General features: G+C 37.2%; 4 protein-coding genes across 7 annotated transcripts; 2 read left to right on the top strand and 2 right to left on the bottom strand.

Moving 5' to 3' along the window:
- Positions 1 to 16274: 16274 nt before the first annotated feature.
- Positions 16275 to 41923, top strand: LOC108953820 (laccase-14-like). 2 transcript variants are annotated; one of them, XR_005545887.1, is made up of 8 exons: positions 16275 to 16525; positions 16669 to 16820; positions 18439 to 18683; positions 18761 to 18886; positions 18972 to 19557; positions 19729 to 20090; positions 20336 to 20609; positions 41864 to 41923. XR_005545887.1 is itself a non-coding variant. In XM_010027256.3 (7 exons), exons 1-7 carry the CDS (start codon positions 16415 to 16417, stop codon positions 20533 to 20535), a joined length of 1782 nt encoding a protein of 593 aa, XP_010025558.2. In that variant the 5' UTR covers positions 16275 to 16414; the 3' UTR covers positions 20536 to 20742. The 2 variants fall into 2 exon arrangements, 1 of the variants encoding a protein (XP_010025558.2); XM_010027256.3 differs by lacking the exon at positions 41864 to 41923 and having other exon boundaries at positions 20336 to 20742.
- Positions 37231 to 41872, top strand: LOC104415870 (laccase-14). Its single transcript, XM_010027257.3, has 8 exons — positions 37231 to 37365; positions 37473 to 37643; positions 37785 to 37936; positions 39692 to 39936; positions 40014 to 40139; positions 40225 to 40810; positions 40982 to 41343; positions 41590 to 41872. The coding sequence occupies exons 2-8, from the start codon at positions 37533 to 37535 to the stop codon at positions 41787 to 41789; spliced, it is 1782 nt and encodes a 593-aa protein (XP_010025559.2). The 5' UTR covers positions 37231 to 37365; positions 37473 to 37532; the 3' UTR covers positions 41790 to 41872.
- A 12602-nt stretch (positions 41924 to 54525) lies between the features above and the next one.
- Positions 54526 to 65358, bottom strand: LOC104415868 (protein TONSOKU). Its single transcript, XM_010027254.3, has 20 exons — positions 65019 to 65358; positions 64060 to 64857; positions 62410 to 62586; positions 61332 to 61423; positions 60725 to 60823; positions 60082 to 60554; positions 59967 to 60001; positions 59611 to 59868; positions 59100 to 59247; positions 58772 to 58888; positions 58248 to 58348; positions 58011 to 58134; positions 57752 to 57864; positions 57392 to 57503; positions 57116 to 57220; positions 56969 to 57035; positions 56750 to 56870; positions 56482 to 56652; positions 55588 to 55705; positions 54526 to 55502 (listed from the first exon to the last, which is right to left on the bottom strand). Exons 1-20 carry the CDS (start codon positions 65289 to 65291, stop codon positions 54994 to 54996), a joined length of 4011 nt encoding a protein of 1336 aa, XP_010025556.2. The 5' UTR covers positions 65292 to 65358; the 3' UTR covers positions 54526 to 54993.
- A 1126-nt stretch (positions 65359 to 66484) lies between these two features.
- On the bottom strand, positions 66485 to 70685 carry LOC104415867 (probable serine/threonine-protein kinase WNK7). 3 transcript variants are annotated; one of them, XM_010027252.3, is made up of 8 exons: positions 70442 to 70685; positions 69667 to 69795; positions 69384 to 69421; positions 68760 to 68987; positions 68444 to 68664; positions 68051 to 68208; positions 67518 to 67950; positions 66485 to 67426 (listed from the first exon to the last, which is right to left on the bottom strand). In XM_010027252.3, the coding sequence occupies exons 2-8, from the start codon at positions 69760 to 69762 to the stop codon at positions 66747 to 66749; spliced, it is 1854 nt and encodes a 617-aa protein (XP_010025554.2). In that variant the 5' UTR covers positions 69763 to 69795; positions 70442 to 70685; the 3' UTR covers positions 66485 to 66746. The 3 variants fall into 3 exon arrangements, with proteins under 3 accessions (XP_010025554.2, XP_010025553.2, XP_039156669.1); XM_010027251.3 differs by having other exon boundaries at positions 69667 to 69791; positions 70442 to 70684; XM_039300735.1 differs by lacking the exons at positions 69384 to 69421; positions 69667 to 69795; positions 70442 to 70685 and having other exon boundaries at positions 68444 to 68685; positions 68760 to 68901.
- Between the last annotated feature and the right edge of the window lie 790 nt (positions 70686 to 71475).

Below are 71475 nucleotides of genomic sequence, written 5' to 3'. Positions count from 1 at the left end.
TATTCCTGCACTTCCCACCATTCATCGTATACAAAAACAAGGGAGAAAGAAACTAGAAATGCTAAAAAGTTATGTACGGCGCTCACTTTAGTATCAAGTCTTTTTTTTTTTTTTTTCGAAAAAAAAAAAAACTTAATTACCACTTAAAAAAAAGATCAATTAAATGCCAACTTCCATCTAGGTCATTGGAAATCCAACACGATTATATTTTTTTAATTATTTAGTCCTACGTGGCTCATTGGCGTGCCTAGTCAGCACATAACCCCTAAACGACATCATCTAAAAATTGTAAATAATGATCATTTGAGTGTCAAATTTTATTTAAAAGCTATCATCTCAGTGCCAATCTTTGTTTAAAAGAGATCACTTCAATGACAAGCACGTCACGTGGAAATGCCATGTGAATTGGATTTTTTAAAAATCATGCCAAGTCATGTTATAATTTTAATTACAAATACCAAGTGATCAATTCGGCCGGAATTTTCGTTATTGATACTTAAGTGATCGTTTTTTCTCCAATTTGGTACTTAAGTAAGTCAGTGAAAACTTTTAACACTTTTAGTATTCTTCCACCAAAGAACAAAGGCAAGTCTAAATATGACAATTATTTTAATTGCAGCTAAAAAAAAAAATCTTTCATGTTACACTTTCATTTATTACAACTAAAATGGTATCCTACATGACTTTGGCATAACAATATATAATTTTACCTACTCAATTCAATGAATAAAAAGTCAACTAAACATGACAATTATCTTAGCGAGAAAATTACTTTGTTATGGTCTAATTCTAATAACACCAAATAACAAGAGATCACAACTTAATTCCTTTCTTTGGCCATAGATACCAAATTTAACTAAGAAAAAAATATCTTTACTAAAAAAAAGGGTTAGTACTGCAAAAAAAAAAAAAAAAAACCATGCTCACTATGACACAAATACCTCGGACTTTTTTTTTTAATCATTAAAAACCTTAAATTTTCCTATTATGATATAAATACTCCAAACGTTGTTTTTTTTTTTGATACCCAGGGATTCCCATACAGCCGGTAGCTGGTGGGTAAACCCTGGTGACACTAGCGGAGAACCCACCACCCCGACGTCGCGCTTAAGATCCCGTGCGGCCAGCGGGATTCGACCCCCTCCACTTTCGTTAGTTTCAATGGAGAGCTTTATCCAACTGGGCCACCGCAGGTGGTGGTTACTCCAAACGTTTTTTGTGTACTAAAAAACCTCAAATTTATACCAATGTGGCAGAAATATCTTAGATGAAACTGAAATAAACGGTATATATGCCACATATGAATAAGTTTTTGGTTTTTTGTGATACAAAAAAGTTGGGGGGTTTTTGGTCACAATCGGTAAATTTAGGGTTTTTTGTGACATAAAAAAAGTTGGGTGTTATGTTACAATGGGCATAATTTATGGTTTTTTTTTTTTGGTGGTATTTGCCCCTTTGAAAACTAAGAAAAAAGATATAGTAAAACCTATATGCATTGCTTAAATTTGTCAATAGTAAAGTTTTACTCAACTTAAAGCTAATACAAGTCCGAATCAGAAATATCACAAATTCATTAAGCTTGCGCTTTTTTCACTCCAATTTTAACTTTTTACACTTTTATCACCTTAAAGTGACTATATTATTCATTGTAAATTCTACTCTTAATTTAAGATTATTTTTTCCTTTTTCTTTAATGTTTGGTTTTAATTTTACTATAAGACAAAAGGGCCCAGGTAGCTTAATGGTGAGGCTTTTGTGATGGTAAGAACTGTCAAATTTTCGTGGAGGAAATTGGAAGATGGGTTCCATGGGTTACGGTTTTATTTATTTATTTTACTTCCCATTGCTTCCCATCTTCCTGGCTTATTTTAAGATTCGATTAGAGGATTTAAAAAGGCCCAAGAAGCATTAATTTGAAAGGGAAACCCTCACAAATCTCATTAAGTGGAATTTTTTTAATATGGAGGATGAAAAAACAAATTAAATACTGAAATATAGATAACCACAAATCACAAGTAGAATAATATAATCACTAACTAAAAAGAAATCATTAATAATAAATTAGTAGACAAAAAAATTACCCGTTGTTCAAATTTTGTAGATGAAAATATGTAAGGACCTAAAACATTACAAGATCAATTTTAAGATCACATGAGTCAAAGCTAAAGTTAAAAAAAAAAAAAAAAAGATTTTCAATAAAATTCCATATAAAGTTTCTTTTTGTGCTATTAAGTTTCTTTAATTTGGGAAAATATCCTTTAAATATTTTCTTTAGCTGGAGAATAATATTCACTATTTTAAATGTTGCATTAAAACTTTGGAGTCTACTTAAATATCCACTAGATATTCACCTTAAATCTTTTTTTCACCAGTGAATCTCCCATTTTTCATCTTTAACACTTGTAGCTGACATTTCATTGTCTGTTTTTTTTATTATATATAACAGCACTGCTCTCTACTCATTTCCCAAGACAAAACTACCTATACCCCTCTAAAACAACTAACGAGGTCAAATGTGAGGCCTACTCTTCATTTAAGATTAATTTTTACATTTTCTCCTTTCCTTTCTGTTTTCTTCTCATTTGGGACGAAATTGGCATCCCACTTTTAAAAAAATAGTTTATTTGACAAATAATCAATTAATTATTGTACTAATGAGTTGCATATTTCTTTTGTTTTATTTTGTACTAGCAAACCATTATTATAAAAAGAACCTAGGCACAAATAAAAGAGAATCTACAATTTTTGCTAAATGCATTTAGTTTAATTATAACTCTATATTTGTCATTACAATTCATGTATTTAAATTACCCAACTTTCATTTTATTCGTGAATCTAATAATTCAAATTTTTTTTTTTCATGACGTTATTGCATGATTTTCTAAAAGATATCATTAAAAAATTTAAAATTTGACAAAGTTAAGTACAATTCTATACATCCATTATTATAATGAAAAAAAAATGCTCTCTAAAACATTATATTTTCCTGGATTACATGGAATAATTAGCTATTGATGATGTAAGTAATAATTTTAAATTAAGAGTGCGATCCACAATGGATAATGTGGTCACTACTACAATTTTTTTTTTTTTTTACTTAAGGCCCTTTGTTTTAGCAATAGCAATACCTAATCATCTCTACTTAAAACAATAATAAATTCAACTAGAGTCATGACAGTTCATATTAACTTGAAAATCAACATCATCATCTTGTGACTAGCCAAAAATGAAATTTATTTAAAAATTTTGAGTATATTGAATTCGTTTGATTAGATTATTTTGCCTCACTTTTTTTTTTTTTTTTGTACAACCCTAATCACCATGCTAGCCAATTTTCAATCCAAAACAACTTAACTAGATAAGAATGTATTAAATTCAACAAATGCTAGAAATGGACTTATTGCAGTGTACACATTTTTACTCGTTGAGTTGAAATCTCATTATATTAGGTAAAAATACATGTGTCGGTTACTAACTTGACTTTCATTGTATCTGTAATAAGTGAAAATGTATTTGTGAGTATGCTATAAAAGAATTGAGTTTTACATTTAAGTAGTTATTCCAAGTGTTAATATAAATGCTCACAAGTAGTAATTATGTTTCCTTCTTGTTGGGATCACTATCTCCTTCTATTATCTAAGAATTTTCTGTCAAGATTCTTTTCCAAATTTGCTCCTTGTCTATTTATCAGGTTGCCAATTCCATTTCAATTGCAACGTTGGAAAGAAAGCCACCGTTATTCATAGGGAATAACGGTGCCGTCAGCGGAATAACGGTGCCGTCGGCATAGCAGCATTTTTTTTTTTTTTTGAAAAAAAATGCTCACAAGCAGTAATTAAGTTTCCTTTCTTTTTTGGTTTCATTTTCTTTTTTAAAAAGAGAAATATCCTCTAATAAATTGGTCGCCGATACCATTTCAATTATAATGTGCGGTAAAAAAGGCCCCATTATTCACAAAAAAATGACAATGCCGTCAGCATAGCAGCATTTTTTTTTTTTATCAACATGTGCATCTTCATGTTTCTTTCCAATTATAGATCAATCAATCACCGCATTCCTTAACACGACATGCTTTCTTAGTTAGGGCTGAACGACACTTCTTACACTTGATTACGAAGTTTCACAGTGCTGAGTCTTCTTCTCCATCCATAGAATTCGGACACTTTGACTTTCCATTAATAGAAACTCCCAGTCGTGGTATCAAGGTGTAGAGATGTAGATATCGCTTGCTGCTATGACCAACATTTGCAGAACTTACATTTTATATCTCCGTGCATCCACCCGAACAAATACGTTAGTACTTGAATATGCAATTTTGTCATAATCAAAATCATCGAGTGCGTGATCTAAGAATATATTTTGAATTCACATATAAAGTTTAAGAGGTTTATTCCAATTATCTCAATTCTTATACATTACAAAATTGTCCATCTATAGAGGTTGTGTTGTCATATAACATTTATTGTATATACAAAGGTTCTTCATGAAACGTTTTTGTAGAAATTTGAGATTGAAGTAGATCTTGGATCTACCTATTTAATTAATAGTGTATAAGTACATAACTATTATAAAAAAGTCTTCTCTAAGTGTTGACTCAAATTGTGCCAATTAAGGTCGTAGATTGCTGGAATTGAACTTTCCTTATTGCAAGAAAAGACTTTGGTATTCTCTTCACAAAAGTAACAATATATGGATGCACTAGTTGATTGCCTCTCATCATTCTCCTATCTCCTCATTACTTTTACTATGCAATTGTAACTCATCTGTCTTCAACAAATGTAATTTTTTTTTAGCATAATAAAATAATTTAAAGCTTTGACCATATTAGCTAGTCGAGAAAAGCATTTATTAATTATATACATTTAAGAGATAGTACAATGTTTTATATTATGCATGTGAATCTCTAATTTTATATGAATTAGTTTCTTCGTACTTTGATAATTTAGTTCGATGCGAAACTTTTACATCTAATGATACCTTAAAATATTGTTGTATGTAAGCTACAATGGTATTCTATTGTAATTATATTTTTGTAGGACAGCTTGTTAAAATATTCTTGTAAACGTGGGGCACATAAGCGTTCTCTAAGCTCTGTCTACTAATAATCGAATCCTTTACATTGGGAAAAAGCTAGGCCCAGCGGCTTCTGTATAAAAAGTCAAACAAACAGAAAGTTTGACTGGGCCAGGGCTCGACGTAGACCAAACGATAAAATTGCAGATTGGGCCCAGGCCTTGTTTTAGAAAATTAAGGGAGAGAACTTTTCCCTAAATTTGAAATTACTCACTAACAAAATATCTACATTTTTATCCATCTTCCTCCCCTATTTCCAATTTCCCCCGCCTCCTCTTTTCTCTAACAAAGCTGGTTTTTGCTTGCTTTAAAGCTTCACTTATTTTACGGAGAATAAATAATTTTGGAAAATAGTTTTGTCGGAATAATCACTTGTATCGATTGCAAAACTAAATGAATGAAAAATACTTTTTGTCGCTCACGAAAATATTTAAATACAAATTGTTGTCACTAATGAAAACATTCTTCATTAACTAATTATTTTAAGTGATCATTTTTAGAAAAAAAATATTTTTGAAATTATTCATTTTCACAAAACAAGCAAAGTTTCAATTTTCACTCTTCTTAGTTTGACCTTGTAAAAGCTCAACTAGTCGAGTTAGAATTAGGCTCCATTAGAACCTAGAGATCATCCTCAAGCATTATGCGTATACATAAATTACATATATATCGACATTGGTCAAGATGTAATGCTAACACTAAACCTCTATAATGTCAATAATAATAAATAATAATAATAATAATAATAATAATAATAATAATAATAATAATAATAATAATAATAATAATAATAATAATAATAATAATAATAATAATAATTCATAAGCATTCTTTATACCTTAGTGGAGTTCCACGGACGCTCACTTTTGAATATCAAACCCTACGTGCCCTTTGGCGGAGCCGAGAGTCACACTAGAGGGTAAAGATGAGTATAGTCCGGGTTGGATTAGTCCACCCCTTAACCCTAAGACCAACTCGGATAGTGTTGATTCTCAATTTTTGAGACCGATGACCAAACCTATTGAGACTTGGACCGATGATGAAATTGATCCAATGGGTTCGGTTTAGTTCCAGAGTCAACCTAAGACCAATCGATAATTTTTTTGTTTCATTTTTTGTACTTCCTGAAAAGGTGATTGAAGACCGAACTGACTCAATATGTTCGGTGATGAGTGAGGTTAATGAAGAGAGGTGAGCGGTGAGCGGCAAGTGGAAAGAATGTCAAGCAGCGAGCAACAAGTAGGGTGAGCGTCGAGCGACAAGCGATAAGCGGGGTGAGCATTGAGGGACGGACGGCGTGAGTAGCGCGAGTGACCAAAAGTGAGCGAGGCGAGTGTCGAGCGGCAAGCGAGGAAGTTGTTTCTTTCGATTTTGGTAAATTGAAGACTAAGAGGATATAAAAGACAGAAGAGAATGACTACTGCAGGAGGATGCCGTGAGGAGTTGTTTACGCTGTTTTGGACGTTATGAGGACTTCTCATAGAGACATTTTCTTCATTTATAAATTATGGTTGTTGACTCTGAAAAAGACATTAAAAGTCTAAGCTATTAAAGAATTGTGTAAAATGGAGCTGTTTAATACTGTTGACGTTGTTTGACTTAGGGTTTTTTCTATATAAAAAATTATAATAATATATTAGATATATAATACATTTTAGATATATTATATATAATATATAGTTAGGGTTGGTTCGGATTGAATCGACCTAAGGGTGTATTTGACAACTTGCCAAATAGTAACAATTTCCGTTCTTTTGTTCGCGATAGTAGATTTAGAACAAAAATTCGTTTGATAAAATTTTTATTCCTAGAAATAAATTTTTATTTTTTTATTTTTTTCCGGAAGTAGATTTAGAATAGAAATAAGAAGTAAAAAAAAAGTTGATTATTTATTCTCGAAAACAATTTTAGAATCAAGCCAACTCATTTTTTTCTCTTTTTACTTCTTTCTTCTTATTCTTCTTCCCTCTCTTCTCTTCTTCAACCGTTGCTGCCACGGTCACCGCCGCCTTCCACCGCTGTCGGTCTCTGGTGACCAGTCCGACGATCTTGCCGGAGGCTTGCCAAGCCAAAGCGAGGTTTGGCGAGCTCGTTGGGGGCTTGTCGGTGGCCAAGCGGGCCTAGCCCAAGTCTCCCCCAACCACCGGCGAGCCTCGGCCAAGCCATGGTTGGGCAAGGCTCGACCTCACCCAAATTTGGCAAGGCTTGGCCGAGCTCGCCTAGCCGTCAGCGGGGCTCGACTACGCCGGGCCACCATGAGGTCGGCGTCGCTCGGCCAAGGCAAGGCCGACCTTGCAATGGCCCGGTGAAGCTCGGGCCGACGAGGCACGGCTTTGGCGAGGGCTAGCAATGCTACGGTGAGATCGTTGGTCATCTCAAGGCCGATGACCAGCAACCCTTGAAAAGAAGAGGAGAAAGGAAAGAAAATAAGAAAAAGGAAAAATAATAAAATAATTTAAAAATTAAAATAAAATGATTTGAAGTAGAAATTTTGAAGGCGTACCAAATGCAATTTTATTCAAGGAATTGAAATTTTTGACAGTTACTAAACAATTTAAAATCCTTAAAAATTGTTTTCAGAAACATAATAAAAAACCGAGAACATAAGAGTTACCAAATGCGCCATAAACTTCTGAGATCAAGGACCAACCTGCACAATGCTGGTCCAAGTATTCCAGGACCAATGACTGATCCAATCCTCTTAAAAATCGGACCAGGATCGGCAGGGTTGGGCTGATCTAGAGTCAATCCAGGGGTAACCTTGGACCGATGCTCACCCCTACTAGAGGGTCGAGCCCGGTGGTCAATCTTAAGACTTCTTTACTTAAAAAAATGTCTGCTCATCTCTTTCCAGTAGTAGATAAATTATAGATTTGTGTAGGCCAAAGCTGGAGTCGCGGGGCGGCAATCCCCGATCGCATACTTGTTGCATCTTTTGCAGCTGCTCATGTTTGCTTCTTGTTATCTAAGGACTCAGCGGCGAGGACTCGGTGGAAGGTACGCGTTCGACAAGTTTTGGCACCATTACTGACTAATCTAAGGAACGTACACTTTGCTCAATGCATGCGTCGTGTACTTCGCAGCGAGTCAATCGGCCTGACTTGATTGTCGAGTCAAAGGAAGAGATGACTGCTGATTTGGGAGACCTCAAAAACATTTTGCTATTTATTCACAACTTTAATCTTATGTGCCCTGACCCTCCATAGACTGGTATCATCGTACTTTCGAAAAAAGATTAGGGTCATGATGAAAAATAATAATAACAAATAAGATTGATTAGCTGTCCTCTTCATAAAAACAAAAAAAAAAAAAGATTGTATATATATTTTTGCCAGAGTATCTTGGGCACCATGTGATCGGATTTTGCAATTCACACCTAATTACTCATTTGTAAGTACTGACAAACGAGAGGTTGACCTAAACGGTACAATTGCCAATGAAAGTCTTGCTTTGTAAGTGGTGGCTTATAGTATTGGCCCATGTGTTTTTTGTTTATCATTTGCTCTGTCTCTCTCTCTCAAGTGAATGTGACTGGACATCCTGTTAAAGTACCACAATGTTAATTCATCAAACATCCAACGTTGTGAGCACTATTTAAAAAATAAAACGTGTTTTTAAAATGATATGGATGCCATTTGTCACACCTCTTTGGCCACTAGTCATCCATAGACCACCATTGTCCAACATAAGCCGAGCACTTGGTTATCCTTTCTCTCCCACTTTTTTCTCTTTGAATTAACTTAAGGATTAGACTTTAGAGAGCCACTCCGAGCCCAAACAAAGTTGCAAAACAAGTTGGTGGTTCCCATTTGCAGCTTCGATAGTTATCATATTCTTACAAGAAGTATTTTTTGCATCAATCATTCACAGGATAATTGTCCATAAAGTCCTAAGTTTATTGTACGACGATTAATTCAGTTCCAAACTTTTCGATTGTATCAATTTAATTCTAAACCTTTTGACGATTTACCACTTTAGTCGTAAAATCGTGTCAATTTAATTATAAACCTGAAGATCCACCAATTTAATCTTAAATATGTTGATGATTTGTCAATTTAGTCATTTAGAACAATTTTCGTTGGAGTCGTTGACATGTACGCCGGCCAATTAGTGACTATCCTAAGTGACATGAGTGGCATGATTAGTGCTGATGTACATAATTTTTGCATTTTATTTAAATCTTCTTCCTTTTTTTTTTCCTTCTTTTCCTTTTTCCCATGGCTAGTTTTCAGCCATGGCCGGTGAGGGCATTGTGGCCCTTGCCAAATGAGGGTGGCCCTCGCTTAGGCTACAAAGGCGATGGCCCTTGCCTGTCGTCGGCCGTGGCCAAGTACTGACCAAAAGTATATGGAAAAGAAGGGGAAAAAGGAAGAAAAAGTACATAATTTTTTTTGAAAAAAAAAAGCAAAAATTATTTACGTTAGCCTCATCCACATCATGTAGGATGGTTAGGGTGCGTATGCTAACATTTCTGTCCCCAGGAACAATTTCTTTTGAAAAACATTTTTTTTTTCTATTTCTATTCTCGAGAACAATTTCTGAGCATTTTAAAGTATTTGATAGCTATAAAAATTTCTATTCCAGAACAAAAACACGTTTGGTACAACCCCAAAAAATTTTGTGACTTAAAATTTCTTTTAATATATTAATAATTTTATTACATTTTTCTTTTTTCTTTCCTTTTTTTTTTTCCTTCTCCTTCCTCTTAGCCGATCGCCGGCTTGGCCATGGTCACGGCCGGCGGATGAGGTTGCCGACCTCGGGAGCCTTGTCAGCCATTGGCGAGGTCCTCTTGAGCCTTGCCGACCACCGGCGAGGTCCCCCGAGCCTCACCATGGCTCAATGAGGCCCAACCTTGCCCGGCCACCGTGAGGCCAGGTGACACCGACCCAAGCAACGCCAAGCCTCGTGGTGGCCTGGCAAGCTCGGCCTCGCTAGATTTGGGCGAGGTCAAGCCTCACCTAGCCATAATGAGGCTCCCCCGAGCCTTGCCAATGGCCGATGAGCTTGCGGCAACCTAGCTAAGGGCTGACGAGGCTCCAGCGAGGTTGCCGGGCCTCGTTTGGTTGATCGCCGACCATCGCCGAGCCGGTGACCAGCTAGGGAAGAAGAAAGAAAGAGAAAAAGAAACAAAAACTTATTTCTTGAGTTGTTCCCAGGAACAAGAAATGATTTTTTTTCCCGCTCTAAATTTATTCCCAAGAACAATTTGTTCTTGGGAACAAAAAAATTACCAAACACGTTTTTGTTCTATTTCTATTCCGGGGAACAAAAGAACAGAAACATGTGTTCTCCGGAATGTTACCAAATAGCACCTTAGGGCCTGTTTGTTAAAGTGTTTATGTTCCTCAGAACAATGTTCTTTTATTCCGGAGAACAAAAAAGAATAGAAACGTGTTTATTAAAACTTTTATTCCCGGGAGCAAAAAATCTATTTTTTTGTTCTCGAAAACAGGTTTGGAACAAAAACAAGAAGTAGAAAAAAGTAGCTTCTTATTCTCGGGAATAATTCCGAAAAACAATTTTCTCTCTTAATTTTTCTTTTCTACTCTTTCCTTCTTCCTTTTGGCTGGTGACCTTGCCGGAGTGTTGCCGGCCCCCGGCGACGCGGAGCTCGCCTAGCCACCGATGAAGCTCGAGCTCGTCAAGATCTGGCAAGGTCAAGCCTCACATTGGCCGGTGAGGCTTGAGCTCGCCTAAAGGTGAGGCCAAGCCTTGTCGCTCGGCGCGAGGCTTGGCCTTGCCGAGCTAGGGTGAGGTCGAGCCTCACCGGGTGGCCTAGCGAGGCTCACCTAGCCACCGAGGCCATCGGCGAGTTCGCGGACCTCGCCCGGCCAATCCCCGGCCACCACCATGGCTGGCGATTGGCCACAAAGGAGGAAAAAGAAAAAAAAAAAGGAAAAATATAATAAAAATATTGAAAAATTAAAGAAACAATAAAATTATACAAGTTTACCAAACGCATTTCTATTCTTGGAATAATTTTTTTTTTTCAGTTACCAAGTATTATTATACTCAGAAATTGTTTTTTTTTTTTGGTAAAGTATACTAAGAAATTGTTCCCGAACAGAAATAGAAAAAACTATTTCTATTCAAAAATTGTTTCTTGGAACAAAATGGTTACCAAACACACCCTTAGTAGTCGACCGACGTCCACGTTAGCAATTTCTAGTAAAATTGATAATTGGCAAATTGTCAAAAGGTTTAAGATTAAATTAACAAAGTTTTAAAAGGTTTTAGTTTTAATTAACACAATTGAGAGGTTAAAAGCTAAATTTACAAATCATCAAAGGTTTTAAGACTAAATTTGCACAATAGAAAGGTTTAAGACTAAATTAACCATTTATGATATGTTTATGACCTTTTGGATAATTTTCCCACTTATTCACAGTCGCACATTGAAGATCCAAGTACTTGAGGAGATCGAATAAGTTGGAAAAAGATTGAGATTCGTTACTTAATCATTCGAGTGATGATTCCAATTTCTAACGTTCAAGAAGTTGAATTTCAGTGGACCATCATAAGTGGAAATCGTCTTTTGAGTGATGATTCCAATTTCTGCCTCCAAGGGCCAGAGTCATGACAGAACCTTAATCATTCGACCTGAAGCTCAATCGAAATGGAATAACGCATCGAGCTCAGAATTTCGTAATCTGAGTCAAGCTCGAGAAGCAGACTATGCTTCCGTGATTTGGTTAAAATGAACCCATGAGTACCACATAATATATATAAATTCACTTGATTGAATTACTATTTATCATGATAGTCTCTAAGAATGCCATCTCACTCAAATCATCAAGTAATCCTCATGGTTCGTCAATTAATCTCAATGATTCGGTGACCATCAGGGGCCATTAGCGTGTAATTTTCTTCAAATCCCTCGGCTAAATCTTTGATCAAGGTGGACTATTTTTGCATCCAAAACAAATCAAATCATGGAGCTTTTAGGTCCTATTTCACTTCCAAAGATTCTTTTCCTTGTATACCATACGGTCTTTCAATTGAAAATTAATGGTTGGACGACTCTCACTTACTTCCATCTACTCCGTTGACAAGGATCTTCCTTATTGGATTATGACAAAGCGAGTGCCATTGGTAAAAATTTTAAACAATCCATCTAATTGCCCCATTATCGATCAACCCAACAGATATTGTTTACAAAGGTCAAATTTTTGTTCTTAGTTTCTTAGGCTAACCTTAATAAATTGCCCACATATGGTAATTTCGTTTGGTTTAAGTCATTTAGAGTAATAGGATATAAATTGGTCGTGTAACGATAGAGAATATAAAATGTTGTTGATGAGGGTGATTCTTACCAACAAATCAACCCTCGATACATGTCATTATTATGCCGACGGGTACATATGACAACAATAAACAAATTTTGAGTATTCGACTGAATAGATATACCTAGTCACCAGACATATTGATCTTGATGAGACATTACTTTATTGCTATTCATTAAAGAATACATAGGTATTGCCACTATCTGAAAAGGTCGAAAGTGCTTTGATCTCTAAAAGGGGATGCCATTAGTGATGCCCCTTTAGTCACTTGTCATCCATAGCCCACCACATATCCAACACAATCCAGCGACCCATTAACGATAACATAGAAATAGTATTATGAGCACTTAGTACTCTTTCTCTCCCACTTATTCTCTAGGGATACACCTCCCTTCTCAACCTTAAGCTTCTACTCTCTCTCTCTCTCTCTCTTTCCTCATTTCCAATGATGACTTAAGTAGACCCGTCAAATGGGTGAGTTGGGTCGGGTCGGGTTGGGTTTGGGTCGATTCGAAAATGGGTCGATCTATATTTGACCCATTTAACCCGTTTTGACCCATATTCATATGGTATAAATTAAGTGACCCATACCCGGCCTGACCCGTATTGCTAAAGCCTATTAATATTCTAGGAAAACCCACCTCTACTATATGCTAATTAGATTAAAACTTCAAATTAAATTAAAAATATTAAATAAAAAAAGTTTTAAAAAAATCTATAAATTGAAATATTTATAAAGAATTAGACCATGCACATGCTTATGTTATTTGAAGTGAACATAGCATTGAATAAGTAAAAACGTAACATGAATTTTTTTAACTAAACCTAAAAAGCTCATTTTTATGATTTTTTTATAAAAAAAAAAAGTATCGTTAAAACATTTTTATGCAATACAAATTTTTTAACAATTTTTATGCAATAAAAATTTAATGGAAAATTTTTATAATTTTTTTAAATATTTTTTAAATCGAATTTTTAATTTTTTTAAATATAAATTTTAATTTTTAATAATTATTTTTCATTTTCTCTTTTCTCTTTTCTTTTTTCTTCTTCTTCGACCGGCCGGCCATGACGACAGTCGGCGACTAGCCACGGGCGAGATCGAGCTTGCCGGCATGGGGCGAGGCTCGATCTTGCCGATCCGGCAAGGCCGAGGCCCCGCCCGACGCTAGCGAGTTCGAGTCTCACTGGTCGTCGGCGAAGCTTGAGCGAGGCTCGATCTCGCCAATTTGGTGAGGCCGAGGCCTCGCCCGACACTAGCGAGCTCGAGTCTCGCTCGATCCGGCGAGGCCGAGGCCACACGACGCGGCGAGCTCTAGTCTCGGCTGGATCCGGCGAGGCTCGAGCCTCACCTGGCTTTGTTGCCGGCCGCTAGCTAAGGAAGGAAGAAAAAGAAAGAAAAAAAAGAAAATTGAAATATGAAAAATAATTATAATTTATATTTTTAATTTTAAAAAATTATAAAGTTAAAGAGGGAAGTCCATGGTTCAAAATGAGTTTCCTAATAACCCATTCATACCCATTTCTTTTTGTGCTTTACTTTTTAGACTCGTTTCTAACCCATATTTAAATTTCACTTGACCCATATATGACCCATTTAACTAAAAATGGGTCATAATATGGGTTTTTGAGCAACTCTAGACTTAAGTGACGGAGGACCAATTTGAGTACAAAACCTGGACGCCCGGACCCGTTTGTCGTGGGTGCACACCAATTTTCCTCTGAAGTGGCGGATTAAATTATTGTTTCCTGTTTACAGGTTCAACGACTAGCATATTCTGTACACATCAACTTGATCTTGATTGCGCTCTGAAGGTCCAAGTAGGAAGCAATTATTGTACAAGTTGTTACGTGTATGAGATTCGTTACTTATAATTCCTGTCCAACATTCAGGGAACTAATCTTCAAAGGACCATTATGACTTGGGAGTCTTCTTATTAAATGACGATTCCAATTTGCGCCTGCCAAGAACTAAAGATGCAGCAAGCACCACAGTCGTAACAGAACGTAGTCGTCGAGTGCTCCTCCGATCCGGACTGAAGATCAATCGAAGTCGAATAACGCATCGAGCCCGGAGTTTCGCAATCAAGTCAAGCTCAAGTAGCAGACTAAAGATACGACCAGAAAACGGATTTGTAGAATTTTATGAGAACCAAATCACATATGAAATGAAATACCTAAAAATGAGGTTGTTTTCCACCTTATTGATAGAAAAAAAAAGATTGATCAAATTCTATTAAGTTTGATTGATGGTGATCATTTATCAAAGAATGACTTTGGTTATCAAATGATTGAACAACTAGGAGCAATTTATTTACAATACTTTCATTTGAGAATGGCGATTTTGGTGGTGGCATCGGTTCTCTAGTAGAAGTAGCTGAAGGTCGTGAATCAAAGGAAAAACAGCAAAAGGTCGATACAGCTAACTTTGTTGACTAAAAGAGTAATTAGACGAGCGCGGCCGATGTGACTGGTGTCGTAATTGTAAGTAGCTAATGCGGTTGGCTTTGCTTTTAAAACGTTTACTAAACGACACAATTTGTGCAAGTGGTGTCATAATGACCAAGCTAAGATTGATGCGGTTGGCTTTGCTGATTAAAGAGACGACTAATCGCAGGGAAACAACAACGGCTAATGTAGCTGGCTTTGCTCATGAAACAACAACTCGCTGGCGCTTCCTCATATGATAGGGCTTTGTAGACCATGCAACAATACTACAGTTTGACATTGGCTAATAGACAAGACGAACAACGTTAAAATCAATGTTGGCAGGTGGATGTTAGAACTTAATGGGGAAAAAAAATTACAAGAGGCAATCCAGATGCGCACTTGGTGTGCACCGAGCGCACTTAAAGTAACATATATTGATCAAAATATGCATAATTAAAGGGACATTATTTGGACAATCTTGATAGATATTTAAAACTAACAGAAATATCCTAATTATCTCTAACATAGAAAAATATTCTAGAAAATTACTCTAATTATCTCTAACACCTTCCTTTGACACATTTTCGGCAGGACTATGGAAGCTCATGCGAATGAATTACTACGAATTGTGATAGCTTCTACTCCAATGTATTGAGATAGCCTTTAAGATATGTCATTTTGACACTGAAACAGTCTAATGACCGTGAATGAGTCTCCCAATGTTATGCCATTCAAATCATCAAGTAACTATCAAGGGTCGATTAATTAATCTCATCGATTTGGTGGCCGTCATTGACATGTTCGATAAAGGTGAACTTTTTGCATCCTAAACAAACCAAAAATCACGGAGGTTTCTCACTTTAAACATTCTTACTCGCTTATCATACAACCCTTAAATTGAAATACAAGTATGATATTGCGGCTCTCAACTAAGTTCACACACTGCACGTGCGTGTTAGGAGCAGCAAATTAGGAAGTCAGTTAGTCGACTGGCATCCGTAAGTCAAGAAGAAATAGTCAAAGTTCAGTAGTAGCTTTTATTAGTTGTTCTCAGAACAAAGGAAGAACAAAAGGCAGGGGTACTATTTATAATTAAAAAAATTGCTCGGGATTGTTCACGTTCCCTTGGTGGTCAGGTATCTCGAAACTTCTTTGCTTGTGAGGTGTAAAGATCCGATGATAAAATTAATTGAAAAAAGAAGATTCAGTCTCCACCTAAATCTCAATGCCTACAAGTCAAACCCACGAGACGAGGCAAGGATTGCTACCACGACCGTGTAACCCAGGACTGTGCAAAAGGGGTCAACTATTTACCAACCAAGATCTAACTTAAATGAAGCGAACAGAGAAAGACTGTTGCATAAATGCTCTGTGGTTCATCCACCACAAGAACCCATGGGGGAGAAGGAATGGATATGACTAATCAACCTCCATCTAAATCTCACTGCCAACAAGTCCACATAACCCTAGATAGTCGAAGAGAAAGTACAGCGTAAGTGGTTTGACTGTTCTCACCGATCATGGTCTTATTTAAATGAAGCCTAAAGTGAAAACTCTTCAGTCAGTGCCCTTTTATTCGTCATCCACAAGAACCCACCTGAGAAGAAGGAACGAAGACGACGGCAATGGCGGTCTGCGCGACGAAGCTATTGGTCTCAGCTTTTGTTGTTGTCGGGCTTCTTCTTCTCCTCTCTGCAAGCATCGTGCATGGCGACGTTCATTACCATGATTTCGTCGTGAGTTGCTTCCCTTTTTCCTTAGAAGAAAGCGAGTTTAACTTGATGCTGTTTCGCTACCTCTAAATTTCTTAAGCTTTCTCCATTGGTTAATGTCTCGTCAACCAATAAGTTATGTACACATGTTTAAATTATGCACACAGCTGAAGGAGAAAAACTACACGAGGCTGTGCAGTACAAAGAGTATGTTAGTCGTTAATGACAGTTTTCCGGGGCCAACCATTTATGTGAAGAAAGGGGACACTTTGTACGTGAACGTCCACAACCAAGGTGCCTACGGCGTCACTATCCACTGGTAATCTCTCTCTCTCTCTCTCTCTCTCTCTCTCTCTCTCTCTCTCTCTCATGTCAACTTTCAAATCTCATCCTACGTACGGTATCCCACATGAAAGTTTGTCCCGCATGTCATTTTTCAAATCTCATTCTCGTCCTACTAATGATATCCCACATGAAAGTTTGTCCCTTATGTCATTTTTCGTATTAATTTCATGAATCGGTCTTAGCATGCCAAGTTTAAGCAAAAGGTAGGTGAAATGTTGGTTTGATCCCCTCTACTTTTACCCGAAAATCTATGTCATTTTTTTTTTTTTATGGCTCATCAGTTTTCGTTGACATGGACAACCGGATTGCTTAATTGGACGTAAGGATATGCGCATCTTTTATGATACACAAAATTCTTTTAATTGGAGAGGAGGGGGGAGGAGGGGAGGCGATCACAACTTGAGTTTTGTCAAACTTGGTTATTCAAACTTCGTTCAGTTTGCATGGGGCTAGGGCTTGTTTGAGCCTGTGGCCATGACCGCTGTGGTTGCTTGAGCTTTGTCAAGTTCAGCCATCGCCGCTTGAGGTTTTGCATTTGCATTGGTGAGAATCTTAGATTTTATGGGTCTTCGTTCTAATCACGGGGGTTAAAGTTGAAGAAGTAGAAAAAAATGAAGATGATGATTATGATAATGATGGTTACTCCGAGAGACAGAGAGAATACTAAAGAAAAGGAACAAAAATTCCACTCGATAAACTTCTAATGGCGTTAAGTCATGTCGATGATTTTTTAGTTGACATTAATGCTACATTAGCAAATTCCACCCTTAGACAATTTCAGAGATTTACCAATGACACTTTTAAAAAGTACGGGAACGATTTTGAACTGAAGAAAATAGAGGAAAGATATTGATTTTCAAACAAAAGTAAAGATACCAACCACAACATTTCACTAAAAAATTTCACTCCCAGGGTGAATTCGACGATAAGCGAGGATACAAGAGATGATTGCGAATGAAAAGTTAGGTACGCCGTAGAAGGCAATGATTGCGAAGGAAAAGTTAGCCCGTCCGGTCCACCCTATCAATCTCGCTTTTTAGCTCCACCAGAACTTTAAAAAACCAATGCTCATACATGGAACCACCATAAAAATATTCGTATAAAATTTCCCTTGAACCATAAATCTATGCTTAAACCTCCGAAAGAGTACTATTGTTATAACAAATTTATTTCAAATTAATTTTTTGATTATTAGAAACTTCAAACTAGCATATTTATTAAAAATTTACACAAATTATTTTTTTATAACAAAAAACTCATGCCGGTATATTTATGATAAATTTACTATTCATTAATTTCAATTAAATTTGATTAATATCATGAAAAATACAAACGGTACACCTATAATGAAAGGATGGTACAAACCAAAATTAGTTCACATTATCTAACTTAGCAATTTGACATTAAAATTTGACAGAAATTAAAGGGGAATAAATTTGTTATAAATGTCCAATTTTAGGGATTTTATATAGAAGACGAGCTAGCTATTTTTAATTTGAGTGAGATTTATCCAACTAAGTATTTCGGAATCAACTTATAGACTTGATCGTTCTTGCTTGATTAGTTGCAACTGCTAACTCAGATTTTGATAGGCATGGAGTGAACCAACCGAGAAATCCATGGTTCGATGGGGCCGAGTACGTGACACAGTGTAGCATTTCGCCAGGGACAAATTTCACGTATCAAGTTTTGTTTACGGAAGAGGAGGGGTCGTTGTGGTGGCACGCTCACAGCGAGTGGGCAAGATATAGTATTCATGGCTTCATCGTCATTCACCCCGCCGACGGAACGTCCTATCCGTTTCCGCAGCCCGACGGCGAGAAAGAGATGGTGCTCGGTATGTACAACGGTTTCACCTGTAGTTTTCAAACAGTTCATTTCCTGTAATGTAGCAATGTTACTGTTACTTCGCAGCGTCTTGGTACACGGAGGACGTTTACGCGTCCATCGCCGAGAAGCTCGCCGCAGGGTCAGACTTGCTTGTGTCGGAGGCGTACACCATCAACGGCGAACCTGGAGATTTCTGCGAATGCTCCAATGGTACATACTTAAATTGTAGGAAGATGTATTAGCACCAAGGCTGCAGATTCACTCAATTTCCCTGTTTCTTCTCCGTGCTGTGTAGAAACTACACACAGGTGGATGGTCGATTATGGCAAGACTTATCTTCTCCGCCTACTCAATGCTGACATGAATGCCGAGCTCTTCTTCGCAATCGCAGACCACAACGTCACCGTCGTCGGATCCGATGCGGCATACCTCAAGCCCTTTTCTTCGGAAATCGTCTTCATTAGTCCTGGACAAACTATAGACGTCCTGGTCACGGCAAATCAGCCTCCAGGTCGGTACTACATTGCCGCTAGGCAATACTACAGCAACCAGTTCAAATTCAGTGAGTACGATCACGCCAACGCAACAGCGATTCTTGAGTATAGTGGAAACTACACTGCCCCATCGACTCCCGTCTTCCCGTCTGGTCTTCCGTCGTACACCAACTATAAAGCTGCAACAGGCTTTGTGCAGAGTATGAGGAACATTATCGATCACGTCAATGTTCCGATCAATATAACGACTCGCATGTACATCACTGTGTCGCTCAACAAGTTCACGCTCGAAATCAATGATACAACAGAAGAATCTTACCCATCTGCAAGCTTAAATAACATCAGCTGGTATAATCCTTGGACCGATGTACTGCAAGCATATTACAGGTTAGCTACGCTAGATCTTTGTTAGTATGATCGTCATTCCTCGATGCTCGAAATGCAAATATAGGTTAAAGAGTGAATTGAGATGTTTAAATTGATTAGTGAATGTAAAGTTCGCTAAATGCGATCTAATTTCGAGTAATGTTTTTCAATTGCGCTACATATCACTTGCAGAAATATCAGCGGCTTCTACACGACCGATTTTCCAGAATTTCCGCCGACTTTCTTCAACTTCACCCAGCATAATTTGCCTCTCGACACCACAAATGAACCAGAGAGAGGGACGAAGGTGAAGGTGCTCGAGTACAATGAGGAGGTGGAGATAGTGTTCCAGAACACTGACGTGGCGAACTCGTCCGAGAATCATCCTATGCATCTGCATGGCCACAGCTTCTACGTGCTCGGCACAGGTTTCGGCAATTATAACAACGAGACCGACCCTCTAACGTTCAATTTGATCGATCCTCCTTATCAGAACACTGCTTCAGTACCCAAGGACGGATGGCTTGCCATTAGATTCAGGGCAAGCAATCCAGGTTAGTACAGTACAGTAACAACTGGTCACATTTCCACTTCTCTCCAGCTCAGCCGAGACAGCGAAGGGTTCTCTACACCTGCGGTGATGGACAGAAGTTTTGAGAATTCAAGAGATTACCTTGATGGGCAGGGACAAAACTTAAGCTAATCGAATCTTGATTTCCATCCCTGACGTTGAGTACTGTCTTTTTAGAATTAGAAAGCAATCTAAGCCCAAAGGTTAATGCTTTTGTGTTTTTCGCAGGAGTGTGGCTATGGCACTGTCACCTGGATAAACACCTCACTTGGGGCATGAACTCCGTGTTCATTGTGAAAAATGGCGGCACCGAGGACACGAGCATCCGAGACCCCCCGAGTTATATGCCTTCGTGCTATCCTGACAGCAAACTTCGGCTCGAGGAGTTCTCCAACTCGGATGAGAAGCTATACTCGACTTCGATGTGATCCGACTCAATACATCTTCGAGGCATTAGCACAGGAACTCTCTCCTCCTTGAAATAGTTCACCGAACGCATCAGGCGTCGGTCATTGATTGTGCCTTTATGTAAGTTGATTACTCGACTTAGTCCTATTATCGCCATAAATAACATGTTCAGAGTTATGGAAGACCTTGGCCTGCCTTATAATAAACTTGAGATGATTTTTGGTTCTTCTGCTGTGTTATTCTTTTCCTTATCATCACCATCATCATTAGTGGTGGTGGTGGTGGTGTGATTATTTTTAATCATGAATTATAGTTGTGTTGGGCCTATTTATGTAGAGCCCATTTTAATAATTATGTAGAGTTGGCCCAGATGCAAAGCCCTCAAGTTTAAAGCAGAGACTATGAAAGTTGCGCCTCGTTCGCACTCATCATTTCCTATGCATGACCAAAGAATTTTAAGATTTTTTTTTTTTAATTGTCTCTGATTTTCACGTGTTGAAGTTAGGCGTGAGCATATCGAACGGATCGAACTGGGAACTGTCCAAACCGGACTATTTGGTTTGGTTCCCAAGGTCGTTGGTCCTATTCCCCATTCCGAGGGCAACCGCATCAACTCTTTTTTTTCTTTAAATATTTTTTCATTTCTTAAAAATAGCAATAAAAACTAAAATAGCAACAATTCTAGTATTTTTAAAATTTTAATTTTTTTTTTTTGCTAAAAGATTGGTTTCATTAGATTGGACCAAACTATCCAGTAAAGTCCATGATCCCAAAACCTTAAACAATTATCAAAAGTCACTTCAACTAAGGCTAATCAGTTCCCAATTTAGTTTGATCCCATCTAGGAATTAAGACACGGTAGTTATATTTTAATCACATGTTCAATGTTAATGTTCACATATATAGTTGTATAAAATGGAAAAATTACATTACAAATTTTAAATGTTGAAAAACCAAAACATGAACTTATGGTTCGTTAGAATATTTAAATAATAAAAGATGTATTTATCTAACAACTTAAATTTTTATAACAGTTAATAATGGTCTTATAAATTTTTACATAGTATCAGAGCTAGAAATCATAAGTTTGAATTTTTCAGGGCCCATTTGACTCACTAATTGAATTTTCACGCTTAGTACGAGTCAATTAACTCTTAAAACTTCATCCAAAGAGTCCATTATTGCAGTCTCATTAACTTTATCCAATTTGAATGATGGAAAATACAAACATAGTAATTTTTTTAAAATATTTTATCACACGTGGCGCTGCAAACAAAAACAAAAAGAACAACCGCGAAGAGAGAGAAAGAGAGATATAGTGTTTGGGTCAACCAGATGAGATGTTGCTAAATGTTTTATTATGTCAAAAAATAGGAAAAATAGATTTACCACGTTAAATTCGTGTATTTAGCTTTAACCCTTCTTTGATTAAAAAAAAAAAGGAAAAGGATGTTGCTACCACCTCATCTTTCCAAAAAAATTAACAAAAACGTTATAAATCTTGCAATTATACTAAATCCCTTTTTTTGCCGATTTGATCATAATTTTTTTGCATTTATATCAATTTAGTCCATCAACTCAATTTTAGGCAACCGGCACTAACATAAATAATTTTTAATAATTCTTTATTTTTCCCAATTTTTTATTTTATTTTTTATTTTATTTTTTTTTTTCCTCCTCGCAAACTACTAGGCAAGGGCTGCAAAGCCCTCGCCGACTGCAAGCGAAGACGACCTCCCTTGCAGCCAGCGAGGTCATCGTTGTCTTTGCTTGTGGCTCCTGGGCCTCACACCTAGATTGTTGTGTGTGTGTGGGTCTTGAAGATTAGTACAATTTATATCACAATGTGCGCATGAGGTCCAGGTCTTAGGTGCGAGGTAGCGCCCAAGCCTCACCTAGATTTGGGCCAAGTTGAGTAAGGGCCATGACCCTTGCCTGCGATCGATGAGGGCTTCATAGCTCTCGCCTAGCACTAGCTGCTAGGGGGAAAAAGAATAAATAATTATGAAAATTAGAAAAAAAAATATATTATCAAAATTTGTTTGTGTCAACATTGGTTAGATGGCTAAAATGGGCCGATGTCCACGTTAAAACTAGTTGGCTAGATAAATTAAATTGATGAAATGTAAAAAGTTTAAAATTGAATTGGTGAAAAATAATTGATTAGGATTGAACTCGTATAATTATAATAGGTTTAGTTATTTTTGGTAATTCCCCATCTTCCCGTACGAGGGTTAATGGACCCCGTGAGGAGGTGGCATGACGGCTAGCACTTATGACCACAATTTCGTCATAAATCCAACCGTGATCAAATCTCGACACAGTCAATTTGTTTCATATAAACACTCAATTTGCTTTCGTAACGTGATCAGATCTCTACATATCTAATACGTTCGCCACCACCTGTTCTATCTCTCGAGTCTCTCCACCTTTGAAGAGTCTGAAGACGCTTCGTACGTTCATTGGAACTGGTGCGGTGGTAGCAAAGCAATGGCGTCACCATTGCAAGAGCCCCTCATTGCTGCATAGGGCCCTGGGGAAAACGGGTGGCGGTGCCGTCCCTGACAAGATTTTCTGTGCGATTCGCCAACTTCTTTTTATAAACAAATTTTATTTTTTATTTGATCGTCTTGTTTCTCAAATTTTGATACTTCTTCTAAGGTGGAGTCCACTTGGCGTCATATCACATTTTTCGAGTAATGAAATTTGACTGCATTTGACCGGAATACTTTATCGCACTTCTTATTTTTTCGACATATTTTTTTTATTACACTATTTAAAATTTTTAAGACTTGATATTAATAACATATTTTAGGATTTTCGATAGATTTATCTCAAAAATGAACAAAGAAACGAAAGAGCAGGAGATACATTTAAGTTACTATTTCTTTCTACAACAAAAAGGCAGGAATTTGAGTGTCTTACCCTAAAGGCCTAATTACGAAATGTCTGTTTCAGTTGTAATTATTTTGCATAAGCATATAACTCAGTTCCAAAATTGGCAAACCAGTATTAGCTGGACAATAGAGCAGGAATTGTTCTCTAAATCTATCAAAATTGATCATAAATTCATTTATCGATCTATATTTGATGAATTGGATTGTTATATAAATTATATTCGATAAATGGCTTGTAAGGTAAAGTCAAAGATAATATAAGTGTTAAATGAGTATATAACTTATTTAGACTCAATTCATCTCTATGACTCTCTTTTGCCCTCATTCAATCTCACGCTTTCTCACTTCGTACTCACACTTTAATTTGGGTATGGATTTTCCTAGATTATGTTAAGTGTTGAAGTGTTTTAGTAATATGGATTGCATCGAGTATGGGTCTCAAGTATTTGTATTGTATGGAAATATATCAGAAAGATTTAAATAAATTAGTTTAAGTCGAACAATTTTTAATTTGATTATCCGTTTGATAGATCTATAATTTGCTTTCGACGTGAATTGAATGCATGATCTTACAAAAGACTTGCAATCATTTTAACACTTGAGCATCGAGGTGTTACTTCTATTACTTGCCAAATAGAGGGTATTAACATCAGCTTCTGATATATTGTCTTCTCACTTTGATAAAAATTTGGAAATAAAGGAACAGATGATAAGGAAAACAGAATCCCGCTCCTTTTTCCTGCTCCATCATTTAATAACGCCAAAAAATCGTCCCTTTCAATCTTTTGCCTTTTCGGTGCAAAATACTCAAGTCCAAACAGTACAAGGAATGGGACATAGATTTCTTAAAAATTCAGTCTGCAAGTGCAAATAGTACGAGATTTGTTTTTTTTTTTTTTTTTTTGGTAAGTAATAAATAATATTGAGATATATCCAAACTGTACAAACAGATCGGCACTAAAAACTTACACTTATAGGGACAACCTAGTCTGCATGAGTGGAAGGGTGCCAATAAAAAACAAGCCGCTGAACAAGGCAACCGCAAAGCCAACAAGGCAGTGAAGCCTAGACAACAGCTTCAAAAGAAAACAAAATAGGACCGGCCAAATAAAGGCAGCTAACAGAGACGGAGGCAGCCAGCAGTCAGCAATAGATCGCGCCCATTATCCGCAAACTCCATCAACCGCAACCAGAGGAAGTAGCACCACCACACCTACCTTGAGCAAAAGACTCGGGAGGGTAGTTAAGTAAGGTCCAGTCGAAAGCCAGCAGGAAGCATTAGAGCCCAAAAGGCAGCAAATCGCCACCTCCTCTTACAGAACAGAGTCAGCCAACACAGGGAAGAAGATAGATGAGTCAGTTCCCCAGCTGCATTGCATCCTTTTATTGCAAGTGGTGTCCTTCACATTAGCAAAAGTCAAGGCTTTATCTTTGACTACTTTGATAAGATGTTTCTTCAAAGCTGGGATAGACAAGGTTTTCTCCCTAAAGAGGATGCTGTTCTGCTCCTTCCAGATCAAATGGCACAAGGCGGTACGAGATTTGTTCACTTACTGTTGCTGCAAAATCGACCCCCCTGCAGCTGCAGACTTGCGGTCCCATCTACTACACACTCGCCGCTCCAGAATTTCGGTCACCACTACTTTCTCCATGCAATTTACAAAAGCCAAACGCATGCGATTGAAATTTTTACGATTGGCGCGTCGGTTCGCGATTCAGTGATGGTTACAAGTTACGACCAACGCATCGATGGCGATGAACACTTGTGGAGGAGCTTTTCTTCCCTACTAGGTGTTTTTGAAAAAAAAAATGCTAATTATTTACTGGCGGTAACTTGAAACCCTCATGCTCATTAAAGAGGTGTGGAAGTGAATCTTGAAAGGGCCAACTTTAGAATTAAGAAATAAGAATAATTAGTCACACAACTAAAGGTGTGTAGTATCATAGTCAATTCAGATTTCATTTGAAATTTACTCGTTGAAATCAGTTCTCAAATTTTTGGAACCTGGACATACTTGCGTACTTTGGGATCCCTATTATATATTTTATGATATATTCAAGTTCCACCTATATTCTTAATTGAATGATTGCGGGAAATTATTATTTCTAATGACTACCATTTGCCGTTACAATCTATTAATTACAACTTATATTAAGATATACGAAAAATTTGAAACATTAACACGGTAAAGATTTTAGTCATGGATATGCCAGAAATGGAAGTCCAAGCTAGTGGCTCAAGATTACACACTCATAATCAGATAGAACAAAAAAATACAAAAACTTGTTCTAGGAACTTGGAACTTACTCATTGGAACCGATTCCCTAATTTTTTTAGCCTAAAATCTACCATGGTGGGAACTGATTTGGTTCTTTGGTTCCTTGTTCTACATTAGAATCATGCTCACTCGTACACACAACTTTATGTTTCACATATGAGAACAAACCTTCTCAAAAAAATATGATGCAAGGTCTAATTGTCTTTGGGATAATTAGACCTTGCATTAAGGAGTTGCGGATGTAAAATGAATATTACCAAAACATATGAATTACAAAGCTTCAAAACACATTTACATACCACGACTAATATCGAACAGATTCTAAATCCCCATACTAAACTCATGAGGTGAATCATCAATAGGGTTCCGTTTTCTTTTGTGAAAAATTTTACATTTTTGAAAAATGTTTTCCAAATAAATAATGGTGTTTGACTAAAATATGAAAATAAATTGGAAATTATTTTCATCCTTTGGAAAAGAAAACTAAGGGCCCAACATAGAGGCACTTGGGTCTAGCCTTTGTGGACTCGGGCCTAAGATTCAAGGAACTAAGGTCTAATGCTAGTGACTTGGGTATGAGAGCTAGGTACTTGGATATGACCGCTGAGGACTTGAGAATGAGCATTGGGTTTGGGCAAAGCCTTTATGGACTTGGCCCTAACTTAGATGAGGGAGGTAAAGTGCTTAGGCATGGCCTCTAGGACTTAGGCATAGGTACCAGGTCCCAAGTGTGGTCGTTGGGGACTTAGTCATGAGCACTAGACCTAGGCTTGACTTGGAGGCAGGAATCAAGTATTTGAGCATGGCCACATGGGACTAGGTCACATACATCAGGTCCTAGGTTTCAGCTACTCAAGCACGGCCTTGAAGGTCCTATGCCCAACCTCAAGAGCCTTAGGCCTAACCTTTGTGGAATTAGGGCTAGGCGTCGATGATTTGGGCATGGGAGTGGGGTACTTGGCAAGGTCACTAGGTCTAAGGCCCAGCATTGAGGGAATCGAGGGACTTGGAACCACGTTCTAGCCTTAACGGGCTTAGGCGTGAGAGTTAGGTACCTAAACATGGTTGACAAGACCTAAGCACAAGCATTAAGCAAGCCTAGCCTTTGCGGATCCAACTCTAGTCTCAATGGACTCAAGCTTGGGCATTGATGACTTGGATGCAAGAGCCAGGTACTTGGGCATAAACACTAGAGTCCTAGGTCCAACCTTTGTTACCTAGGCCCGATCGCCAAGGAATCGATCTCGGCCTTGATGGACTCAGGCTAACCTGGGATTGGGTGCCAAGCTTTCTTGCCAAATGTAAATGTCTTTGGTCCAAGCTCCGTTGTTTGGTCATATTTTAGAAAACAATTCTAATTTTTAAAAGAAAAAATTATTTTTCTGAATTTTAGTATAGAATTTCTGTTGATTATACAATGTATCTTCATTAACTCATTTTCTTAAGCAATTCAAATGCTGGAAAATGAGAAAAAAAAACTCAAGAGAATATATTTGCCAAACAATTGGAGCCTAAGACTCATCCTAACTAGGCAACACCTTGAGTATTCCTTTTGATATTCACCATGTGCAAAATGCATTGAGTCGTTAAAAGTGATGTTAGAATAAGTTCCCGGCTCCTGGCAAGAGAAGGGTATCAAGTGATCGCCAACGCAAAGAGATTCCATAAGGGTGAGTTTGTAGCCATGCAAGGTAATTCATTAAAAAGACTAATTCTCAAATTGTCACCATATTGAGTACTCTTTCGTAGGCATAACTCACATGGAACAAGTAATTGAAGTGCAACAAATGGCTCTGGAATAAAATTCTATCAGGTGAATGCATGGTTTAAGGATGGATTAGGCCTTTAGTCGATCCAATGAGGGTGGAGAGTGATCTCCACGCTCAAATAAGGTATGGTTCTTGGTAGACATTTAAAATGCAAGAAAGAGGTTAGAGCACCAAGTCAAATACCCAATTAAGATTCGACCAAAAAAAAAAAAAACCAAATTAAGAGAGTGTTGCTATGCAATAGGGGTCATGTGGGATCAAATCCTAGCGTTGTAAGCTAAATATTTAACAAATGAGACCTACATTATGAAAATTTATTTATTACCCATACTTCCTAAATTTTGGGAAGTTGTCATCTTCCCATGACTGTCAACCGTCACACATGCTTCTTGACTTTTAACTTTGCTACAGTCCTTGACTCTTTTCTTTTTCCGTCAATATGTGGGATTTATATGACTTTTCAAGAGCAAAAGTGTTTTTTTATCATTTACTTTTTTGTGTAAAAGTAAGAAGATCTACAAAATCTCTCTTATGTTTGAAAGTATTAGAGAGAGAGAGAGAACTAGAAAAAAATGAAAAATAAACTAGTAAAAAATAAAAGTGGACGTATTGATTTTGCTCTAGTTTGGAATATAATATTAAGGGAAAAATAACACAAATGATCCCATAATTTTGGTCTAATATGTAATGTGATCCAAGAACTTTTAACTTATTTAATGTAATGTGTAAACATTCAATTTGTGAATAAGGTCCATGAACTTTTAATTTGTCCGATGTAGTTCTTAAACTTTTGGTATATGCTCAATATGATTCTTGAACCGTATAAAAGTGTTTAATGTTGCCTCTAGACTTGAATTAACGAAAGGACAACAGTAAACTATTTCATATGGTTCATGGATTAAATTGAACATATATTAAAATTTTAGAGACCACATCGAACAAATTAAAAGTTCATGGACAATATAGAACAAATTAAAAGTTTATGCATCACATTACATATATTTCGATTGTCATTTGATATTTAATCGTTACGTACACATCACATATCATGCATTATATGTAATATCTAGAACTTAGGTCCACACGCATTTCATGTTTAAAGAAACGCACCTTGATTTCTAAGATTCATACGATATCATGATAATTTTCCTTTAATAAAAAAAAAATGTTATTTATGTCACATAGATTTCATAATATGCACACCACATGCTGCGCTTTAGTTAGTGAGTCGTACTTTTAGATTTAATGTCTTAGTATTCCATCAGGTAGCTTTTTTTTTTTTAACTAAAAAAATGCCAAAAGATTAGCATTGCATATTTATGTTGCTTTCTTTTCAATAAAAATTATTAAGTCATTTAAAACAAAAAAAAAAAAGGAAAACACAAAGGTCATTTGCTTGGTTAGTCAATAGGGTTAATTCATAATTAATCCTATTTAATGTCATTGTTATTCAGTGTAGGTTGCATATATATAAGAAATATAATTTATCAAGGTTGCATTATTTTTAAAAAAGAAAAATCCTAAAAAGAACATGCATTAGAATTACCACATCATCCATCCCGTATCATGTAGCACGTGCATATTTAGGATTATGTAAATTAGATTGCACACATATTGTGATGGTTCAAGTTATGTCATGTGAATTGCATCTCATATATCATTGAAGTAAAACTCATGCATATCAAATGTAAATTAAGATTGCATATAATTAATATTAGGTGCCATGTCATTTAGAAATAATATTTAGGGCATGCATTTTTAGAGAGTAGACCTTAATAAAGTTGTAATTTATAATTTCTTACAATCTATCACTTCAGATTATTGAATGTTATTTTATTGATTGTGTATCCGTATGATCACATTTTGCATGTTAGTAGCTTAGGTTAAAATTAATCAATACTGCTTACAAAAATATTTTTGAAATAAAAATGAAAATATACCAAAAGGGCGTTAGATTAATCTAGCGTAATCCATGTTCCCGAATCTATTGAATCTCCGGTTCGCAAAAGTAAAGTATTCTCCCATACTTTACTTGGGTTACTAATCGATTCTAATCGATTAGTAGCGGCTCCAAATTGAGTATAATTGCACATTTAAATGAATTAATTTTTTAGTGTCAAGTTGCGATTGGTAGGGCTTGAGGGGTCCGTGCTAAGTCTTCAACTTAGTAATTTATTAGCTTTCTTTTGGGTAATTCACCTTCAGAAAGGTCACGAATGTGGTTAATCTTAAGACTTCTTACTTAAAAAAATCTCTGCTCATCTCTTTCCAGCAGTAGATAAATTATAGATTTGTGTAGGCCAAAGCTGGAGTCGCGGGGCGGCAATCCCCAATCGCATACTTGTTGCATCTTTTGCAGCTGCTCATGTTTGCTTCTTGTTATCTAAGGACTCAGCGGCGAGGACTCAGTGGAAGGTACGTGTTCGACAAGTTTTGGCACCATTACTGACTAATCTAAAGAACGTACACTTTGCTCAATGCATGCCTCGTGTACTTCGTGGCGAGTCAATCGGCCTGAGCTAATTGTCGAGTCAAAGCAAGAGATGATTGCTGATTTGGGAGACCTCAAAAACATGTTGGGTTTTGCTATTTATTCACAACTTTAATCTTATGTGCTCTGACCCTCCATAGACTGGTATCATCATTCTTTCGAAAAAAGATTAGGGTCATGATGAAAAATAATAATAATAACAAATAAGATTGATTAGCTGTCCTCTTGATAAAAAAACAAAAGATTGTATATATATATATTTTCCCAGAGTATCTTGGCCGACATAGGATCGTGTCAATGCCAGTCAGAGTATCTTCGGCACCATGTGATCAGATTTTGCAATTCACACCTGATTAATCATTTGTAAGTACTGACAAAAGAGAGGTTGATCTAAAAAGTGTAATTGCCAATGAAAGTCTTGCTTTGTAAGTGGTGGCTTATAATATTGGCCCACGTGTATTTTGTTTATCATTTGCTCTGTCTCTCTCTCAAGTGAATGTGACTGGACATCCTGTTAAAGTACCACAATGTTAATTCATCAAGCATCCAACGTTGTGAGCACTATTTAAAAATTAAAACGTGTTTTTAAAATGATATGGATGTTGGACCTGAGCAGGTCCTTAAACTGCTCATGGAAGTAAAGGCAGGGGCAACCCCGTACTTGCTTCCCCATCCTCTCGGTCGGTTGGTAAAACATAGGCCGGGAATTAGGGGGCTCTGCGGTGGTGAGGGTAAACACCACGTCTGTAAGTTTACTTGCAGGCTAAGTTCAGGTAGACTCAAGGTAACCAATCCTTGACTCGCGCCTGACTTGAGTAGGGGTAGGTGAAAATCCTACAGGTTTGTTAGCACCCCTTCAGGGACAGTTCCTCAACCGACTGGCTAACAAACTTCCCCCGGTTGAGGAACTATTTAAAAATTAAAACGTGTTTTTAAAATGATATGGATGCCATTTGTCACACCTCTTTGGCCACTAGTCATCCATAGACCACCATTGTCCAACATAAGCCGAGCACTTGGTTATCCTTTCTCTCCCACTTTTTTTCTCGAGGAACACACCCTTTTTCTCTTTGAATTAACTTACGCATTAGATTTAGAGAGCCACTCCGAGCACAAACAAAGTTGCAAAACAAGTTCGTGGTTCCCAGTTGCAGCTTTGATAGTTATCATATTCTTACAAGAAGTATTTTTTGCATCAATGATTCGCGGGATAATTGTCCATAAAGTCCTAAGTTTATTGTACGACGATTAATTTAGTTCCAAAATTTTCGATTATATCAATTTAATTTTAAACATTTTGACGATTTACCGCTTTAGTCGTAAACCTTTCAATCGTGTTAATTTAATTATAAACTTGAAGATCTACCAATTTAGTCTTAAATCCATTGATAGTTTGTCAATTTAGTCATTCAGAACAATTTTAGTTGGAGCCGTTGACGTGTACATTGGCCAACTAGTGACTATCCTAAATGACATGAGTGGCATGATTAGTGCTAATGTACATAATTTTTGTATTTCATTTAAATCTTCTTCCTTTTTTTTTTCCTTTTTTTCCTTTTTCCCATGGCTAGTTTTCAGCCACGGCCGATGAGGGCGTCGTGGCCCTTGCCAGATGAGGGCGGCCCTCGCTTAGGCTGCAAGGGCAATGGCCCTCGCCTATCGTCGGCCATGGCCAAGTACTAACCAAAAGTATAAGGAAAAGAAGGGGAGAAAGGAAGAAAAAGTACATAATTTTTCTTGAAAAAAAAAAGCAAAAATTATTTACGTTAGCCTTATCCACGTCATGTAGGATGGTTAGGGTGCGTATGGTAACGTTTCTATTCCCAAAAACAGTTTCTTTTGAAAAACACTTTTTTCTATTTCTATTCTTGAAAAAAGTTTCTGAGTATTTTAAGACATTTGATAGATATAAAAAATTTCTATTCAGAGAACAGAGACACATTTGGTACGATTTCAAAAAAATTTTGTGACTTAAAATTTCTTTTACTATATTAATAATTTTATTACAAATTTTTCTTTTTTTCTTTTCTTTTTTTTTTCCTTCTCCTTCCTCTTAGCCGGTCGCCGGCCTCAAGGGAGCCTCGTCGGCCACTAGCGAGGTCCCTTCGAGCCTTGCCGGCCATCGGTGAGGTCCCCTCAAGCCTCGTCGTGGCTCAGCCTCACCTAGCCACCGCGAGGCTCGACCTCGTTCGGCCACCACAAGGCAAGGCAACGCTGACCCAAGTGACGCCGAGCCTTGCGGTGACCGGGCGAGGCTCGGGCAACCTCGCCGGGGGCCGACGAGGCTCCAGCGAGGTCGCCGAGCCTCGTCTAGCCGATCGCCAGCCATTGCCGAGTTGATGACTAGCTATGGAAGAAGAAAAGGAAAGAAAAAGAAAGAAAAGAAAAGAAACAACAACTTGTTTCTTGAGTTGTTCTCGGGAACAATAAACGACTTCTTCTTTTTCTTTTTTTCTTTTTTGGTTTCTTGTTTCTGTTCTAAATTTATTCCTAAGAACAAAAAAAAATACCAAACGCATTTTTGTTCTATTTCTGTTTCAAGGAACAAAAGAACAAAAACATGTGTTCTCCAGAACGTTACCAAACAACACCTAAGGGCCTATTTGTTAAAGTGTTTCCGTTCCTCGGAACAAAAATTTATGTTCTTTTGTTTCAGGGAATAAAAAAAGAATAGAAATGTGTTCAGTAAAACTTTTGTTCCCGAAAACAGATTTAGAATAGAAATAAGAAGTAGAAAAAAAGTAACCTTTTGTTCCTAGTAATAATTCCAATAAACAATTTTTCTCTCTTCTTTTTCTTCTCTTTTCTTTCCTTCTCCTTCCTTTTGGCTGGTGACCTCGCCGGAGCGTTAACGGCCCCCAGCGACGCCGAGCTTGCCCAACCATCGGCAAAGCTCGAGCTTGCCCAGATCTGGCGAGGCCGAGCCTCGTGCCGCTTGGGCGAGGTCAAGCCTCATCTATGGCCTAGCGAGGCTCGCCTAGCCACCGAGGCCACCGGTGAGCTCGCCGGACCTCGCCCGGTCGGTTGCCGGCCACCACCATGGCCAGCGACCGGCCACAAAGGAGGAAGAAGGAAAAAAAAAAAAAAAAAAGGAAAAATATAATAAAAATATTGAAAATTTAAAAAAAAAACAACAAAATTATACAAGTTTACCAAACGCATTTCTATTCTTGGAATAGAAATTTTTGTAATTACCAAACACGTTATTATACTTATAAATTTTTTATTTCTTTTGGTAAAGTATACTCGAAATTGTTCTCGGGAACAGAAATAGGAAAAAACTATTTCTATTCAAAAATTGTTTTCCGAAACAAAATGATTACCAAACGCACCCTTAGTAGCCAACCAACGTCCACGTTAGCAATTTCTAGTAAATTTGATAATTGACAAATTGTCAAAAGGTTTAAAATTAAATTGATAAATTTTTAAAAGATTTTAGTTTTAATTAACACAATTGGGAGGTTAAAAGCTAAATTGACAAATCATCAAAGGTTTTAAGACTAAATTTGCACAATAGAAAGGTTTAAGACTAAATTAACCATTTACAATTTATTTAGGACTTTTTGGATAATTTTCCCACTTATTCACAGTCGCACATTGAAGATCCAAGTACTTGAGGAAATCGAATAAGTTGGAAAAAGAATGAGATTCGTTACTTAATCATTCGAGTGATGATTCCAATTTCTAACGTTCAAGAAGTTGAATTTCAGTGGACCATCATAAGTAATCGTCTTTTGAGTGATGATTCCAATTTCTGCCTCCAAGGGCCAGAGTCATGACAGAATCTTAATCATTCGACCTGAAGCTCAATCGAAATGGAATAACGCATCGAGCTCAGAATTTCGTAATCTGAGTCAAGCTCGAGTAGCAGACTATGATTCCTTGATTTGGTTAAAATGAACCCATGAGTACCACATAATATATATAAATTCACTTGATTGAATTACTATTTATCATGATAGTCTTTAAGAATGCTATCTCACTCGAATCATCAAGTAATCATCATGGTTCGTCAATTAATCTCAATGATTCGGTGACCATCACGGGCCATTAGCGTGTAATTTTCTTCAAATCCCTCGGCTAAATCTTTGATCAAGGTGGACTTTTTTTGCATCCAAAAAAAATCAAATCATGGAGCTTTTAGGTCCTATTTCTCACTTCCAAAGATTCTTTTCCTCGTATACCAAACGGTCTTTCAATTGAAAATTAACGGTTGGACGAGTCTCACTTACTTCCATCTTCTCCGTTGACAAAAATCTTCCTTACTGGATTATGACAAAGGAGTGCCATTGGTAAAAATTTTAAACAATCCATCTAATTGCCCCATTATTGATCAACCCAACAGATATTGTTTACAAAGGTCAAATTTTTGTTCTTAGCATCTTAGGTTAACCTTAATAAATTGCCCACATATGGTAATTTCGTTTGGTTCAAGTCCTTTAGAGTAATACAATATAAATTGGTCGTGTAATGATAGAGAATATAAAATGTTGTTGATGAGGGTGATTCTTACCAACGAATCAACCCTTGATGCATGTCATTATTACACTGACGGGTACATATGATAGCAATAAACAAATTTCGAGTATTCGACCCAATGGATATTCCTTGTCACCGGATATATTAATCTTGATGAGACATCACTTTACTGTTATTCATTAGAGAATACATAGGTATTGCCACTATCTGAAAATGTCGAAAGTGCTTTGATCTCTAAAAGAGTATGGATGCCATTAGTGATGCCCCTTTAGCCACTTGTCATCCATAGCCCGCCATATATCCAACACAATTCAGCGACCCATTAACGATAACATAGAAGTAGTAATTTGAGCACTTAGTACTCTTTCTCTCCCACTTATTCTCTAGGGATACACCTCCCTTCTCAACCTTAAGCTTCTACTCTCTCTCTCTCTCTCTCTCTCTCTCTCTCTCTCTCTCCTCATTTCCAATGATGACTTAAGCGATGGAGGACCAATTCGAGTACAAAAACCTGGACGCCCGGACCCGTTTGTCGCGGGTGCACACCAATTTTCCTCTGAAGTGGCGGATAAAATTAATGGTTCCTGTTTCTAGCTTCAACAATTAGCGTATTCTGTACACATCAACTTGATCGTGATTGCGCTCTGATGGTCTCGGTACGAACCAATTATTAAACATGTCGGGACGTGTATGAGATTCGTTACTTACATTTCCTGTCTAACATTCAGGAAACTAATATTCAAAGGACCATTATTACCTGGGAGTCTTCTTGTTGAATGACGATTCCAATTTGCGCCTGCCAAGAAGTAAAGACGTAGAAAGCGCCACAGTCGTAACAGAATGTTGTCGTCGAGCGCTCCTCCGATCCGGACTGAAGATCAATCGAGGTCGAATAACGCATCAAGCCCGGAGCTTCGCAATCAAGTCAAGCTCAAGTAGCAGACTAAAGATACGAGCAGAAAACGGATTTGTAAAATTTTATGAGAATCAAATCACATATGAAATGAAATACCTAAAAATGAGGTTGTTTTCCATCTTATGATAGAAAAAAAAAAGGATTGATCAAATTCTATTGAGTTTGATTGATGGTGATCATTTATCAAAGAATGACCTTGGCTATCAAATGATTGAACAACTAGGAGCAATTTAATGGCGATTTTGGTGGTGGCATCGGTTCTCTAGTATAAGTAGGCAAAGGTTGTGAATCAAAGGAAAAACAGCAAAATGTCGATACAGCTAAGGTCGATGCGGCTAACTTTGTTGACTAAAAGAGTAATTAGATGAGCGCGGCCAATGCGGCTGGTGTCGTAATTGTAAGTAGTTAATGCGGTTGGCTTTGCGTTTAAAACGTTTACTAAACGACGCAACTTGTGCAAGTGGTGCCATAATGACCAAGCCAAGATTGATGCGGTTGGCTTTGCTGATTAAAGAGACGACTAATCGCAGGGAAACAACAACGGCTAATGTAGCTGGCTTTGCTCATGAAACAACAACTCGCTGGCGCTTCCTCATATGATAGGGCTTTGAAGACCATGCAACCAATACTACAGTTTGACATTGGCTAATAGACAAGACGAACAACGTTAAAATCAATGTTGGCAGGAGGATGTTAGAACTTATTGGGAAAAAAAATTACAAGAGGCAATCCAGATGCGCACTTGGTATGCACCGAGTGCACTTAAAATAACATATATTTATCAAAATATGCATAATTAAAGGGACATTATTCGCACAATCTTGATAGCTATATAAAAACCAACAGAAATATCCTAATTATCTCTAACATAGAAAAATATTCTAGAAAATTACTCTAATTATCTCTAACACCTTCCTTTGACACATTTTCAGTAGGATTATGGAAGCTCATGTGAATGAATTACTACGAATTGTGATAGCTTCTACTCCAATGTATTGAGATAGTCTTTAAGATATGCTATTTTGACACTGAAACAATCTAATGACCGTGAATGAGTCTCCCAATGTTATGCCATTCAAATCATCAAGTAACTATCAAGGTTCGATTAATTAATCTCGTTGATTTGGTGGCCATCATTGACGTTTTCGATAAAGGTGAACTTTTTGCATCCTAAACAAACCAAAAATCATGGAAGTTTCTCACTTTAAACATTCTTTCTCGCTTATCATACAACCCTTAAATTGAATATAAGTATGATCTTGCGGTTCTCAACTTAGTTCACACACTGCACGTGCGCGTTAGGAGGAGAAAATTAGGAGGTTAGTTAGTCGACTGGCATCCGTAAGTCAAGAAGAAATAGTCAAAATTCAGCGGTAGCTTTTATTAGTTGTTCTCAGAACGAAGGAAGAACAAAAGGCAAGGGTACTATTTATAATAAAAAATTTGGTCTGGATTGTTCGCTTTCACTTGGTGATCGGGTATCTCAAAACTTCTTTGCTTGTGAGCTGTAAAGATCCGATGATAAAATTAATTATATAAAAAAAAAAGATTTATCGAATAATGTGAGAAATAAGTAAGTCCGCATCCGATCTTAAGTAACCGAAAAGGGATATAGGATAATATTAAATAAATTGACTTTTTAGAAGAAATATGTTTAACAAGCGTCTCCGAAAACGTGTTCACAACTTATTCACACAGAAATTATTATTTTTAGACGTAGTCAGTCTCCACCTAAATCTCAATGCCTACAGTTCAAACCCACGAGACGAGGAAAGGATTGGTACCACGACCATGTAACCTGGGAACTGTGCAAAAGGGGTCAACTATTTACCAACCAAGATCTAACTTAAATGAAGCGAACAGAGAAAGACTGTTGCATAAATGCTCTGTGGTTCATCAACCACAAGAACCCATGGGGGAGAAGGAATGGATATGACTAATCAGCCTCCATCTAAATCTCACAGCCAACAAGTCAAACCCACGCCACATAACCTTAGATAGTCGAAGAGAAAATACAGCGTAAGTGGTTTGACTGTTCTCACCAATCAAGGTCTCATTTTTTTTTTTTTTTTTTTGGAATCAAGGTCTCATTTAAATGAAGCCTAAAGTGAAAACTCTTCCGTCAGTGCCCTTTTGTTCCTCATCCACAAGAGCCCACCTGAGAAGAAGGAACGAAGACTACGGCAATGGCGGTCTGCGCGACGAAGCTATTGGTCTCAGCTTTTGTTGTTGTCGGGCTTCTTCTTTTCCTCTCTGCAAGCATCGTGCATGGCGACGTTCATTACCATGATTTCGTCGTGAGTTGCTTCCCTTTTTTCCTTAGAAGAAAGCGAGTTTAACTTGATGTTTCACTACCTCTAAATTTCTTAAGCTTTCTCCATTGTTTAATGTCTCGTCAACCAATAAGTTATGTACACATGTTTAAATTATGCACACAGCTGAAAGAGAAAAACTACACGAGGCTGTGCAGTACAAAGAGTATGTTAGTCGTTAATGACAGTTTTCCGGGGCCAACCATTTATGTGAAGAAAGGGGACACTTTGTACGTGAACGTCCATAACCAAGGTGGCTACGGCGTCACTATCCACTGGTAATCTCTCTCTCTCTCTCATGTTAACTTGCAAATCTCATTCTCATCCTACGTACAGTATCCCACATGAAAGTTTGTCCTGTATGTCATTTTTCATATTAATTTCATGAATCGGTCTTAGTATACCATGTTTAAGCAAAAACTAGGTAAAATGTTAGGTTGATCACCTCTACTTTTACCCGAAAAATCTATGTCATTTTTTTTTTATGGCTCATCGGTTTTCGTTGACATGGACAACCGAATTGCTTAATTGGACGTTAGGATTTGCGCATCTTTTATGATACACAAAATTCTTTTAATTGGAGAGAAGGGGGGGACTACTCGAGTTTTGTCAAACTTGGTCATTTTTCAAACTTCTCCAGACTCACGAGCATGGATGCTTGAGCTTCGTTAAGTTTGCAGGGGGCTAGGGCTTGTTTGAGCCTGTGGCCATGACCGCTATGGTTGCTTGAGCTTTGTCAAGTTCAGCCATCGCCGCTTGAGGTTTTGCATTGGTAGGATGTTAGATTTTATGGGTCTTTGTTCTAATCACAGGGGTTAAAGTTGAAGAAGGAGAAGAAAATGAAGATGACGTTGATGATGGTGGTGGTTACTCCGAGAGAGAGAGAGAGAGAGAGTACTAAAGAAAGGGAACAAAAATTCCACTTGAAAAACTTCTAGCTGTATTAAGTCATGTCAATGAATTTTTAATTGACGTTATTGCTAAGATGACAAATTCCGCCATTAGACGATAATTTCAGAGATTTACCAATGACACTTTTAAAAGGTACAAGAGCAATTTTGAAACGAAGAAAATAAAGGAAAATATTGATTTTCAAACAAAAGTAAAGATACCAACCACAACGTTCCACTAAAAAATTTCACACCCAAGATGAATTCGACGACAAGCGAGGATACAAGAGATGATTGCGAATAAAACAAAAGCTTGTATGTTCATCTGTTGATTTATTCCAGGAACTTTGTATGTCGAGGTTGATGTAGGGCTTGTGCAACAAGGAAAAAAACATCAAGAAAGAGGTCAATAACAACAGAAAAACTGGACCCATCCACCGCGAATTTAGGACGAAAAGTTTGTAGGGCTTGTGCAACAAGGCAATGATTGGAGTAAGATTATTGCGATTGCCGTAGCCCGTTCGGTCCCCCTATCAATCTCGCTTTTTCTCTCCACCATAACTTTAAAAAAACCACTGCTCGTACATGGACCCACCATTAAAATGTTCGCATAAAATTTCCCTTGAACCATAAATCTACGCTTAAAAAAAAACCCAAGTTAATGTGACGAAACCTCCAAAAGAGTACTATTGTTTTTAAAAATATATATATTTTTTTAAATTAATTTTTTTATTATCAAAAACCTCAATCTAGTATATTTATAAAAAAAAATTACACAAAAACTAATTTTTTATTACAAAAATTCAAACTGGTATATTTATGATAAATTTACTCTTCATTAATTTTAATTAAATTGAATTAATATCACGAAAAATACAAACAGTGCACCTATAATGAAAGGAGGGTACAAACCAAAATCAGTATACCTACATTGTCTAACTTAGCAATTTGACGTTAAAATTTAACATAAATTAAAGGGGAATAAATTTGTTATAAGTGTACCATTTTAGGGATTTTATATAGAAGACGAGCTAGCTATTTTTAATTTGAGTGAGATTTATCCAACTAAGTATTTCGGAACCAACTTATAGACTTGATCGTTCTTGCTTGATAAGTTGCAGCTGCTAACTCAAATTTTGATAGGCATGGAGTGAACCAGCCAAGAAATCCATGGTTTGATGGGGCCGAATACGTGACACAGTGTAACATTTCGCCGGGGACAAATTTCACGTATCAAGTTTTGTTTACGGAAGAGGAGGGGTCGTTGTGGTGGCACGCTCACAGCGAGTGGGCAAGATATAGTATTCATGGCCTCATCGTCATTCACCCCGCCGACGGAACATCCTATCCATTTCCGCAGCCCGACGGCGAGAAAGAGATGGTGCTCGGTATGTACAAAGGTTTCACCTGTAGTTTTCAAACAGTTCATTTCCTGTAATGTAGCAATGTTACTGTTACTTCGCAGCGTCTTGGTACACGGAGGACGTTTACGAGTCCATCGCCGAGAAGCTCGCCGCTGGGTCAGACTTGCTTGTGTCGGAGGCGTACACCATCAACGGCGAACCTGGAGATTTCTGCGAATGCTCCAATGGTACATACTTAAATTGCAGGAAGATGTATTAGCACTAAGGCTGCAGATTCACTCAATTTCCCCGTTTCTTCTCCGTGTTGTGTAGAAACTACACACAGGTGGATGGTCGATTATGGAAAGACCTATCTTCTCCGCCTACTCAATGCTGGCATGAATGCCGAGCTCTTCTTTGCAATCGCAGACCACAACGTCACCGTCGTTGGATCCGATGCGGCATACCTCAAGCCCTTTTCTTCGGAATACATCTTGATTAGTCCTGGACAAACTATAGACGTCCTGGTCACGGCAAATCAGCCTCCAGGTCAGTACTACGTTGCCGCTAGGCAATACTACAGCAACATGTTCAAATACAGTGGATACGATCACACCAACGCGACAGCGATTCTTGAGTATAGTGGAAACTACACTGCCCCATCGACTCCCGTCTTCCCGTCCGGTCTTCCGTCGTACACCAACTATAAATCTGCGACAGGCTTTGTGCAGAGTATGAGGAACATTATCGATCACGTCAATGTTCCGATGAATATAACGACTCGCATGTTCATCACTGTGTCGCTCAACCAGTTCATGGTCGAAATCAATGATACAACAGAAGAAGTTTACCCATCTGCAAGCGTAAATAACATCAGCTGGTATAATCCTTGGACCGACGTACTGCAAGCATATTACAGGTTACCTTCGCAAGATCTTTGTTATTATAATCTCATTCCTCGATGCTCGAAATGCAAATATAGGTTAAAGGGTGAATTTAGATGTTTAAATTGATTAGCAAATGTAAAGTTCGCTAAATGCGATCTAATTTCGAGTAATGTTTCTTCAATTGCGCTACATATCATTTGCAGAAATGTCAGCGGCTTCTACACGACCGATTTTCCAGATGATCCGCCAACTTTCTTCAACTTCACCCAGCATAATTTGCCTCTCAACACCACGGCTGAACCAGAGAGAGGGACGAAGGTGAAGGTGCTCGAGTACAATGAGGAGGTGGAGATAGTGTTCCAGAACACCGACGTGATGAACTCGTCCGAGAATCATCCTATGCATCTGCATGGCCACAGCTTCTACGTGCTCGGCACGGGTTTCGGCATCTATAACAACGAGACCGACCCTCTAACGTTCAATTTGATCGATCCTCCTTATCAGAACACCGCTTCAGTACCCAAGGACGGATGGCTTGCCATTAGATTCAAGGCAAGCAATCCAGGTTAGTACGGTACAGTAACAGCTGGTCACATTTTCCACTTCTCTCCAGCTCAGCCGAGACAGCGAAGGGTTCTCTACCCCTGCGGTGATGGACAGAAGTTTTGAGAATTCAAGAGAACACCTTGATGGGCAGGGACAAAACTTAAGCTAATCGAATCTTGATTTCCATCCCTGACGTTGGGTACTGTCTTTTTAGGGTTAGAAAGCAATCTAAGCCCAAAGGTTAATGCTTTTGTGTTTTTCTCAGGAGTGTGGCTATGGCACTGTCACCTGGATAAACACCTCACTTGGGGCATGAACTCCGTGTTCATTGTGAAAAATGGCGGCACCGAGGACACGAGCATCCGAGACCCCCCGGGCTACATGCCTCCGTGCTATCCTGACAGCAAACTTCGGCTCGAGGAGTTCTCCGACTCGGATGAGAAGCTATACTCCACTTTGATGTGATCCGACTCAATACATCTTCGAGGCATTAGCACAGGAACTCTCTCCTCCTTGAAATAGTTCACCGAACGCATCAGGCGTCAGTCATTAAAAACGGTTTGATTGTGCCTTTATGTAAGTTGATTACTTGACTTAGTCCTATTATTGACTTAGTTCATAGTTACGGAAGCCCTTGGCCTGCCTTATAATAAACTTGAGATGATTTTTCTGTATTATTATTATTATTATTATTATTATTATTATTAATGGTGGTGGTGTTGTGATTATTTTTAATCATGAATTATAGTTGTGTTGGGCCTATTTATGTAGAGCCCATTTTAATAATTATGTAGAGTTGGCCCAGATGCAAAGCCCTCAAGTTTAAAGCAGAGACTATGAAAGTTGCGCCCCGTTCGCACTCATCATTTCCCATGCATGACCAAGCTTTTTTTTTTCTTTTTTTTTAATTGTCTCTGATTTTCACATGTTGAAGTTAGGGGTGAGCATATCGGATGGATCGAACTAGGAACTGTCTAGACCATATGTTTGGTCCGATTCCCAAGGCCATCGGTCCTATTCCCGATTCCAAGGGCAACCGCAATAAAACTAAAATAGTAACAATTCTAGTATTTTTTTTTAATTTTTTAATTTTTTTTGCTAAATGATTGGTTTCATTAGATTGGACCAAATTATCTAGTCAGGTCCATGATCCCAAAACCTTAAACAATTATCAAAAGTCACTTTAACTAAGGGTAATCAGTTCCCAATCTAGTCCGATCCCATCTAGAAATTAAGACATGATAGTTATATTTTAATCACATGTTATTCAATGTTAATGTTCTCAAATATAGTTGTATAAAATGGAAAAATTACATCACAAATTTTAAAAATTGAAAAACCAAAACATGAACTCATGGTTTGTTAGAATAATTAAAGAATAAAAAATGTATTTATCTAATAACTTAAATTTTTAGAACAATTGGTAATGATCCCCATTTGCCTCAATAATTGAATTTCCATGCATAGTACGAGTCAATTAACTCTTAAAACTTCGTCCAAAGAGTCTATTATTGCCATCTCATTAACTTTATCCAATTTGAATGATGGAAAGTACAAATATAGTAATTTTTTTCAAATATTTTACACACGTGGCGCTGCAAACAAAAAAAAAAGAACAACCGCGAAGAGAGAGAAAGAGAGATATAGTGTTTGGGTCAACCAGATGAGATGTTGCTAAATGTTTTATTATGTCAAAAAATAGGAAAAATAGATTCACTACATTAAATTCGTGTATTTATAAATAAATAAATAAGGAAAATGACGTTGCTACCACCTCATCTTCACCTGAAAAAATTAACAAAGAAGTTATAAATCTTGCAATTATACTAAATCCCTTTTCTTGCCAATTTGATCTTAAATTTTTTACATTTATACCAATTTAATCTATCAACTCAATTTTAGGCAGCCAGCACTAACATAGATAATTTTTTAATAATATTTTATTTTTCTTCTTTTTTTCATTCTTTTCTTCTTTTTTTCTCCTCACAAGCTACTGGGCAAGGGCCACAAAGCCCTCATCCACCGCAAGCGAAGACAACCTCCCCTATAGTTAGCGAGGTCATGGCTGCCTTTGCCTGTGGCTCCCAGGCCTCACACCTAGATTGTCGTGTGTGTGGGTCTTGAAGATTAATACAATTTCTCTTGCAATGTGGGCATGAGGCCCGGGTCCTAGGTGTGAGGTAGCCCCCAAGCCTCACATAGATTTGAGCAAAGTTGAGTAAGGGCCATGACCCTTGCTTGCGGTTGACGAGGGCTTCATGGCCCTAGCCTAGCACTAGCTGCTAGGGGGAAAATTAGAACAAACTATTATCGAAATTTGTTCATGTCAACATTGGATGGACAACCAAAATGAGCCGATCCCACGTTAGAACTAGTTGGCTAGATAAATTGAATTAACACAAATACAAAAAGTTTGAATTGAATTAGCAAAAAAAAAAAAAAAAATGATTAGAACTGAACTCGTATAATTATAATAAATTTAGTTATTTTTGGTAATTTCCGTATCTTCCCTTACGACGGTTAATGGACCCTGTGAGGAGGTGGCACGACGGCTAGCACTTATGCCAACGATCTCGTTGCAAATTTAACCGTGATCAAATCTCGACACAGTCAATTTGTTTCAAATAAACACTCAATTTGCTTTCGTAACATGATCAGAACTCTACATATCTCATACGTTCGCCACCACCAGCTCTATCTCTCGAGTCTCTCCACCTTTGAAGACGCTTCGTACGTCCTTCACTGCATTTGGAACTGGTGCGGTGGGAGAAAAGCAATGGCGTCACCATTGCAAGAGCCCCTCATTGCTGCATAGGGCCCTGGGGAAAACGGGTGGCGGTGCCGTCCCTAACAAGATTTTCTGTGCGATTTGCCAACTTCTTTTTATAAACAAATTTTATTTTTTATTTGGCCCGTTTTGTTTGTCAATTGATACTTTTTCTAAGGTGGAGTCCACTTTGCGTCATATCACATTTCTCGAGTAATCAAATTTGACTGCGTTAACTGCTGGAATACTTTATCGCACTTCTTATTTTTTCAGACATATTATTTTGATTGCACTATTTGAAACTTTTAAAACTTGATTATAATTTGAAAATAAATTTTAGGATTTATGATGTATTTATCCCAAAAATTAACAAAGAAACGAAAGAGTGGGAGATACATCTAAGTTACTATTTCTTTCTTCAACAGAAAGGCAAGAATTTGAGTGTTTTACCCTAAAGTACGGAATGTCTGGTTTCAATTGTAAATATTTTGCATAAGCATATAACTCAATTCCGAAATTGGCAAATCAGTATTAGTTGGACAATAGAGCAGGAATTGTTCTCTAAATTTATAAAAATTAATCATAAATTCATTTTTTTATCCATATTTGATGAATTGGGTTGATATATACATTATATTCGATAAATGGGTTGTAATGGCAAAGTCAAAGATAATATAAGTGTTAAATGAGTACATACCTTATTTATACTCAATTCATCTTTATGACTATTTTTTGCCCTCATTCCATCTCGCTCTCTTTCACTTCGTACTCACACTTTAATTTAGGTAAGGATTTTTCTAGATTAGGTTAAGTGTTGAAGTTTTTTAGTAATATGAATTGGATTGAGTATAGGTCTCGAGTATTTGTATTGTATGGAAATATATCAGAAAGATTTAAATAGGTTAATTTAAGTCGAACAATTTTATTTGATCATCCGTTTGATAGATCTATAAATTGCTTACGGCGCGAATTGAATGCACGATCTTACAAAAGACTTGCAATCATTTTAACACTTGAGCATCGAGGTGTTACTTCTATTACTTGCCAAAAATAGGGTATTGGCATCAGCTTCTGATATATTGTCTTCTCACTTTGATAAAAATTTGGAAATAAAGGAACAGATGATAAGGAAAATAGAATCCCATTCCTTTTTCCTGCTCCGTCATTTAAAAACGCCAAAAAATCGTCCCTTTCAATCTTTTGCCTTTTCGGTGCAAAATACTCAAGTCCAAACAGTACAAGGAATGGGACATAGATTTCTTAAAAATTCAGTCTGCAAGTGCAAATAGTACGAGATTTGTTCACTTACTGCTGCCGCAAAATCGACCCCCCTGCAGCTGCAGACTTGCAGTCCCATCTACAACACACTCGCCGCTGCAGAATTGCAGTCACCATCTACTTTTTCCATGCAATTTACAAAAGCCAAACGCGTGCAATTGAAATTTTTACGATTGGTGTGTCGGTTCGCGATACAGTGATGGTTACACGTTACGACCAACGCATCGATGGCGATGAACACTTGCGGAGGAGCTTTTCTTCCCTACTAGGTGTTTTTGAAAAAATGAAAAATAAAACGCTAATTATTTACCGGCGGTAACTTGAAACCCATATGCTCATTAAAGAGGTGTGGCAGTGAATCTCGAAAGGGCCGACTTTAGAATTAAGAAATCAGAATAATTAGTCACACAACTGAAGGTGTGTAGTATCATAATCAATTCAAGTTTCACTTGAATCTTACTCATTAAAATCAGTTCTCAAATTTTTTAAACTTGGACGGGATCCCTATTATATATTTTAGGATATATATGGTTCCACTTATATCCTTAATTGAATGATTGCAGGAAATTACTATTTATAATGATTATCATTTACCATTATGATCTATTAATTATAACTCATAATAAGACATACGAAAAATATGAAATATTAATAATGTAAATATTTTATTCATGGATATGCCATAAATGAAAGTCCAAGCTACTGGCTCTAAATTAAACACTCATAATCGGATAGAACAAAAAAATACAAAAACTTGTTCTAGTAACTTGAAACTTACTCATTAGAACCGATTCTCTAATTTTTTAGCCTAAAATCTACCATGGTGGGAACTTATCTAGTTCTTTGGTTATTGGCTCTACATTGGAATCATGCTCACTCGTACACACAACATGTTTCCCATATGAGAACAAACCTTCTCAAAAAAATGCAATGCAAGGTCTAATTATCTTTGGGATAATTACACAAATGGTTCATATATTTTATCTCAATGTTCAATTTAATTCATAAACTTTTAATTCATTTAATATAGTCCATAAATATTAACAAAATATGCAAGATGATTCATGAATTTTAAGTTTATTTAATATGATCTTTGAATTTTTTGTAAATGTTCAATCTAGTTGCTGAAATATTATATCTCCAAATTCAATCTTGTCCTTAGATTATCTAGTTTGGGGACTCAAATTGAAAATGAATCAAAGGTTCTATGAACTATGTTGAACAAACTAAAAAATTAGGGATCATATTACATATCGAGTTGAAGTTCGGAGACTACATTAAACAAATTAAATGTTCAGGGACCACATTATATATTGAAGCAAAGTTCATGAATCATTTGTGTTATCTTCCCATCGTACGGCCAATCACAAGAATTATTTAGGGAGAAATTTCTTGATAAGGATGGTAGAACATGTATTCGAATATATTTGATGAGACTCGCTGTCCGCCGAAGGCCCTCATGAAACTCATCAGATCAAATGTTAGAGATGATTTTTTAGTGTATGAAATATATTCATTGTGTCGAACTAGAACTTAACCCGTCTACATGCTAAAGTTTACACTCCAACACAAAAATTCTGTGTCTTCGGATTTATTTCAAAAGTAGAAAAGTAACACTTTAAAGTATTAATGTAATCCATTTCATGCTGACTCTTTTTTTTATTTATCATAATGGTGACTTGACTAATAGTAGAATAGATCCCCAAAAAATCCGGCTAATAAAATAGAATGCCTATAAGTTAAACTTGTAAAAAAATCAAATAATATGCATGTTATTACATTTATAATGATTTTTTTCAAAGATAAATTGGAAATAAACCCTCTAAGAACATTGCGAAATGGAATTTATAGTTTATAGGTAGCATAACCCAATTGTTTAATGGGTACTTTATGAAGAAACTAAAAATATCGATCTTAAATTGAGAAAATGATTTTTTTTTTTTTTTTGGGTGTCAAGGAGTAAAACAAATTTATAGAAACACTTGGTCGGTCGTATTTTAACTACACTGTCCAAGTTGAAATTTTCAGCACTATATTGTCCGATGAAGGTTTAAAGTACTCCCACAAGCAGACGAGCAAATAGATAAATGAAGAAAAGGATGCGTATAGCATTCATCAGCTCGAGAACCCATAAAAATTTGAAAAAAGGAGAGGGAAGTTGTAAGAATTTTCAAGTGAGGTTAGTCTGCAGCAAAGATCAAAAAACATTTTTGCTTATTTACCAAAAGAAAAACAAAAGCAAATCAAGATAACAACATATAATTGGGATATTAAGTGATATTAAGAAATCACTGTATATGAAAATCATATATTCAATCTTATCTCACCACCTAATTCATCACGTCCATAAAATAAAAATAAACCTTGATTGATTACTAAGATCGTTGCACAATGATTGTCAATTTTTGTTTGTTGGGAAAGAAAGTTTGGTTTTTCATATATTTTAACAAAATTTCACAATCTCTAGGGTTTCCATTGAGGAAATCGTTTGTATCAATGTCCTCCAAGTTTCAATCTTTACATGCGAAATGTTAAAAGATGTCATATGCACATTTACAAGTTACTAAGGTCCCTAATAGTAGTTTTTATCTCACCCCACCATGTCAAAGAAAAAAATTCTTTTGCAAATAAATGAATAATCAACAAAGTTTAATTTTCAAAAATATGTTATTCAATGATTAAAAATAAATTGGTCCAAAGAAATGGAGGTAAAGATCAAACATGAATTTGCACTTACTGACAAACCAAACGAAAAAAGAAGAAACTGTGAGTTTTTTTTTTTTGTTGTTGTCATTTTGACCAAGTTAAAGAAAGTGAAAAGGTACATGCCTCTCTCAAGGCCTCCACTATAAGTTACCCCAACTTCAAAATGCAAGACTTAAAAAGCAGAAAGTTTTGTGAATCCTCAAAGTGGTCACGTCAACTCATCGAGAGAGAGAGAGAGAGAGAGTGCATGAGTTGCGGTTACCTTTAATTTGGGGAATGGCTGACCAGAAAACGAAAAGGCGAGTGAGAGGAAACGAGAAGTGATCAAATCAAGGCTGGGACAGGCTTTCCTGTACAGAGGGCGGGGTCGGAAACTACAGTTTTTCCCAGTTCCTCAAGTCGTCCTGTGCCATCAATATGAAGTGGGACCAAACACTCACCTAACCCTACACAAAATAAAGATAGGGGATATGACACAACATCAACCTCCTTGCTTTTCTCTCTTTTCTCTTCAATTGCTTGGCCCACGTGATCTTTTTTCTGTTCCTCCTGTCCAGGGAAAAAAAGTCCTCTTACATGTTTTCTTTTTTTTTGGTAAAAAAAGTCCTCTTACATTTTTTTTTTTTTTTTTTGGTAAAAAAAGTCCTCTTACATGTTCCTTATCGAGAAAACTAATATTGCCGAATTCTTTTAGTGTCCTGCGAATTCAGTATGCTTATTGATGAGGTAGATTCTATTGGGTTATTGATCTGATTCACTTATCTAAATTATCATTGATGGTGTAAGCATAATTTTGTACATGTTGCTTTTGTAAGTTTGTCATAATAAATCTAACGTACTGTGAAAATAATAATTTATTATGAGTTACAATTTTTTTTAAAATATCTTACAATAATTTATAATCATTTATAATTTGATTTTTAGTGATCTGAAATAAAGTATTATTCTTACGATATATTAAAGATTATTGCATAATCATTTCTCTAAATATTATATTACTAAAACAAACTATCTTGGAACTCTCGTATCATTATATATATTTTGATGTGTCACATGTCAATAAGAAGATTTGATCATATAATAAGGTGAGGTAATTCGATGAGATAGATCGCATCAAGTTATGTAAAGCGTCGTACCGTAGACTCTCTCTCCTTTTCCTGTCATTTGACAGAGAGAAAATATTTCTTTTGATGGACGTCACTCCTCTCTTGAGATCACTCTTCAACCAATTAGACCCATTCAAAAGCTTTCTCCATCTTTTTCTACTTTTTAGCTTCTACCCCATTTGGTACCCCTCCCCCCTCTTTCCTTCAATCCTAACTTTGGTAGCTTGGCTAGTTTGATACTAGACAGAGCTGGTTCTCACGCACGTTTGACAAAATCACATGAGCCGATAGTCCTCCATATTTGATCAAATTTGCCCCATGTTTCATTCTGGTTTTCTCACCACTTTTTGCACTCCAATCTTCCCAGCCAAAGCCAAGCCAGCACAGAGTACCCAGAAGTGAAACATGGGTGTGTTTATACGAGCTCTTAAGTTGCTGCTTTGGTTGTCTCTGTACTTGTTCATTCTCTTTGTTGCGCATTGTCATGGATCAAGAAGCACCCAGCATGCGTTTAAGATTAAGCCGAAGCAACCTCATGATAATGGGATCGGCCACTTCTTGGGGTTCTTGCCTAGACACTTCCCACTACCAGCCTCTGGTCCTTCAAGGAAGCACAACGACATTGGCTTGCAAAGCCGGACTTCATCATCATCACCATGAAGATTTCGTCAGAGAAAATTTTGGCAAGAAGGTGATGGATCGCATATTATTATAGTCGTGCCTTTTATTGTCTTTTTTTGGACTTTTTTTTTTTTTTTATCTCTTTTGCCATTTTTTTGAAGCAAAATGGAAAAAGGTTGGGTTGTTACTATGTACATGGAATGGTTGGGCAAAATCTTTTTGGAGATTGAAGACATGGGTTAGGGGGATATGTTGATTTATGTACTTTTTAATCGCTTACTTTATACATGAAGATTTTGATGCTTGTTCTCTTGCTTTATTTGAAAAAGAAAATCAAAGATTAAAAGATTCAGATGTCCAGTGTCTTCTTAAGCGTTAGCTTCTGCGTTTGGGTTTCTTTACTTTCTGAACATTTCCTGTTGTCGCCATGCAGCCACCGTTTCTGGTTCTCGTTATCCACAGCCATAAAGATGATAGATAAAGCATAGAGCTGAGAATGCTTTATTTTGTAGAATTAAAGTATAAAAAGTGAACGGTTTCCAAATGATTCGCATCAACACGATATAGTGGATCCAAGGTCTCAGGACATGATTGACTCTTGCATTGGATTCGAATTATGTTGAAACTGAGGTTTTGAAATCTCTCTAGATATTTATATATATATATAAAAGAAAAGGAGCTTCATGATTGTTGGCTCCACAACATTGTGAGTCTGTGACTGGCTTTTTCTTTTTTTTTTTTAAGAAACGGGGCAAAATCTGAGTATTACGTTAAACTCGCCTAATAAAGCTTAAATAGGGGAATTAAACCTATTGATGGTCTATCTAATGCCGGAGTAGTATTTACATAACAAGATTGAATAATCCACTTTGCTAACCAATTTGCACATAAATTTTCTTCCCTAAAAGCATGAAGAATTCTGACTTGGTGGAAGTACTTAACGATTTCCAAATTCAAAAGTCAGAGGATTTCGCCGAATGGTGAGAGATAGCGGATTTCTGAAACAGTGCAATTGCCGCTTGTGAGTCCACCTTCACAGTTATTTTAAGAATTCCCAAAGAGATTGCCAATTTGAGTCCCAAAAGAGTACCTCCAAAGTTCATCTCTTAATGCACACTCCCAGATGTTGAGCAAAACTGGCAAGCCAATTGGCTGACTCGTTGCGGAGAAGTCCATCGACCAAAGCTGGACACGAGTTGCTTTTAGAGACCCTGTTGGTGTTGAGGTTAATCCAACCAGAGGGAGGGGCTATCTCCAGCCAGAGGGAGGAGCAATCCAACACACATACGTCTCTATAGATGCATATAAATCGTGAGTGTATCATGTGTGTACAAATCAATCAAGTTGCCATGCAACATATGACAAATGTGGCCTCGAGACTTTACGGAGAGATCGAGATTTTGGAACAAGTTGTGTGCGAGTCCTCAAAATCATAACCTTAGATTTCGTTGTTTCGAAGAAAGAGGATTGTTTGAAAAACATTTTTCTTAAAAATGTATATCACTTAAAATAATCAATTAATAAAAATATTTTCATTATAAATAATAATTTATATTTAAATATTTTCATCAATAATAAAAATAATTTAATTTCCTAAATGATATAAATGAATATTTTTAGAAGATATTTATCAAATCATCTTTTTTTTATGAAACAAATATAAAGTGATGTGTAATTCATGGATTCTGAATTTTTTTCAAGAGTCAGCTCCATAATTTCTTCAGAAGATGCAATCTAGAAGTCCGACAGCTTCTGCTTCCTTTGCATCGGAAAATCTAGCAAGTCATGCAAGAAAGTTGACATTTCCAAGAGTTATCTGGACGGCTTTGCATGATATCGCTGTCGATTTGCTGGAAGGCCTTGTGGCTAAGGGCATAGAAAGGGCCACCTACAGATAGTGCACGGTGACTGTGTCTTAGGTTAGCTGAAATTCATGTCGACTGGGTGACGACAAGACAACTTCATCAAAATCTGTACCTGCCAATCAGTCTGCCAAAGCCGATGGCAACGCTAGCTGTTGCGACAATCTAAACCTCCTGGGTCCAATTTGGGAGAGCGTGTAACAAAATTATGGCGTATTCTGTGAACCGCTTGCTGTTTCTCCAGCATTATTCCAATGCAGATAGGTGTTTTAAGAGTATTTTTCTGCATAAATTGTATCATATCATACTCTGTTCTTCATAAATGTCTCGAGAATATCAACTTTATATGTTTGTTATAATGCTTGATAAGCACCTCTAGAGCACCCGTGGTCAACAGCTGTGAAACATATCAGAGGGGGAAAATAGTAAAGTGGACTTCCTTGCTATAGAGTATGAACTCTTTGTATTGTCAATTAAGCTCAAGCTGTCAGCCACAAAAAGAGCTTTCGTCGTTATCTCTCGTTTTCGTCGAAGCTTTACGAAGCATATGTCAGTCTGCTTATTATATTATATAAAAGAAGAAGTTCGCGGCAAAAGACAAGGACGATAAATTATTGCGTGGACGCACAAGCTAGTATGGTCCTAGGTCATGATTTAATAGATTTAAAGCTGGATTTATTTGCTGAAAATTTCATATTAATTTTTTTTCGTAATTTTTTTTTTCAAGAAAATTAAACAATTTTTTTTATATATTTTATGATTTAGGAAAAATGGTTCTTTCTTGACAAAAGCGGAAATCATTTTCTTTCAATCTAAATTTGTTATATGTATTTTATGGAAAAAATTATTCATAGATCAATAAATTTCTTGTCATCCAAGTATAAAAAAGTCGAAAAATAATTTCTCACAAACGAACTGTAATTCAAAGTGGGTCTCCTAAGAAAACTACTTATAATCATGCAAAAGGAAGAGCACTCATTCGATCCTTGAAAGTTGAAAGCAGGTACGTAGGAATCTCTTAATCTCCATGTTGTTAGAGCTACAGAACCTAGAAAAGAAGTCCAATCGTTGATTTTCTCACAAGTTGCTGTGGCCCAACCAATTTTGACTGGGAACATAATGAGAAAATATCCCCTTTAAATCAAAGCGAAATTGTTTTTTCTCAGATTATGTCAATTGTCAATCATGAGATTTCAAAACCGAAGACGCCAACTGATTGCTTTTGGCACCTTCATCACCTCAAAGACACAATGGGTCATCACATTCAATTGACAAGTTTGAGTTGATATTCAAGCTTACATTAGAAATGACAGATGAGCCATCACTAATCCAGTGTGATCACATAAGTGGCTTAACTAAATAAGGTCGATTGTCTTACAGTAGATCCAATCAAACATGAGATGTTCAATTTAATAATGTCAACCTGATAATACATGGTCTTTCGGTCATTATTCTGTTACATTACAAGACATATATTCAGGTTCCCTGGTTTTGTTATCTTAAAATTAGGCACCTGCAGTAATGTAACTATATATAATCAGCTTCAGATGATAGGGGCAACCTGGGTCAATGAGAAGTCGAGTGCTTAACTTGTAATGGTAGTAGAACTTCATGAAGAGTTCACCAGGTTTGGGTAGAACTAGCAAAATGGATTATAAAACCTTATTATGACCAATTTTTAATTAAATGGGTCATATATGAGTTAAGTAAAAGTTAAATATGAGTCATAAATGGGTTTGAAAAAGTAAAATACAAAAAAATGGATCTAAATGGGTTATTAGAAAACCCACTTTGAACCCATGTCATTCTTTAACTTTATAAAATGTTTTAATAAAAAAATCGAAATTATAATTATTTTTCATATTTCAATTTTTTTCTTTTTTTTTTTCTTTTTCTTGGTCGGTCCTTCCTTAGTCGATGGTTAGTCTCGAGCTTGTCGATGCCGATGACTAGGCGAGGCTTGAGCTTGTCGACAATTGGTGAGGCTCAAGCTCGCCGGCGTTGGGCAATGCCTCGGCCTTGCTAGATATGGCAAGGCTCGAGCCTCGCCGATGACCGACAAGACTCGAGCTCACTCCGCATCAAGAGAGGCTTCGGCCTCGCCGAAATTGGCGAGATCGAGCCCCGCCGGACACCGGTGAGCTTGATCTCGCCTGTGGCTGGTCATCGGCCGTTGTCGTGGCCAATGGCGGCCGAAGAAGAAGAAAAAAAAAAAAAAGAAAAAAATTATTAAAAATTAAAAATTATATTTTAAAAAATTAAAAATTATATTTAAAAAATTAAAAATTCGATTTTTAAAAAAATAAAAATTATAAAAAATTTCCATTAAATTTGTATTGCATAAAAAGTGTTAAAAAAATTTTATTGCATAAAAATGCTTTAACAATACTTTTTTTTTTAATAAAAAAATCATAAAAATGAGCTTTTTAGGTTTAGTTAAAATTTTTAGTTATTCAATGATATGTTCACTTCAAATAAGAAGCATGTGCATAGTCTAATTCTTTATAAATATTTCAATTTATAAGTTTTTTTTTTTTTTTTAATTTTTTTTGATTTTATTTTATTTTAATTTAATTTGAAAATTTTAATCAATTAGCATATAGTAGAAGTGGGTTTTCCTTAGAATATTAATTAAAACGTTTTAGCAATACGGATCGACTTGGGTATAGATCCATTTGATTTAGGTTTGGGCAATGTAACATGAATATAAGTTAAAACGCCCCGGTTACCCTAAATAAGGGGAGGTGATGGGTTCAAATCCCCACTTCTCGGGGGATGGGGTGGTGACACTAAATTTCATTTTCGATCCGACCCACCCATTTGACTGGTCTAGGTTTGGGTAATGTAACAGAGGAAAGTGATTGAGCCAAAAAACTAATACAACACAATAATTTAGCATAAGCAGATGTTTATTTTCAGCTGTTATATACACAGTACAAAGATCCTGGTTTGGAATTAGTATCTCAACAAAAAGACTACATCTTTGCTCGTTCTTGTTGGCCCTCTTTTTTTGCTTTTCCTGTTTCCATAGCTAGCAAGATCCAACTCGCAGGCAGCACCACTTCTCTGGTGCTAATCTGTTCATCCTTTGACGCAAGAACAATGACGACAGCCAAATATACAAATTCAATGTTTATAGTTACCGAATTTAGAACACAATTAGATGCTTGTATACCTATGCCACTGCTTGAGTGTGAACCAAATTAGCTGACTAATGGCTCATCATCGATATTGCATCTTCTAAGTACTGAGGTCATGATTCTGTGGTAAGCTGGAAATCCGGTATTTACTTTTGGAATCGTAAAGATAACTTTCCATTGCTGTGATTTTTAATCCCTCTTGCAGCAAGGTCTAAATCTGCAACATTTGTTCGCCTGACAAGAGAGATGGACTGTCCGTTTATTAATATGCCTATGGGCCAATGAACCTCTGGAACTTGACCAAGCTATGTAAAACGATTCTGCAGCATTCTTGCTGAATCCGTTATTGCTCAGATCCAACAACTCCAACTGCTTTGCCATCCCAATGGCCATGGAAAGCTTTTCGACAAATGGGCTCTCTGCTGCACCAATACTCTCCCACGAACTAGCACAGCTTTGATTGATCCCGGATGCATCAGGCTCTATCCCAGTCTGAACATCTTCACTGTCAGCAACTTCAAGCTGATTGCACCCATGATTCAGGGTACATGGCCCATTCTGTTCTGGATCTATTTCCTTCGCAGCAGAGCTATTTAAAGATGGAGGATGAATAAGACTTAGCTCTATTTGCGAATTTGACAATATTTCCTCATTGTTGGCATTATCAGCAAGATTGAGCTCCTCCAGGGAGTTGTTTTCTGTTACCAGAATCAAATGGCAGATGCATCAACTAAATTTTTTTGTAAGAAACAAATATATAAGAGAGGGTTTTGGGTATCTAACCTGCCAGTGCCTGTATTATTTCAACAACCCCGGAAAGGCCAAGCTGACACTTATTTAAGATCAAAATTTTTATGCCGCATTGAGGATGCACAAGTACTGACGCTAATGCACTAATTCCCTGTTTTCATGAGCATCCAGCATAAGCTCATTTCAGGTGCATTAAAATTTGAAGAATTCAATACTCTGAGAGAGCTCACACAAGAAAAGGTATTGTTTTAGGAAGAAAGACATATAATTAACATAGGCAAAGGAAATACCAACAGAATATAATCTAATTTCAAGTCCATTCTTATCAGGAATGTATATTGAGAAAGCTCATACAGCAAACCTGTAGTCTAATCATGTTGAAAATACACATGTCAATAACTTAGGCAGAGAACTTAAAGGAGGGGCAAGACAATCAAATTTATTAGCTTAGCTACAATCCCAAGCCAACTCCCACTTGAAAAATAAGAACAGTGATACTGAACCAGAAATGAAGCAAATAGGAACATGTCACCAAATCACTAAAAGATTTTGTTAAGCTGCTTCAACTAATGGCCAATATAAAGATAAGCTTTCACATACACAACAAGCTTATCAAAGATGCTAATAGATTAAATTGGAAATACATAGATAACATTCTGAAATATCCTATCATCTGGTAGAAACAAATGTCATACAAATGTCACTTATTTATTTGTATGGTTATGGCACCCAAAATTATAACTGGTAAAGCCAACAGAATCTTCAGTAGTGTTGGTTGTTGCAGCATCTACACTTCACTGATATGGAAGCCTCGTTATAGTAGTAAGCAGACAGAATTTCGAAACAAACTAATTTCAAGGATTTCATATAATGGAGAATGGTCATATCATAGCACCACTTACGATAATCGGGAAGTAAACAGCATACCTCTTGCTTGATCAAATTCCCTCCAAGGTTCAGCTCTACGATTCCACAAACCAGACTATCAACGGTTTGTTTTGAAAAGTACTTGGATGTCAATCCACAAAACGACAAGTCCAACTTCACAAGCTCTTGATTCTCAAAGGGAAGTGATTCACTCAACTGTAGTGCTCCATCCTGGAACCCAAACAAGAAACGTCAATATAAAGATGCGCAAAATGCCAAAGGGCCATTCGTGTGAATGATGCACTTATAACTTGAAAAAAGTACACACCGTTCCAATATTGGTACCTCCAAGCATCAGTCCCGACAGAGACAACCTTTTAGATATCTGACATAGGCTGTCAACTACAGTTTTGCTAAGTTTCAAGCCACTCAGACTTAGTTCAGAAAATCTATGCAAAATAAGAAGTCAGTAAAATCAGATGAAAAGTTGAATGTCATTTCCAACCTGTGACAAGAAATGACGGTATGGTTTAAAGTCTTAAAGTACCTTTCCAGTGAGGCAAGCTTGGAAAGCAGATAGACAATAGCATTTCCTGATATCAAGTCATTATGTCCTATTGATTTGAAAAAGGAGTTAATGTTCCATTTCATAAATAATGCTCATTAATGGTTTGAAAAAAAACCTATTATGTACCTATATAAAGTTGTGCAAGTGTTGATCCAGCTTCCAGTGCTTCAGCGGCCTTGTTAATTGTTCTAGATGTAATTGAACAGCGCTCTACATTCAAGCTATACAAGGCTACGGAATGAACAATCCATCAAAAGGAAGTAATTAATATTCAGTTAACTAGATAGATGCATGTGCTTGTGGGTGGGTGGCTCAATGTGCCACTCTCATGTACGCATTGACGTTTGTGTGCTTGTACATGCCGTATATGCTTGTTAAAATGCTACAGCAGATGGACCTTACCCCTACAATTTTTCAGAATTGTGGAAATGTAAGATCCACAGGCATCAGTGAGACGATTGCCGGATATATTAAGTACCACCAGTCGTTCAAACAGCACAGGACATTCACAGATCTGCACGCGTAAACTAAATAAGCTCATTCAAGGCTATCAAATAGGCACGCAGTTTATAGACACTAATGAGACGTTGTCACAATACTCAAGATCCACTAGCCATTTTTAGAGTTCAACGTCTTTCTCGATTTCAGTTAAACATCAAAATTTCCACATGAAAGTATTGATTTCTCCCAAATTGCAAGGTGAAACGAAAAGTTAAATGGGGGAAGTATATGTTTGCTGGACAGTTATTATTCAATATGAACCTGAAACAATGCCGTTGGACCAAACCGGTTGCAATGCAGATCCAGACTCAGGTCTCCATAGCTCTGACCTGAAGACTGGAGTGCTTGTTGAAGTTTCTCCATGGTTCCATTTCCTGGAAAAATCATTCAAATTGTAACAGCTTTTGAAATCTTTATACTGCCCTTGTTATGGAAAAATTATTAAGGAGAAATGACGGCAGCTACAAACCACAAGAGTCAAGGAAAAGGCTCTGGTTGAAACTAGATACCAGATGATTACCTAGGAGATTATGAGAAAGGTTAAGCATCGCAATCGTTCCGTGCACGCGCAATGCATTCAACAATGGAGTTACGGATACATCTTGTAGTTCACATTCTGACAGGATGACTTCATCTTCCGAGACCTATTAAACAGGTAAGTATTGTAGCTTTTCCTCAATAAACTCACCAATTCAGGAGAAGTTAAGATATTCCAAAAAGGATGAAAGTAGAAGCAAACAACAGAACGCTAACCTACCTCCAAGTTGTATAACCTTTTGAGCAACTTCAAATTTGGTTGCTCAAATAGGTCCTCACAGCAGTCAACATAGAGCTTCATCAAGGGTTTCTGCACCCAACCTGTAAGGTGACATTTTAATATTAAATACAACTTTGTAAGAGTGACTTTTATAAAAACACTGGCAGATACTCTGCTCCAATGAAAAGTATCATGTGTCGCTCACACATGGCTAATGAGCATAAACGATCAATCACAATTCCCATGGGAAATGCATTTCAACCAACTTTTTGCATTTAAATATAGAAACTTGTGCGAAAAAATGATGTTATTTTTTTTCAGGCAATGCTGATGTAGTTACCAAAAGAACATTTCTGATTATAAAATTCTCTGAGTGTCCACAAGTGCTGCAGTTCATAGTGATGATTCATGTACTCATAAACCACAGACTGTTTTCTTTTATCATGAGGTAGCCTGACATGACAATATCCATGACATGAAAGACATTTTTACATCATGTGAATATAATATGTTCTGGTACATACCATTAACAAGTACTTCAACTAATCCCTTTCCCAAGAGATCCCTCAAGCTTTGAACAGTTTCTAAGCATGGGAGGGGTTTTCCCTCATATATTATTTGTTGGATGATTGGCAAGAGACCTGTATTAGATACGAGCATCAGAAAATTGCAAGGATGGCAGTCTTGTTAAGTGTGCTTGGCTTTGTGTGTGTGTCTGTGTGAGAGAGAGAGATGCCAGAACACTGCAACTAATAGAAGCTGAAATGATGCATCATTAAGAATTTGAAGGTGGATTTTTTTTCTGATGGATGGATTGCAAGGCCATAAGCAGTAGATGTTTAATTGACTAACCCTTCGATCTCTTTTCTTTAGAAAGATGTAGGTAGTACAGGCATGCCAATTCAGCCTTCAAAGAGTTGATGTCGAATTCATCATCAGACCCAAAGCTCTCGGCCTCTATATGGATAAGTTCATTGTCGATTTTGAACAATATGAATTGCTGCAATAATCATAATGCATAACAGGTTGGAAAAAAAGATAGTTAAATTCCAAAAGATCAGCTGTTGTGACACAGGTGTATCAAGGTAGGCCATGGATTGAATAGAGAAAGACTCTTAATCAGTCTTAATCAAGAATTTTGATAATGGCAGATGACACAATTTTCACTAGGTTCCAATTGGTGTCATGTTGTTCTAAATGCAGATGAATTTGGTATTGACTTAGCATTAGCAGCACAAAATGAGGGACAGTTTTAACAATTCAAAAAGAATGGCTACGTTGAAATTCTAAATGAAGTTAAATGAACATGACCACATTACCGTAACACAAAGTCTAAATGCACTAGAGGCAAACTGACTCTTACTTTGGATTTGTCAGTGCAAGCAGGGAAATCCAAATGAACAGTGTGTGATAGGTTATTGGAGGCATCAAAGTCACATTTTGAGCTATCTGCCACAAAATAGTCGGGAAAAACATCCTTGGTGCTCAAGGATCTGTCTTCTTTTCCATTTTCAGATGCCACTCTACTGGAACTCCTGGTTTTATAAGAACATGTGCTCTCTTCTACATTAACAAGCTTCCGAAAACTGTTAGTACATTCTGATCCAATAGCGGGTGCATCCTGATGAATGAAAAACAAACTTGAATAAAGAGATAGAGAAATACCATCATGGCCTCAGAAAGACAAATAATTCTATGTTTGGCCAAAGACCCACTTACGTGACATCCCACTGCTGCTGCTGTTGCTTTATTCCCTACACCATTTAGGCATACAATTCAGGTATAGTCATGATATCATAGGTGTGAAGCTAAAATCAAGCAAAGTAATTCTCACTTTCATCAGAAGTAGCTGCCCTATCCATAGAATGCGGCTCAGCCATTGAGCTGCCCGCCTGAGCATGCATTTCTCCTTCATCATCAGAAAGGACTAACCGAATGCGCTTACGATCAACAACTTTCTGCTTATCACCAGTTGATTTAGATGAACTTTTGGATGATGCCATCATGTGGTTCATGGTATTACCACACTTCTCTACAGGAGCAGCTGTTCTGAACCTTGGTGAAACTTTCTTTGAATGGAGAAGCGATATCAAAGGAGCATCATCATTTAGCTCTTCCACAGTGTTGTGAAGTTTTCTCTTATAAGAATTAGATGTAAGTGGAGAACTGCATGTGCTGGACCTGCTATTTGATAAACAATCATCACCTTCCGTGTCTGTTTCAGGGCAGCAATCTCCTGCCACTTTTGACTGTTCAAGCTCTTTCCTTTCTGATTGCTTCAACTTGTCAATTAGAAGCTGCAACCTCCTGCACAGAAGAGTGCGCCCTAGTTTACATACAATTGGGTGGATTCAATTGTGGTGAAACCTAGTAATCTGGGATATTGGAGTTCCACTTATTATACTGTAATTCATGGAGTTCACTATTTGGTTCCATAAACTACTCTATCGTTCCACTTTCTAAAACAGATAACTCACCTCGCCTCTTCAACATTGTCAAATCTTATCATGTGGCTATAGTGCATGTTCTCTAGGGCAGAAAGCTGTACTGAGATGAGGTTAGCTTCCACAGCAATCCTGCAACACACAATTGGGAAACAATGCCGAGCATTTATGTTGAAAGTAACGAGGATAACTCTGGGTAGAAGGCAATGATAATTGGCGTTCAAGGATTTGAGAAACATCAGGCTTGTAAATGCATTTGTTCAACTTAGAGCAAAGCATCTCAAAGATAGCAAATAAAATTAATAATGGATGCATCATGCATGTGAAGCGCGGACATTCATTCCATACACAGGCAGGTTCGTGCATCTGTTGATCTTCCTAGCAGTAATTGTTGTTGGAGCAATACTTGTTTGTGTACTCCAACCTCACATAAGCACCAGTTTTGCTATGCACATGCAGTCACACATCAAATGCATGGCAAATTAATTCTAGATATTTTGAACATATCCTAGTAATGTTAAAGAAAATTCATAGTTGACAAGACAAAAACATTTATCATATCTGACACTGGAGAAGCCTCTCATGCTTACCTTTAATAAAAGAAACAACTGAAAAGATTAACATAAAGGAGGGCAATCACCTGTACCCCTCTTCAAAAGCGTCCAATGCACCTGCCCAGTTTCCGTCACAGTCCAAAACATCACCAATATTAATTTTAACCAAAGCCTGCCCCTGGATACAATATTGACCTCGAGTAAGCGTCAATAGACCATTAATGAAACATATACTAAAATGCTCTCACCATAAATATCAAGAATGTGATCAATTTATAAGCCAAAGGAAAATGAAGAGTACCAACCCTCAGAATCTTAAAATTAGCTATAGAAGATTCTCCTATGTGGCAACAAACATTAAAGCAGCTGCATGGTCATCAAATCAAAATATAAATCATGAGTCAAGTTTTCAAAACTATGGATAGTGAAATGATAATTAAATTGATAGATTTGTTAAAGTACCAAAGTTAAAGTTTCACACTATAGTTATGTATCAGTATATGTGGAGAAGTTGGTTAAAAAGGTGGCAAAAAAGTGGTCTTTCAGGAGGAACCACTATTGGTTTATGGAGTTAAGGTGGAAAGAAGTTGTCCAAATATGATTTAGCGAGTTCGTTGAAGATGGAAACGCAAGGCTACTACATATATATATTAGTAGGTTCCAATTGGAAATGCTTAAATATTATCAATTGGTTTGATTAAGAAAAACTGCTTTGTGGAGTTACTGACAGAACACAACAAGGAATCTCACACGAAAAATTCATCAAACAAAGCTGCCGTCATTTTTTTAAGTACGATTTAAGAGAGCAATTAGAAAGATAACATCAACTACGTCCTACGATTCTGGACATAAAATTGCTACATTTATCCATCAAACACACAAATATAAAGTTAATGAGCCATTTTGTTGCAAATGATTCAGTTAAAATTATTGAGAAACATCATATAACTCAGTGATGATGTCGCCAAAATTATTTTATGAGTAACAATCTAATTAATCCTGAACTTTTACTAATTTATCACATGGATTTAGTACTTGCATATTCTTCCGATAGCTATGACTTTATGAACCTTAATTCAAGTTATAATCTTGAATAGCAAATCAGCAGAATTAGAAAAGAAAATTATTAAGGGATTAGAATTCAGAGACGAACAACCAACGAACCTCCATGTTGCCAATGGATTTATAAATCTCCCAACTCTTGTTGTACCATTTCAGAGCTTTGTTGAATTTTCGGAGCTTCTGGTATGATTCTCCAATAACAAGGTACGAATCACTCAGCTTTTCCTTGTCGCAAAGTTCACTTGCAATTCTTTTCTTGCGTTTAGCAAAGTCAAGATGCTGAAATAAATCACAAAAAACAAACCAATGTAAGACTATGCCAAAATAAAGTATTTGGAAATAGTGTAATTATTCTAGAGAATCAGGAAATGACTCAATCAATCTAACGGCACCACTTAATCATCTAGAATGGCATATCTCCATATGTAGCTTCAAACTTTCATGACGATTCATGTTGATCATTCAGAGAAGCTTATTGAAGAATCACTCCTTTGACGCTACTTCTATACATCAATAATGCTTGTGCTATGGACAATTGAAACCGGAAGTTTGCAAGTGGCAAATCTAGTTACAAGTATCAACATCCTACATCAGTATCAGTGATCACTTGATGTTTCTTTATTTTTATTGGTTGGGGTGGGGTGAGTCTAAAAATGTACGAAGAGAGAATGTTAGGTCTCCCTTTCAAAGGTGGCCTTCAATAAATCCCGTGGTTGCCATTCTTGGAGTTTAGTTTTTTTCTTGGATGGTCTAGATCTTATTCTTCATTTTTTTAGTAGGGTTAATACTACAAAAAACCCCAAACTATGTCCACTATGACATAAATAATTCTTTTTCTTTTTTTTTGTCACTAAAAATCCTAAACTTGCCCTAACATGAAGACCCCAATTTTTTTTTTTTTGTGTCACAAAAAATCCCAAACTTATACCAGTATACAAATATACCTTGGATGGATATGAAATAGCAGTTAGATATATAAATTTAGGTTTTTTTGTGAAACAAACAAAAAAAGTTTGGGGCATTTGTGTCACAGTGAGCAAGTTTGGAGAATTTGGTGACACAAAAAAAAAAAAAGTTTGGGTATTAATGTCACATTAGGCATATTTTGGAGTTTTTTTACAGTATTTGCCTGTGCAACTACTTGTGCAACTTACAAACCATCAACAAACTAATTCAATTATTGTATCGGTGACCATTTTCTTCCCTGAAACTGCTAGAACTTTAACAAAAGATGCAACTTCAGCGATTATGTTGACTGCATCAAATATCATGATCAAGTTCCATTAGTGGATTGTATGTACCTACAGAATCCCCGATATTGTTATGATGCATTCCATTCTAAAGAATTAAAAGTAAAATATTATCCAGTTATAGAGCTTGCATTATGGCCGACCTTTTTCCAGTCATCTCTTGAGAAGACAGTCTCTAAAAATGCCAAACCACAAAATGTTTGCTAAAAAATGTATGAAGCGGTTATTTTCTAGTATTTCGTGAGAAAGAATATCATAAAGCTGCTTCACACTCAAGCTAAACGTTCCTAGTATCCAACGCAGCAAAAAGGTCCAATGTTCAAAAGGATTGAATACAATTTTCATCATGAATGATCTCGGGAAGTAAGAAAGTTCTACAAATTAGCAATCTTTCAATTGATACGGAAGCAATAATCATAATTATTACATAAAGCATGATTTGACGGATGGAACTCGCTGCAGAAGCCAAGCCATCTAAAACTTAACAGAGAAGGAGACTTACTTTTAACCATGCAGCAATCATACTTGATTTCTCGATAAGACAGTCAAGGGACTTATTCTGTTGCAGAAGCCATTTCCTTTCACTTCCAGTGCCTCGAGCACTGACCGACTTTCTCGACAGCTTTTTAAAGTTCTGCTCTTCAAGCCTCAGCTCATCCATCACCTTAATAGCTTGATTCACCGTTTCAATATTTTGGTTAATTTGACCCACCAAAGCATTCTCGTCCTCCATAGAATCTGCCAGATCAAATGCCTTTTGATAGCAAAGAGTTGCCTCATCATACTTTTGTACCCTGTAATGCAGTTCGCCAAGATTTATGTACCCCTTTGCCTCACCTTGGCAATGCCCGATCCTCTTACAGATTATTATGTCCCTCTCAATATGCTCCCGAGCCTCATTCCACATCCTCAGTTCCGTGTAGACGTTTCCAAGATTATGATGTAGCCTACTACGTCCATCATCGTCTTCAGTAACCTCTTCTTCATCACATATGTCTAATCCTTTAGATAATATCTTCTGGGCCTCCACCAAATTGTCGAGATCTATCTCAAGCATACCGATATTATTGTGCGCATCAATATATTCCTTCAAGAAAGAAGACTTATTCGTCGGCGGGTTCTCCTTCAGTTCCTTGGCGAGCTTCATGGCGGATCTGAAATACTTCTTAGCATTCCGAATGGAGTAGTGGTCATCAGCAGATCTCAGGAACATCTCGTGGTACGTACGACCGAGCTGCGTACTCGCTCGTTGCTGCTCGACAAGATCATCGGAGTCCTTAGCGAGCTCCAAATGTTTCTTCTGCGACAGTCGACAAAGCACACATAAAAAACCAAGACCGTAAAATCGCCATCCCTCCGAGTCCATAACGAGAACCAACAGGAAGTATCTGCACCTAAATTCCGACAATCGCCGCCGGAATCGAAACCCGGGCATTCAAAAAAGGGGCCGGGAGCGGTTACCTGATAGAAGAGCGCGTCCTGGAAGCACTCGAGCCGGAGGTACATCTCCCCGAGGGACTGGCACGTCGGCAGCAGGTGCTTCTCCGGCAGGTGCCGGGACGTGACGTCGTAGTCGATGCGGAGCCACTTGAGGGCCTCCACGTACTCCCCGCGGTTCTTGAGGATGTCCCCGATCACGTTCGCCCACCGCGCCTCCTCCTGGCGGTTCCCCTCGTCCCTCGCGCTCCGGTACGCCCGCTTCGCCGCCCTGAGCTGCCCCTCGTCCCTCGCCATCTCCGGCCTGCTCCGATCGGCGATCGGCGATGGGCGATCGGCCTAGGGTTTCTCTGCGACACAGAGAGGGAGAGGAAGAGGCTCAGTGGAATTTCGTTCAGTTTGAAAAATGCGAACTTTGCCCGCCAAATCCCTTCGCTGGTGCCGCCAATTTATGGCGGCAATATTTTCGAAATTAAAAAATTGAACAGAACATTGTAAAAATAGAATAATAAATAATAGGGATATCAAAGGGATCACATGCCTAAATAAAATAAGTAATATGTTGGGAATATAAAATTAAATTTTACGAAATGAATTTTATTAACGAGTGCTCTAAATCATTGATTATAAATATATGGTTAAATAAGCAGGTCATGTTCGACACCAAATGATAATGCATTATATCGCTTCATGCATCAATTATGCAGAATTGATTTTAATATACTTGATGTTTTTTAAACAAAAATAGCACTGATTTTTTTTTTTAAAAGCAATAGATGAGAACTAAGGGTTGGAAAGATAATACACCAAAATGAATTAGCTTACTCTCACTCGCATAAATTTTTTTCCAAATTTTCCATTTAAATTTCTGTCCACACCATTTCTCCTATTTTCGAGGTAGTGCATTAATTGCCATACTCTTCAATTAATCAAGATGCATCAATAACTTGCTTGATATTGACACTTAAATTTTTACCTAAATTTTGTAAAAGAGTATGGTGCACATAAATTATAATCGACAATTCTCTTAAACAAAATTGCCAAGCATTACATAAAAAGGAGATCAAGAAATTCTTCAACCCAAACAAAAAGGAAAGGCCATACAAAGAAGCACCAAAGTGTCAAGCCCCTGCACTAAATGAAAGTTTCGTTTGTATTGTTTTTTTTTTTGTTGGTTCTACCCTACTCATATTCTAATTCTCAGTCTTTTTGGCCTAACTCTTTTTGCCTTGAAATCGAAATCCACTCCTAAAATTAATTCATCCCCATCCCAACCCCGAAAAATGTGAGAATTCAAACCCCCACCTCCTCCTTCCATGTTATAATTAATCTATTTCAATTTTATTACTTTCAATAATTAATTAATGAAAAAATAAAAAACTTATGTCTCGACCACGGAAATACTTTTCATTTATTCATTTCATTTTTGAGAAAATATATCCCAAATCATTCAAAAATTGGCAAAATAAACTTAGAAGAGACAAAGGTAATTGCCAGGACTACTGAGCTGCAGAAATTGAATCATCCAAACCCATTTGCTGCTGCTGCTTAACTGATTAAAAGCTCAGATGCAAGTCAAACGGTTGCAGGAGGAAGCATACTTACTTGCCCCTGACCTCTTTACAAAGCAAACTTTGTACAGTTGAGATGGAATTGAGAAAAAGAATAAAGCAATCAAGGAGAAGAAGGAACGTAAACAGGCTGCATAACGCGAAATCGATCGAATGACAAAAGACGGCCCGGAGGGCGGGCTTAGTGAGACTCTACCACTTTCTTCCGCAACTGTCTTCTCCTCGACTCGATGATAGCTTCGTCCCTTCTTTTCGTAATTTCTCTAATCTGCTCCCGGAACTTCCGCTCGATCATCTCGAGCTCCATTCTCATTTCTTCGCCGTCATCTTCGCCAAACAGAACAGGAACGTTGGTCGGGTGAGAAGCGGTCACCACACTACTCTTCCCCCCAGCCAAATCCTTGCTATTGCCACTGCTACAAGCATGCAAATCGGCACTCGAGCCTACTGCCGAGCACTTGTCATTCCACTCATTAGAGGTAGCAGAGAGATAAGAAATTTCGGAACCCTGATCGTCTAAAATAGTCGGGTTCTCAAGACCAACAGCATGTGACGTCGTCACTGCAAATGGCTCACATCTCAGCGAATTGACTGCCTCATGAGCATCTACCAGAGATCCACCGGAACTTTGTCCACATTCTCGCAAATTGGGGTCACTCTGATGAGAAACTCTTACCAAATGACTGATGGGTACACCAGGTTCCCAGTTCTTTACCAAGTTTATCAAAAGCAAATCAATTAACTCTGCTATAAACATGACATTCTGATCTTCCAACTCCAGTTGCTCAACCATTTCACTTGAAACCGAACAAGCTGTATCAGTGTCGAGGTAGAACAAGAAATGGATATTCCTGGCACGACCTGCACATCAAAGAGCATATGAATCGCTGATAGGAAAATGGCAACTAAAGCAACAGGGATAAATATCGGCAATCTAGAGTGGTAGACCAACCATTCTGATCAGCTATGCGGAGTATTAAAGATACAGAGTCTTCATCATTCACTTCTCCTTTTAACACAAAAGAACTGCCTCTTCTTGTCCTTTGGACCTCCAGAGACAATAAATGTGACCCATTGCTTCCAAAGTGATCAAAAGAATTGATTATGGGTAGCTCACCATCATCAACATCCATCGGAAAGGTTTTGCTTTGGGCAGTAACTGGCCCTTCTGAAACCAGACAACGGTCCCCAAATGCTCCTATTTTAGGCATGACTATGTCAGGAAGCAGCATAGGGCGATTTTTCACGGATGCATTCATTTGAAGGAAGGGCTCCATCAAAAGCTCATTTGCGGACAATCTTTGAGATGCTGGAAGTAAACATTTCTCAATAAATAATTTTACTTCAGGATCTTTCACCTTAGAAAGGCCAGCAGGCTTGATACCCTACACAGACAAGATTATAAGCAAGATCTCTAGAATCTAGCTATTTATAATTGACTCTTAATAAGGCAGACACCGCTTAGTAAGTCATTAGATAACTTACACATGAAACCTTCTTATATATTTGAGCAGAATTCCTGCACTCACTATAGGGATATTCAAAAGTAACCATCTCAAGCATGCACATCCCAAAAGAGTATATATCTGCTAACTCATTGTATTTCTCATCATACATCTCAGGTGCCATAAATTCAGGAGTTCCTGTAAACACCACATTCTGACATATCAGTGCCCTTGTATATTATGAAACAAAAACTAAAGGCTATCACGTAATTAAAGAGTTCCGCTGGCCACAATCATTGGATTTTTTTCTTTTAAGGTAGAAAAGATATAATGGAACTAAAACATAGTGATGAGTAAGTGTAAAGCACCAATTCAAATTAACAAGTGAGGAGAAGCCCGAGTGCAGAAACAAACACTCAGAATAGAAAAATACCAATTACACTTTTGGCAAAGGTCTGCTGCATGACAGTTGCCAATCCAAGGTCTCCAATTTTAACTTCTCCCAGGTGTCCATTTATGAATATGTTGTCACACTTGAGGTCCCTATGCATAACCGGTGGATTCTGACTATGAAGGAAGCCCAAACCCATTAATATCTGCCTTGCCCATCCCTTCACAGCCTTCATGTCGACTTTCTTGTGTTTCTTACGATACCTAGATCATAAATTCCATCCACTAACGATAGGGTTAATCTCATCATCACTGAAAGATAAACTTCAAAAGCATATTGAATAAGGAAAGGAACTTACTGTCTGAGGCTACCTGACGTGAACAACTCTGTGATTATATTAACTGTCTTATTTTTCTCATCAATCCATGAATTGTAAAACTTAATAATATTGGTATGCCTCAGTGACTTCAGGAGATGCACTTCAGAGTACAGCCGTTCCAAGTCATCAGGAGATTGTAGCACATCATCAATTCGAACTTGGTTCCATGCCACTTCAATTCCATCTACTTCATCGAATGCCTTGTAACTATATAATATATGATTAAGGAATGCCATGGAACCAAATATTGTAGCAACGAAATGTGGCATGCAGCCACTCCTATCGAATAATACAATTGATACTTCTCTAAAAAAGCTTGATAAAAAGAATTATCGTATGTGATGCACCCATCATTTTAAACTTTCAAGTGATAGTAACACTGTTGAACTTCTCTCACTAAGTCTGTCACAAAGCATTTATATAGGACAAAATACAATCTTGCTGAAATATATGAATTCGCACTTGGTTGATGTTTAATTTCTCCTCCTAATCAAAAAAAAAAATCTCTACCTGAAATGTGGCATGTACAAAATGCAGATAGTGCATCAACACAAAAAGTGAAAAACGGTGGTAGTGCTATAAATACGTCAGGACAATGGATACACGGTCTTGAAAGCACCTTTTCCAAGCACGTCCCTATACTGTACAAAGGCACAACGAGTCACAAGTCAATAAAATAAATAAAAGTATAAGGAAATCAAGCGACAGATAATGGAAAGAACTTAAGCACTCCATTGCTGTTGCATTTACCCAGTTTCTTAAGAACTGAATATCATGCAAGGACCACAATGAGTCAACAATAGGATTTCCCACAACATAATTTATGTTAGCAACCAGTGAAAAAAAAAAGACTAAGCAGCAAAAGGAAAAGCCATGCCACAATTACCCGAATGTATCGATAAGTTGGATCTGTCTCGACGACATCAGGATCGGGGGGCTCCGCAAGCGCTGCACCCTCATCTTCACTATCCACACCGACCATACTCACAGCTCCGCTTCCAAAACCCCGCTCTATCTCAAGACAAGTCAATATTGAAACCCAGAAAAGTCAAAGCCCAAACCAACACCACATGTGTCTTACCAGTCTATAATCCTAGAACAAAACGAAGCAAAATCAATGGAATTTGGCAGAAACAGCTGAACAATTGCCCAAGAACCACATCAAACTTTAATCGTCGCAACACAATTTCATTCGCCACAATCACCAGGGTTCAAAAAAAAGAAAAAAAATAGCCACCCATTCCGCCCACATGCAAGCTCATACGAATTGGGTACCCAAACCATCCCCGACATCACTCAATCCCCTAAAGATCACATCTTCATTGGACAGTCTATAATCCTAGAACAAAACGAAGCAAATCTACGGAATTCGGCAGAAACAGCCGACAATTCGCCAAGAACCAGATAAAACGCCAATCGACACAAACGCATTTTCATTCACCACAGCACCCACATGCAAGCTCACACGAATTGGGCACTCAAACCGTCCCCGACATCACTCAAATCACCTAAAGATCACATCTTTATCCAAAAAAAAAATGAGAAAACGCAAACCCACCCACCAACTCCGCGGAATCGCACCAATCCTCTCCTAAAAACCGCGACAAACAAAATCACACGCGCGTACACAAATGCTGCATCGGCGAGGCACGAGGAATTACCAGAAGAAAAGAATTGGCGAAAAAATGCCCAATCAGCTGAACGATTCGGAGACCGCCCGCCCCATGAAAATGGCCCCGAACGGAATCGAATCACCGAACCCTAATCAAAGATTGGGGAAGAAGACGGCGATGGTGGATTTCATCGAAACGAGGCGGTTGATTCTCGATCGAATCCCGAACCAGCGACGGCAACTTGTCTGGATTTTTTTTTTTTCTTTTTCTTTATTGGCTCCTTTTTACCCAGCAGTAAGTAATCTCTCTCGGAAATAAATAAATAAAAGAGAGAAAAGATTATTACCAAGTTAAATGCGATTGCGTTTCCACTCTAATCCCATTAATGATAAAAGATTAAATCCCCGATTAATACCCGGGGATTTTCCTTGCCGATTCACATCGTGTGTGGGCCCAACCATATCCATATGCTATTTATCTTGAGATCTCAGATATTTATAAATTATAATCTCGAGAATTTTATCGCCCAAGTGATTTTACTAAATTAAGGGTCCGTTTATTTTAATAAAAAAATAATTATTTTTAAAATATTTTCTTAAGATTAATAATTTGCATTATTTAAAATAATTAATAATGAATAATATCTTGATTAATTATCGACGAATGGTCAGATGAATTATCTTTAAGCATTGGTTCAATATGCAATCATCATGATACTTTTCATTTTTTTTTATGTGGTCCATGAAATTTTGAATATTTTCATATAATTCTAGGACTTCATTAAAAATTTACCAATACTTCATAGACTATATTGAGTAAGTTAAAAGTTTTAAGGAAGATATTGCATATTAAGTCAAAGTTCATAAACTACGTTACATAAATTAAAAATTCTAAGACGACATTGCACATTTAGCCAAAGTTTAGGGGCTATTTGTGCTAATTATGATATCCGAAAATTTCTACATCCATTAATTGTATGTGAGAAATAAATTCGATAATGTCATAAGTGGAAATTCTAATTGGATTATTAACATTGTAAAATAGGAAGGTCTGAATTGTATTCTCCTTGTCCATAGTTTTCA

This window comes from Eucalyptus grandis, chromosome 8, assembly GCF_016545825.1.
Source record: "Eucalyptus grandis isolate ANBG69807.140 chromosome 8, ASM1654582v1, whole genome shotgun sequence".
NCBI lineage: Eukaryota > Viridiplantae > Streptophyta > Magnoliopsida > Myrtales > Myrtaceae > Eucalyptus > Eucalyptus grandis.
This window is presented reverse-complemented; position numbering and strand designations above follow the sequence as displayed.

What these genes read in the sequence shown, in the direction of transcription:
- LOC104415867 (XM_010027252.3), bottom strand. Translation starts at nt 69,762, where the DNA reads ATGGTCGGTGTGGATAGTGAAGATGAGGGTGCAGCGCTTGCGGAGCCC. An exon ending in CTTTGCCAAAAGTGTAATTG is followed by an intron (nt 68,209 to 68,443) that starts GTATTTTTCTAT and finishes TGGTGTTTACAG; the next exon opens with GAACTCCTGAATTTATGGCA. An exon ending in CCGCATAGCTGATCAGAATG is followed by an intron (nt 67,427 to 67,517) that starts GTTGGTCTACCA and finishes TTTGATGTGCAG; the next exon opens with GTCGTGCCAGGAATATCCAT.
- LOC104415870 (XM_010027257.3), top strand. Translation starts at nt 37,533, where the DNA reads ATGGCGGTCTGCGCGACGAAGCTATTGGTCTCAGCTTTTGTTGTTGTC. An exon ending in TACGGCGTCACTATCCACTG is followed by an intron (nt 37,937 to 39,691) that starts GTAATCTCTCTC and finishes AAATTTTGATAG; the next exon opens with GCATGGAGTGAACCAGCCAA. An exon ending in CGAGAAAGAGATGGTGCTCG is followed by an intron (nt 39,937 to 40,013) that starts GTATGTACAAAG and finishes GTTACTTCGCAG; the next exon opens with CGTCTTGGTACACGGAGGAC.
- LOC108953820 (XM_010027256.3), top strand. Translation starts at nt 16,415, where the DNA reads ATGGCGGTCTGCGCGACGAAGCTATTGGTCTCAGCTTTTGTTGTTGTC. An exon ending in TTCATTACCATGATTTCGTC is followed by an intron (nt 16,526 to 16,668) that starts GTGAGTTGCTTC and finishes TTATGCACACAG; the next exon opens with CTGAAGGAGAAAAACTACAC. An exon ending in CGAGAAAGAGATGGTGCTCG is followed by an intron (nt 18,684 to 18,760) that starts GTATGTACAACG and finishes GTTACTTCGCAG; the next exon opens with CGTCTTGGTACACGGAGGAC.
- LOC104415868 (XM_010027254.3), bottom strand. Translation starts at nt 65,291, where the DNA reads ATGGCGAGGGACGAGGGGCAGCTCAGGGCGGCGAAGCGGGCGTACCGG. An exon ending in AAAGGTTATACAACTTGGAG is followed by an intron (nt 58,135 to 58,247) that starts GTAGGTTAGCGT and finishes CCTGTTTAATAG; the next exon opens with GTCTCGGAAGATGAAGTCAT. An exon ending in GTCCAACGGCATTGTTTCAG is followed by an intron (nt 57,504 to 57,751) that starts GTTCATATTGAA and finishes TTACGCGTGCAG; the next exon opens with ATCTGTGAATGTCCTGTGCT.